The sequence below is a fragment of the Rattus norvegicus genome, chromosome 1 (genome assembly GCF_021556685.1).
Source record: "Rattus norvegicus strain SHRSP/BbbUtx chromosome 1, alternate assembly SHRSP_T2T, whole genome shotgun sequence".
NCBI classification, from domain to species: domain Eukaryota; kingdom Metazoa; phylum Chordata; class Mammalia; order Rodentia; family Muridae; genus Rattus; species Rattus norvegicus.
The window spans coordinates 58,828,622-58,898,075 of NC_141534.1; the positions used below are offsets into that span (position 1 = coordinate 58,828,622).

Below are 69,454 nucleotides of genomic sequence, written 5' to 3' on the forward strand. Positions count from 1 at the left end.
GCAGGCTTACGTGATTAACACCTGTACCTAAATGGAGTATTAATTAGCAATTAAAAACAATGATTTTATGAAATTACTAGGCAAATGGATGGAACTAGAAAATATCATCCTGAGGGAGGTAACCGAGTCACAAAAGAACACATATATTATGAACTCACTAATAAATGGATATCAGTCAAATAACTCAGAATACCCAAGATGCAAATCAGAGAGCATATGAAACACAAAGCGAAGGAAGACCAAAGTATGAGTTAATTTTATACCCTGACACTATGCTGAAGTGGTATATCAGATTAAGTAGTTCTCTGATGGAACTTATGGAGTCACTGAAGTATACTATTATATCATATGCAAATAGGGGTATTTTGATTTCTTCCCTTCCAATTTGTATCCCTTTGATCTCCTTTCACTGTCTGATTGCTCTGATTAGGACACTGAATACTGTATTAAATAAGTGGGGAGAGAGTGGGCAGCATTGTCTCGTCCCTGATTTTAGTGGGATTTTTTTCAAGTTTCTGTCCATTTAGTTTGATGTTAGCCACTGGTTTGCTGTATATTGCTTTTACTATGTTTAGATATGGGCCTTGAATTCATGATCTTTCCAGGACTTTTATCATGAAGGGGTGTTGAATTTTGTCAAATGCTTTCTCAGCATCTAATGAAATGATGATGAGTTTCTTATCTTTGAGTTTGTTTATATGGTGGATTATATCGATGGATTTTCATATATTAAACCATCCCTGCACCCCTGGAATGAAGCCTACTTGATCATGATGGATGATCCTTTTGATGTGTTCTTGGATTGGGTTTGCAAGAATATTATTGAGTATTTTTGCGTCAATAGTCATAAGGGAAATTGGTCTGGAGTTCTCTTACTTTGTTGGGTCTTTGTGCGGTTTCGGTATAAGAGTTGTTGGGGCTTCATAGAAGGAATTTGGTAGTGCTCTGTCAGTTTCTATTTTGTGAATACTTTGCACAGTATTGGTATGAGGTCTTCTATGAAGGTCTGATAGAATTCACTAAACCCATCTGTACCTGGGCTCTTTTTGGTTGAGAGACTTCCAATAACTGCTTCTACTTCTTTAGGGGTTATCATGTTTTAGATGATTTATTTGTTCCTGATTTAACTTTGGTATCTGGTATCTGTCTAGAAAATTGCCCATTTCCTCCAGATTTTTCAGTTTTGTTGAATATAAGTTTTGTTGTACCAGGATCTGATGTTTTTTTTTTAATTTCTTCACATTCTGTTGTTATGTTTCCCTTTTTGTTTCTGATTTTGTGAATTTGGATACTCTCTGTGACCTCTGGTTAGTAGTCTGGCTATCTTGTTGATTTTCTCAAAGAATCAGCTCCTGTTGTGGTTTTTTTTTTATCCTTTATATAGTCCTTTTGTTTCTACTTGTTTGATTTCAGCCCTGAGTTTGATTATTTCCTGGCCTCTACTCCTCTTGGGTTTATTTACTTCTTTTTGTTCCAGAGCTTTTAGGTTGTCAAGCTGCTGATGTATGCTCTCTCCTGTTTCTTTTTGCATGCACTCAGAGCTATGAGTTTTCCTCTTAGTATCACTTTCATTGTGTCCCATAAGTTTGGGAATGTTTTAATCTTCATTTCATTAAATTCTAAGAAGTCTTTAATTTCTTTATTTCTTCCTTGACCAAGTTGTCCTTTAGTAGAGCATTGTTCAACTTCTATGTACGCATGCTTTCTGTCATTATTTTTGGTATTGAAGACCAGTCTTAGTGTGTGGTGATCTGATAGGATGCATGGGATTAGTTCTATCTTCCTGTATCTGTTGAGGCATGTTTTGTGACCGATTAAATGGTCAGTTTTGGAGAAGGTTCCATGAGGTGCTTAGAAGAAGGTATATCCTTTTGATTTAGGATGGAATGTTCTATAAATATCTGTTAAATCCATTTGGTTCACAACTTCTGTTAGTTTCTCTATGTTTCTGTTCTCCATGATCTGTCCATTGATGAGAATGGGGTGTTGAAATCTCCTAACTATTATTGTGTAAGGTGCAATGTGTGCTTTGTGCTTTAGTAAGGTGACTTTTATGAATGTGGTTGCCTTTGCATTTGGAGCATAGATATTTAGGATTGACAGTTCATCTTGGTGGATTTTTACTTTGATGAATATGAAGTGTCATTCCTTATCTTCTTTAATGACTTTTGGTTGAAAGCATATTTTATTTGATATTAGAATTACAATTCCAGCTTGTCTCTTCAGGCCATTTGTTTTGAAATTTGTTTTTTAGACATTTATTCTGAGGTAGTATCTGTGTTTGTCTGTGAGGTGTGTTTCCTGCATGCAGCAAAATGCTGGGTCCTCTTTACGTATCCAGTCTGTTAGTATATGTCTTTATAATGGGGAATTGAATCTGTTGATGTTGAGAGATGTTAGGGAATAGTGATTGTCGCTTCATGTTCTTTTTGTTGTTAGAGGTGGTATTATGTTTGTGTGTTTCTTTCAGTTTCATTGGGAGGAAATTATATTCTTGCTTTCTGTATGGTGTAGTTTCTCTCCTTGTGTTGGAGTTTTACATATATTATCCTTGTTGGCCTTGATTTGTAGAAAGATATTGCGTAAATTTGGCTTTGACATAGAATATCTTGGTTTCTCCATCCATGTTAATTTAGAGTTTTGCTGAATACAGTAACTTGGGCTGGCATTTGTGTTCTTTTAAAGTCTGTATGACATCTGTCCAGGATCTTTTGGCTTTCATAGTCTCTGGTGAGAAGTCTGGTGTAATTATTATAGGTCTGCCTTTATATGTCACTTGACCTTTTTCCCTTAGTGCTTTTCATATTTTTTCTTTGTTTTGTGCATTTGGTGTTTTTTTTAAAGATTTATGTTATTCATTTACGGTATATAAGTACACTGTCACTTTCTTCAGACACACCAGAAGAGGGCATCGGATCACATTACAGACTGTTGGGAGCCACCCTTTGGTTGCTGGGATTTGAATTCAAGACCTCTGGAAGAGCAGCCAGTGCTCTTAACCACTGAGCCATCTCTCCAGCCTGCATTTGTTGTTTTAACTATTATGTGACAGAAGGAATTTCTCTTCTGGTCCAATCTATTTGGAGTTCTGTAGGCTTCTTGTATTTTTATGGGCATCTCTTTCTTTGGGTTATAGAAGTTTTCTTCTATAATTTTGTTGAATATATTTACTGGCCCTTTAAGTTGGGAGACTTCACTCTCTTCTATACCTATTATCCTTAGGTTTGATCTTCTCATTATGTCCTGGAATTCCTGTAAGTTTTGGGCTAGAAGCTTTTTGCATTTTACATTATCTTTGACAGTTGTGTCATTGTTTTCTATGGTATCTTCTGCTCCTGAGATTCTCTCTTCTATCTCTTGTATTCTGTTGGTGATTCTTGTATCTATGACTCCTTGTTTCTTCCTTAGGTTTTCTATATCCAGGGTTGTGTCCCTTTGTGCTTTCTTTATTGTTTCTATTTCCATTTTCAAATCCTGAATGGTTTTGTTCAATTCCTTCACCTGTTTGCTTATGTTTTCCTGTAATTCTTTCAGAGACTTTTGTGTTTTCTCTCTAAGGGCTTCTACTTGTTTATTTGTGTTTTCTAGAATTTCTTTAAGGGGGTTCTTTATGTCTTTCTCAAAGTCCTCCATCATTATCAAAAAATGTGATTTTAAATCTAAATCTTGTTTTTCTGGTGTGTTTAGATATCCAGTATTCTCTTTGGTGAGAGAACTTGGCTCTGAGGATGCCAAGTAGTTTCAGTTTCTGTTCCTTAGTTTCCTGTGCTTGCCTGTAGCCATTGGATTGTCTCTGATGTTTGCTTATCTTGCTATTTCTGACCTGCTGTAACCCTCTGTGTCAGCACTCCTGTAGAACTGTTTTCCTGTTTTCTTGCACTCTTTCCTGAGAAAAGTTTTTCTGATTTAAGGTATGTCTGCACTCCTGGAGACTGTCTTCCAGCTCTAAAGAGGAGCAGGAATTAAAGGGTCCTTCCTTGACTGCCCGTAGGTCCTTCCACCCAGCAGGCACAGTTGGCAATATGCAACTCCCTCTTGGGTCTGGACTGTGGGTAGGGAGTAGTCTCTTCTGACTTCTCAGGAGTATCCACACTTCTGAGAGTCCAGCTCTCTCTCCCCCATGGGATTTGGGTGCAGGGAGTTGTTTGTATGGTTTAGTTCGGTCCTGGGGCAGACAAAAAACACATGTCCTGGTGGCTGTCTCTTCCTATATCCCTCTGTCTAGAAGCACTGTGCAGTTTCTCCTTGGACCAGGGATGTGGGCAGAGGTGTGCAGAGATAGCAGTCAAACCTGTGGTCTTAGGATGACTGCATTCCTGGGTGGTCAGCTATCTTCCTTGAAGCATATTTTGAGTATATACCCAGGATTGATATAGCTGGATCCTCAGTACTATGTACTATTTTCTGAGGAACCATCAGACTGATTTCCAGGGTGGTTGTACCAGTTTGCAATTCAATGTAGAATGGAAGACTGCTCCTCTTTCTCCACATCCTCGACAGTAACTGCTGTCACCTGAGTTTTTTATGTTACCCATGCTTACACATATGATGTGGAATCTCAGGGTCATTAGGATTTGCATTTTCCTGGTGGCTAAGGATGTTCAAAATTTCTTTAGGTAGTTCTCACTCATTCATTATTCCTAAATTGAGAATACTTTGTTTGGTTTGTACGCCCATTCTTTATTTTCTTTCTTTTTTTTTCTTCTATTTAAATGTTATCCCCTTTTACAACTTCTCCCCCAGAAACCCTCTTTCCTATCCCCCAACCCATGCTTCTTCTACAGTATTTCCACCCTACCTCTCCTTCCCAACTTCCCACCCTGACATTCTCCTACACTGGGGGCATAAAGCCTTGACATGACCAAGGGCCTCTCCTCTGATTGATGCCTAACATGGCTATCCTCTCCCAGATATGTGGATGGAGCCATAGGTCCATCCCTATGTTCTCTTGGGATGGTGGTTTAGTCTGTTTGAGCTCTGGAGGGTCTGGTTGGTTGATATTGTACCACATTTTTAATTGGGTTATTTGGTTTCTGTAGTCTAACTTCTTGAATTCTTTACATTTATTGGATAGTAGCCCTCTTTTAGATGTAGAATTGGTAAATACCTTTTTCCAGTCTGTTGGCTGCCATTTTGTCTTATTGACAGTGTCATTTGCCTTACACGACCTTTTCAATTTGATGAAGTACCATTTATTAATTGTTCATCTTAGAGTATAAGCCATTGGTGTTCTGTACAGAAAATTTTCCACTGAGTCCATGTGTTCAAGGCTATTCCCCATGTTCTCTTCTATTAGATTCACTATATCTGGTTTTATGTGGAGATCCTTGATCCACTTGGACTTGAGCTTTGTACATGGAGATCAGAATGGATTAACTTGTATTCTTCAACATGCTGATTGCCAGTTGAACTAGCACCATTTTGCTGAAAATGCTGTCTTTTTTCCACTGTCTGGTTTTGGCTTTGTCAAACATCAAGCGACATTATGTGCATGCATTAATTCGTGGGTCTTCAATTCTATTCTGTTGATCTGCTTTCTTGTCTCGCAACCAATATGATGCAGTTTTTATAACCATTACTCTGTAGTAGAGCTTGAGTTTAGGGATGGTGATTCCCACAGAAGTTCTTTTATAGTTGAGAATGTTTTTTTTTTTTTTTTTTTTTTTTTTTTTTTTTTTTTTTTTTTTTTTTTTTTTGCAATCCTTTTAAGCTGGTAGCCAGACCAACCTGGAATGGATTGAAGCAGGACGCAATTTAGGACACAGAGGTAAAGATAGATGACCTCTGCTCTTCTAGCTCTCTAACTAGACTAAATCCTTACTTATTACTTCTGTAGACTTGGGGATTTTTGCTCATTCTGTGGATTAAAACTGTTGGCTTCTTTTTTGTTGATAAATCTGTGTTTTATTAATTGTTGAATTTATATTATTGTTGTTATATAATTGTTGAAATTATATTATTTTTCTGTGCTTTATTAAGTGCCCAAAATTAAAGTGCTTATTACTGTCTTTTCTTCATTATATACTGAAAATTTAACTTTTTATTACTGTTATGTGCTAAAAACTGAACATTCTTTTACTTGTGCTTTAAAAGTACTAATATATGGAAATCAACACATACTATTTTCTAATCAGAATTCAGTAAAGGATTTATTGTTAGTGTTTCTTTTTTGGCCAGCATGCTCGGTTAACTTATTTTGAACCAGAGAGGAAGGAAAGGAAAAGTATCAATATGCTTTATGTAGGCAAATATGCTGAGACACATACACACTCATACACTCACTCTCTCTCTGGGCCTTACTATCCCTCACAATCAATTCCATAAGTATTCCTTCATGCTTACATATATACATACACACATCATATAGATAAATAGTCATTTCCATTTGCATGGATAGATGGATGGATGGGACAGAGCTCCCCAAGTCAAACCATCCTACCAAAAATTTCATGTCTTTCTCTGTCCTTTTTATACCCTTCTAAGATAAAAAGTTCTTTAGAAAATTACCCCAAAGATAAAATTTTACATAAAAGGGGAGTTACAAACAGGTTTTGATATTAAGTTCAAAGCACTGTTTCTTTCTAGATGGTCATTGTCAGCTCAAAGCAATGGTTTTTACATGATCTTGCCTTGCAATAGTGTAAAGCTGTGGTGGCTTTATCCTTGGACCTAAATATTTTTCCTTGAACACAAACTTTTCTTAAGTCTCTTTCCCTTTTTGGTTAATTATGAAATCTCATTGTATTTCTTATTTTGCAAAATTTTCTTGCTATTATGAGGAGTGGGCTTATTCTATTATTGATTTCAAATTTATCAGATCTTTCTAACAAAACGGCTAAGACTATCACCTAAGACTCCCTTTCTAAAATTAATTGACTCAAATCAGGAATTATCTAGAATCATTATTTCATCTAAACATTGTTAATTCATGAACGTTCATATTTATGTTGATCTTGAGGAAATCTGATCAACAGGAAAGTCATATCGGCAGTAAGAAGCAATGCTGAGGTGAAGTCCCTTTGAATCCTTGTAAATGAGCTCATCAACTGTAGGCCTTGTAAAAATAATGGGTCACCTATAGGAAGTCTACCTGCTAGCCTATTCTAGATGGCTGCTGTAACTTTTAGACTAAGAATATGAAAAGAAGACTGTAATATCTTAGATAGGTAAAGGATTTTTATGATAGAAAATTTAATGTTATGAAGGGCTAATTAGATTAATAATAATTCATGTAAGATATATGTCTAACTGCTTATATCTTTGCTAAATGCTCAAATGAAGGTGCTAAATAACTTATATAAGAAACAGCATATGTTTTTACATACCCCAAGGAAAGCGTACCCAACATCAGATATTTAGACATGTGCCCCTATCACTCAGAGGCTTGAAGAAGATTCTTCCTTGTTAAAATGGGAATACACTCAAAGCAAGAGTTTTTAATGGTCTTGCCTTATTATAATGAAAACTTGTGGCTCTGTCCTTGGGCCTAAATATTTTTCCTTGAACACAGATTTTTTCTTCTTGTCTCTGGAAAGAGGAACTTGTATCCCTTCCACTTATAAAGGACTGCCACCTATGAACTTATCAAAGTCAATGCTGTCCACTAATATTTGTTTTATTGGACAACATCCTTGGCAGATTAGAATTAACATTGTTCTTTTTTAACCCCCTGGGGTGACTATTTTGGTTTCTGTACTGTGCCAAAACTCAGGATTAAAAAACTCAAAAGTCTCTTGATGGACTGCATCCATGATTAAACGTTTAATTTGAAACTAAAAGAGCTACAATTTAAAATTAGGATTTTGAAGTATAAACAAATTCTTTGTCTTTGAAAAGCTACTCTTATGAACTCTGAAAAGCTACTCTTATAAACTCTTAAGAGTAAGTTTAAAAAAAAAAAAAAACTTATGTGAGGCCAACCAGCGCCGGCCCGCGCGGCGCGAGTATGGGACTGGCCCTGGCTTCCCACACAGGACTGGCCCTGGCTTCCCACACAGGCCGGCCGGCTCCTGAGTTCGTTCGCCCCGCCCCCTCCCCACAGCGACGCTGTTGGGCGCTTGCGCTGGGCGCGTGACCTCGGCTGGGGTCTCAGCCGCAGCCCGAGCAGCCGCCTCCACCTCAGTCTGTCAGTCAGTCCCCAGCAATGGCGGACGGAGGGGAGCTAGAGGAGCTGCTTTCGCCGCTGCCGATCTCTCCGGCCAAGAGGCTGTGCTCTTGGCCCAGCCCGCCAGCTCACCGCCCCCGCGGGACTCCCGGGACGGCCGGCGAAGGGGTGGGAGGCGGCCGCAGCAGCCGCCTGGCCCCCGGGGCCCGCCCCTACATGCAGCCGGAGTCCTTGCTGGACTGCGCCGCCAAGACGGTGGCGGTACGAGCGGGTGAAGGAGCGTTTCGAGCGGATCCCAGAGCCGGTGCAGCGCCGCAACGTCTACTGGTCCTTCCCGCGGAATGAGCAGGAGATCTGCATGTACTCCAGTATCCAGTACTCGGGCGGCCAGGGCCCCCGCGCGGCTGCCGGCGCGGCGGGGGTTTCGCCGGTCAAGGAGGGGCCGCCCGCCGCTCCGGCCGGCTCCGCCCCCCAGGGCCTCTGGGGCGGGCGCTTCACCCTGGCTGGGCTCTGGGACTGGCGCAGCGAGCGGCGGCGGCGGCGGCGGCGGCGGCAGCCGCAGTGGCAGCGGCGAAGGGCTGCCATTCCACCGGGGCATCTGTCTGCTGGACAGCGGCTCTGTGGAGAACGTGCTGCAAGTCAGCTTCCATCTGAGTGGCACAGTAACCGAACCAGCCACTGCTTCTGAATCAGCAGTGACTTACAAAGTTGTGATCAGTTTTGATCGATGCAAAATCACTTCTGTGAGCTGTGGCTGTGGAAATAAGGACATATTCTACTGTGCTCATGTGGTAGCACTCTCTCTCTACAGGATCCGGAAACCAGACCAAGTCAAACTTCGTCTTCCTATCTCAGAAACCCTTTTTCGGATGAACAGCTTCAGAAGTTTATTCAATATTTAATCACAGCACACCACACTGAAGTTCTTCCTACTGCACAAAAGCTGGCAGACAAGATTCTGTCTTCCAACTCAGAAATCAACCAAGTGAATTGCGCTCCTGACCCCACAGCTGGGGCCAGCATCGGTGATGAGAACTGTTGGCACTTGGATGAAGAACAGGTGAAAGAACAAGTGAAGCTTTTTCTCTCCCAGCGGGGGCTACTGTGGCTCTGGGAAGCAGCTCAATTCAATGTTTGCCGAGGTTCGAGAGATGCTTCGGATGAGAGATTCCAACGGAGCCAGGATGCTCACACTTATCACTGAACAATTTATGGCTGATCCACGCCTCACCTTTGGAGGCAGCAAGGAACAAGTATGACAGACAAGTGCAGGCAGCTCTGGGATGAGCTAGGGGCTTTATGGGTGTGTATAATTTTAAATCCACACTGCAAACAGGAAGAAAAATCTTGTTGGCTTTAGCGGCTGCAGAAGTGGAGCAACCTGGATATCTGGAGGACGGGAACTATGGGCACGAACTGCCCAGCATTACCAATGCACTTTCCCAGAGTGCCAGCCACAGCCCAGACTCTATCCAGACCAAGACGAACAGTCTTCACTAGAGCCATTGAAGGTCGTGAGTTACATTGGCAGAACAGCCACTTACAGCGTATAATCAGCAGTGATATCTATACAGCTCCTGCCTGCCAGTGGGAAAATGAGTGGCTACTCTTTAATTCCCATGGCCAGCCACTGTGGCTAGAGCATGTGCCTACAGCCTGTGCTCGGGTCATGGATATCCAAAAGAAGCTCTCAGACTCACGGTGGCCATCATTAATACTCTGAGGTTGTAGCAGCAGCGGCAGCTGGAGATCTACAAACATCAGAAGAAAGAGTTGTTGCAGAGAGGAACAACAACAATCACAAACCTGGAGGGCTGGGTGGGTCATCCCCTGGATCCCATTGGCTGCCTGTTTCTCACTTTGACTGAGGCCTGCTGCCTGAAAAATGACAGCTACATGGAGATGTCAGATGTGAATGAAAGCAGAGTTCCTGTCTACTAGCACGTACCTGTGGCTTCTGGCTGCCCAAGCAGCAATGAGTTGTACCTGTCATTGGCCCTGGAAGTCGCCATCATGGGCATGGGTCAACAGAGGGTGATGCCTGATGGCCTCTATGCACAGGACAAGGTGTGCCATAATGAGGAGCATCTCCTAAGCCAACTCCAGGAGCTGTAGCTGAATGAGGAGCTAGTTCAGACACTGGGGAAACAGTGCATCTTACTGCTGGAAGGAGGCCCCTTCAGCAGTCTAGGAGAAGTTATCCCATGCATACCTTTGCAAAGTATTTGTTCTCAGCTCTGCTGCCTTATGATCCAGACCTGTCTTATAAGTTAGTCTTACGTGCCATGAGGTTACCTGTTCTAGAAAACTCATCATCAGCAAGCGACCCTGCCCACCCCCATCACAGGGTGTCGGTGGTGCCCAGCCACTATCCTCGATGGATCACTCTCGGGCACTTGGAATCACAGCAGTGTGAACTGGCCTCCACCATGCTGACTGCTGCCAAAGCTCAAAATGCATTCAAGATTGCTACTCCCACAGACAGCAGTACAGATAGCACTCTGCTCAACGTAACCCTGGAGCTGGGGTTACAGGTGATGCACATGACCTTATCAACACTTAATTGGAGGTGCGGAGAGATGGTTCGATGGCTGGTTACTTGTGCTACAGAAGTGGGTGTGCGGGCCCTGGTGAGCATCTTGCAAAGCTGGTAGACACTCCTCACCCAGACCGAGGCTACAAGTATGTGGCTGCCACAGCTGTATCCCATACCATTATCCTGCCCCTCAGTCTTGACTACCCACAGCAGGAGGAACTGGCTAGCTGTGCTCACACACTGGCCCTACAGTGTGCTATGAAGGATCCACAGAGCTGTGCCTTATCAGCTCTTACACTTTGTGAGAAAGACCACATTGCCTTTGAGGCAGCCTACCAGATTGCCATAGATGCTGCTGCCGGTGGCATGACTCATTCACAGCTGTTCACCATTGCCCGCTACATGGAGCTCCGTGGCTACCCGCTACGTGCCTTCAAGGTGGCCTCACTGGCCATGAGCCATCTTAATCTGGCCTACAACCAGGACACCCATCCAGCCTCAATGATGTGCTCTGGGCTTGTGCTCTCAGCCACATTCTGGGCAAGAATGAACTAGCAGCTCTCATCCTTCTGGTGGTGAAAAGTGAGTGTGCACTGCGCCACAGTGCTTTCTGTTATCCTGTGTGGTGCACAATGACTGCATCAGGCCTGGCTGGCATCCCAGGCTGCCGCAGCTCTGGAAAGCTCATGTCAACAGACAAAGCTCCACTGCACCAGCTACTGGATGCAACCATCAATGCCTACATCAATATCAAACATTCCCGTCTGACACACATCAGTCCCCACCACTATGAAGAGTTCATTGAGTTTCTGAGCAAGGCTCATGAGACATTCCTACTGCCCCAGGATGGCCATTTGCAATTTGCCCAATTCATTGACAACCTCAAACAGATATACAAAGGCAAGAAGAAACTGATGCTGCTGTTTAGGAGCGCTTTGGCTGAGAAAGTGGATAGTTTGCTGCTAGGGCAGCCTGGGCTCCCAGGTCAGGACAAGGACTCTGAAACATCTGTTTACCCTGAGAAGACTCAGTACTTGTGGCTGAGCTGAAAGTAACACAGACCTAAGGATGGGGAAAGTCCAACTTTAGCCAGTATTCCTGCCTTGGCAAGCTTCTCACTCCAGCCCTACTGTTCCTGGAGGAACTGGACCCTGCAGACCAGTCGAAGCCCCCACAACATGTCAACTCACGCCCCTAGATACTGCATGTCCTGGCCATTGGCCCCACTCCCTTGGCAAACACAGAACACTGTTCCATCTCAGGGATTGCTTAACCAGAGAAAATAGAAGCATTTATGGTAGTGTAAATAATATAGTATATGTGTTGTCAACCATTATAAAGCTGTAACTATTTATAATTCTGGCTCTGATTTGACAGGCACTTAAAGCAGCTGTGGGTGGGAGGATAGGCTTGTTTTCTGAGGAGACTCAAAACCATTTCTCAGGTTTCCCATACAGAGTATATGCTGTTGGCAGTGGATAAGTGGGGGCGGCAGGGAGAAAAATGGACAGTTGAAATCCAAGTCTTCTCTGTGGCCTGAAGATAAGACAACTAGCCTAGTGGTCATTAAGGTGGAGAGGTCAAGAGTTGGCTTAGATATTTGCCTCACAAAGTTGTGAGCACTGAAGCTCCTGCCTCTGCCTCAAACACTCCAGGAGCCTGAGGAACACCTGAGTAACAAGTGCCAGGAAAAGACAAAGGTCCAGGAAGCCACTGAGCTTAGAAGGTACATCTGCTCTGGTCACCCTTGTTAGAGAATCTGCGTTCATTCCAATGTGAATGTGTGTATACCTGTATGAACATGTGTCTGTGTATAGATACACGTGTGCATGCCTGTGTTACTTCTGTTGTGTGACATGTGTTAGGCTGGGTTTCATTTGTGTGTGATAATGCATACTTAAGTGTTAAGTATACTCATGTCATTGTGTTTAGTGTATGTGCGTATCTAGGCTCACATGGGTACCTGTGTATAAACATATTTGTCTCTTGAAAAAAAACTTATGTTTGTAAATAATTGAATCAAATGATTAACCTAATTAGTTAGCCACAGTATAAATGATCAAATCCTTTAATGCATTCAGAGTTGTACTTTCAGTCTTGCTCACAAGGGATTTTAACTAATAATTGTTTCAAGACTGATTTTGCCTTCTATATATGTCTTCCATATTAAGCATTGAATGATTAACAAGAAATAAGTAAAAGTAGTCTATTTAGATATACTTTGGAGAGATAGGCTAGTCTATAGCACTTCAGAGATCCTCAGAAAGTGGCATTTTTGAGGTTCTTAAAACATTTATTTTCTGTATACGAGTACACTGTAGTTATCTTTAGACACATCAGAAGAGGACATTGGGTTCCATTACAGATGTTTATAAGCCACCATGTGGTTCCTGGGAATTAAAGTCAGGACCCCTAGAAGAGCAGTCAGTGCTCTTAACCTCTGATCCATCTCTCCAACCCCAAGATGTTTTAATATTTTTAAAAGAAGTTTTTTAACAGAGAACCAAATCAGGTCCTAGCATCATTCTTTCCTCCAAAGAAGGTGACAGACAAAAGGACTTCGACCTTATAAAGAAACATGTCAAAACTGGCAAGTGTGTTATAAACTTCCCATTATATTGACTGCTAAGAGCACAAAACCAAAACTGTCAACAAGTAGGACACTACATAATTGATTGCCCCATTGCCCTACAGAAGGTAGGACACTAAAGACTTTTTAGAATTTAATGACAATGAAGGTACAAAATACCCAAACTGATTGTACATGATGAAAGCAGTGCTAAGAGGAAAACACATAGCTCTAAGTCCTCCAGAAATAAACTGGAGAGCATATATTAGCGGCTTGACAGCATAGCTAAATGCTCTAGAACAAAAAGAAACAAAGACACCCAGGAGAAGTAGATCACAGGAAATAATAAAACGAAGGACTGAAATCAACCGAGTAGAAACAACAACAATAGCAAAAGATACAAATAATCAACAAAACCAGGAGCTCGTTCTTTGAGAAAATTAATACAATAGATTAAACCCTTAGCTCGCCAAACAAGAGGTCACAGAGAGTGTATGCAAATTTACAAAATCAGAAAAGAGAAAGGAGACATAACAAGAGAAACTGAGTAAATTAATAAAATCATCAGCTCCTACTACAAAAGCCTATACTCAACAAACCTGGAAAATCTGGATAAATGAAAGTTAAATCAGAATAAGATAAACCATTTAAACCATCCCAAAGAAATAGAAGCAGTTATTAAAATTCTCCTAATTAGAAAAAAAAAAAAAAACAAGGACCAGAAGAGTTTAGTGGAGAATTCTATCAGACCTTCATAGAAGACCTAATACCAATACTGTCCAAATTGTTCCACAAAAAGGAAATAGAAGGAACACACCCTATTCCTTGTATGAAGCCAAAATCACACTTATACCTAAACCACACAAAGACACAGCAAAGAAATAGAACTTCTCACCAATTTCTCTTATGAAAATACTCATTAAAATCCTCCTAAAACGAATCCAGGAGCACATCAAAACAATCATCCATCCTGATCAAGGGGGCTTCATCCCAGGGATATAGGGATGATTCAATATATAGAAATCCATCAACATAATCCACTATATAAACAAACTAAAAGAAAAACAACACACAATCATCTAATTAGATGCTGACAAAGCACTTGACAAATTTAAACACCCCTTCATGTTAAAAGTCTTGGAAAGATCAGGAATTCAAGGCCCATACCTAAACATAGTAAAAGCAATGTACAGCAAACCAGTAGCCAACATCAAAAGAAATGGAGAGAAAATTGAAGCAAGTCCATCAAAACCAGGAACTAAACAAGGCTGCCCACTCTCTCCCTTCATATTCATTTAGTGCTCAAAATCCTAACCTGAGCAATCAGAAAACAAAAGGAGGTCAAAGGAAGACAAATTGGAAAAGGTGAATTAAAAATATCGCTATTTGCAGATGATAAGATTGTATACTTAACTGATTCCAAAAGTTCCACCAGAGAACTACTAAGTCTGATGAACAACTTCAGCAATGTGGCAGGATATAAACTTAAACAAATCAGTAGCCTTCCTCTACTCCAAGGATAAACAGGCTGAGAAAGAAATTAGAGAATTTCACAATAGTCACAAACAACATAAAATCCCTTGGTTTGACTCAAATGGAACAAGTGAAAAATCTATATAACAAGTACTTTAAGACTCTGACGAGGGGTTGGGGACTTAGCTCAGTGGTAGAGCGCTTGCCTAGCAAGTACAAGGCCCTGGGTTCGGTCCCCAGCTCCGAAAAAAAAAAAAAAAAAGAAAACAAAAAGACTCTGAAGAAAGAAATTGAAGAAGGTCTCAGAAGATGAAATGATCTCCCATACTCATTGATTGCCAGAATTAATAGAATAAAAAAAATGGCAATTTTGCCAAAAGCAATCTACATACTTAATGCTATTCCCCTCAAAATTCCAACTCAATTCTTCATGGAGTTAGAAAGAGCAATTTGCACATTCATTTGGAATAACAGAAAACCCAGGAAAGCAAAAGTATCCTAAACAATAAAAGAACTTCTGGGGCAATCAACATCCCTGACCTCAAGCTGAAATAGAGAGCAATAATAGTAAGAATTGTATGGTATTTGTACAGAGACAGGCAGGTAGATCATTGCAATAGAATTGAAGACTCAGAAATGAACGAACACACATATGGTCACTTGATCTTTGACAAAGTTGCCAAAACTATCCTGACAAAAAAAGCATTTTCAACAAATCTCTTTGGTTCACCTGGAGATCAGCATGTAGAAGAATGCAAGTCGATCCATTATTACCACCCTGTACAAACCTCAAGTCCACGTGGATCAAGGACCTCCACATCAAACCAGATACACTCAAACTAATAGAAGAAAAAGTGGGGAAAAGCCTCAAACACCTGGGTACTATGAAAAATTTATTGTACAGAACACCAATGACTTATGCTCTATGATCAAGGATTGACAAATGGGAACTTCATAAAGTTGCAAAGCTTCTGTAAGGCAAAGGACACTGTTCTTAGGACAAAACTGCCACCAACAGATTGGGAAAAGATCTTTACCAATCCTGCATCAGATAGAGGCCTAATATATATATATATATATATATATATATATATATATATATATATATATATATATATATATATATATATATATATATATATATATATATATATAACTCAAGAAGATAGACTCCACAGAATCTAATAACCCTATTAAAAATGGGGAAGAAACCTAAACAAAGAATTCTTAGCTGAGGAATACTGAATGGCTTAGAAGTACTTAAAGAAAAGTTTAACATCTTTTATCATCAGGGAAATGCAAATCAAAACAACATTGAGATTCCACCTTATACCAGTGAGAATGGCTAAGATCAAAAACTCAGGTGACACAGATGGTAGCAAGATGTGGAGAAAGAGGAACAGTCCTCCATGATTGTTGGGATTGCAAGATGATACAACCACTCTGGAAATCAGTTTGGAGGTGCCTCAGAAATTTAGACATTGCACTACCTGAGGCCTCAGTTATACCACTCCTGGGCATATATCCAAAAATTCTCCAACATATAACAAGGACACATGCTCCCCTATGTTTATACATCCTTATTTATAAAAGCCAGAAGATGGAAAGAAATCAGATGTCCCTCAGGAATCTGGATACAAATTTTTTTTCTGTATCCAGGAATGGATACAGAAAATGACATACATCTACACAATGAACTACAATTCAACTATTAAAACAATTCCTTCATGAAATTTATAGGCAAATGGATGGAACTAGAAAATATCCTGAGTGAAGTAACTCAATCACAGAAAAACACGCAGGGTATACATTCACTGCTTAGTGGATATTAGCCCAAAACCTTGAATTACCAAAGATACAGTTCACATGAAGCCCAAGAAGGATGACCAAAGTACGTATGTGTCATTCCTTCTTAAAAGTGGGAATGAAAATATTTGTAGGAGGAGATATGGAGTCAAAGTTTGGAGCAAAGACAGAAGGAATGGTCAATCAGAGCCTGCCCCACTGGGTCATACTGCCCATATACATACAGCCACCAAACCCAGACAGTATTGCTTATTCCAAGAATTGCATGCTGACCAGAGCCTGATATAGCTGTTTCCTGAGAAGCTTTGACCGAGCTTGACAAATACAGAGGGTAACGTAGCAGCCAATTATAGAACTGAGAACTGAGTCCCCATTGGAAGAGCTAGAGAAAGGATTGTAGGAGCTGAAGGGGCTTGCAACATCACAAGAACAATACCAACCAACCAGATCTCCCAGGGGCTAAACCACCATCCCATCCAAAGAGTACACATGGGCAGACCCATGGTTCCAGCTGCATATATAGCAGAGGATGGTCTTGTTTGGCACCAATGGGAGTAGAAGCCCTTTATCATGACAAGCTGGACCATCCACCCCCCCCCCAGTGTAGGAGAATGTCAGGGTGGGGAGGCAGGAAGGGGTATGTAGTTGGGTGTGGGAACACCCCCATACAAAAAGGGGGTGGGGGATTGGAATGGGGTGTATATGAATGGTAAACCTGAGCAGTGAAAGGTAAATAAAAAACAAACAATAAAAAACTCAAAATCTTAAATTTCTTTTAGTTGTCTTCTACGTTTAAAGTTAAAAAGCACATTCCAATGTTCTCTTCTGGCAAAAAAAAAAAAAAAAACCCATACTCTACAAATCATACATTAAGATAAGATAGTAAAAGTACATTTTCAAAATTGTGAAATATAAATGAACTGGATATTGGAAATATAATTCCTATTCTCATATTTCTCAAAATTTTATAATTGTATATAGTATCCTAATATGAAAGATAATGACCCTTTTCAGAATAAAAGAGGAGATGTTGGTTTATCCTTTGCTTACAATTGTGGTGTCAATTGACTATGAATATGTGACCCTGTATTAAAACTTGTAAATTTTTGTGCCGGCATTTTATTTGCTGACAAGATATATGGCGTTGTCATTTCTGTAACACAATTACTGCTTTCTTTATATAAATGTTTGTGACTTCCTTGTCTGCCACACACACAAAAAAAGACATAATTTTCTGAGATTACCATGTTAAAATGTTAAAATGAAAACTTCTGTGGAATACTCCAAAAGGCAATATTACTGGGCAATGCTACTCTCACACTACCTGTTTGTGTGTGTGTATGTGTGTGTGTGTGTGTGTGTGTGTGTGTGTGTGTGTGTGTGTGTGTGTGTGTGTGTGTGTAAAAGGGAGAAGCCATGGCAGGTGACATTAAGATTCTGCTCTGTGTATTTACAGGTTGTAGTTAATGTTCTTAAGGGATGGATGGTACTGGACTTTGTATGTTTAGGTGGGGAATTATATTTTATCAATTGGGCCAAAAAAAGATGTCTTTTAAATGTCACAGAATGCAGAAAGAAGGTAGGAATGCAGAAATACAGTAGGAATGCAGTAATGTAGAATATGGATGATGAATTATGGGAGAAGAGCAACAGAGCAGTGAGGTAAGCCAAATGAGAACCACTTGGTAGAAATACAGTGGCAAGTGAGTCAGGACCAGAATGTTAGCTGAGAAACTGCCCTAGCAAAAATATCAACAATATTATACAGTTTTCTCTGAGGCTTTACTGTTAAGCCACAAATAAGACCTCTCAAAAACCTTGGAATATATTAACCTTGAGTGGATATACCTGCAATGTTTTCATTTTGGTCCTTTCCTTTTTCATGTAATTGGGCTATTCTGATATAACATGTGGTGAGCAGCCTATATTGTTTTCATGTAAAAAGTTTCTTGCGTCATATTTTTAGCCAATTCACCCCAAGAGGAGATCAACTCTGATCTCTTGATATTTGTAACATTGGCTGAAACCATAGTGCCTTTGCCTAGTAAATACAAGCAAATTTATACTCTAGATTTTTTATTTAAATAGAGGGCCTCAGGTGTAGAGCCCCCAAAAAATAGTTTAAAAATTCCCAATAGAAGGGAAGGAGGCAACAGAAAAATTTTGGAATGATTAGTGTGACAGCCTCACTAATGGACAAAGTTAAAAACAATCATAGTCATAAAACATGACCTCAGCATATGTGTATTAGGCAGTGCCAGGTCTGCATCAAGTGAACCAATGTATCAACAAGATGTTTTACTAGATCTTTGTTTCCTTGTTCTTACAGATTCCCAAATTTGTCTCTTCCTTTGTCACTGTGGATATCAGCCTGTGCTTTTACATAATCCCTGAAGATTTTCACTATGAAGGAGATGTGATAGGTGCATTTTTTCCTATCCATACTTACTATTCTCCAAACAAAGTTCCACATAAAACTCTACCATACCAATATATGGACAATTATTTACAGTAAGTACAATTATTGATTTTTAATGTTTAGAATTCTTATAAATTAATGAGTGTGGTATCAAAATGTACTAATATGTTGATTTACTTTTAATGTAACAATTCATAAATATTCTAAAATCTATTTTTTAAAGTTATTATCATTTTTGTCTCTTTTCCTCTCTCAGGTGGAAATAAATGTTAATTTGGTGTTTTTTCATTTTAGTTTCATCATTTGATAAATAAGGTAAACCTCTTCTTTGCAATTGCTGTTATACCACAATGTCAAAATAATTTTCAATATTATGGTCTGAAAAGAGGATAAATTAATTGCATCCTGACCTTGTTGCTCATATTCCAGGTGTGTTCTTGTGACTATTTCACTAAAGGCAGTAAGTCCTGAGTATTTGTTATACTGCTTGATTGAAGAGGCTGTGTTTTTGCTACATACAGCTAATTTCAAATACTGTATCACAATTAGAAGTTGTGAATACCTTTGTGCTGCACACACATTTCATCTATCTCACGTTTTCTTATAAGTGTTTGTGGATATAATTTTTTTCCAGTTCCCAGTGTTTACCGATTTATGCTTTTTTGCAGTATTTTCAATTTTATGGCTGTATTTACCCAGACATCAGGAATATGAGGGGGTCAACTTTTGGCTGTTTTATCTTGTATGAAATATTCCAGATAGATAGATAGTGTCAGACAGGTCTTTACAAATTAAACAGAACTACTCCTGTATGTTTCCCAAAAAAGGAGATAAGATGTATTTATCTCAACCAAACCTTCCAATTCCATGAAGACCATCTTATATACGTATTTATACAGAAAGTGGGGCACTGAAATAGAACATTAAGACTTAGAAATTCCCTGAAAAGCATAACAAAACCTTTTGGGAGTTAACAAGTTAAAAATAACCAAAAGAAATACAAGTGTGAAGATAAATTACACTCAGTATGACAATATTATATATTTGGTAAAATCATAGTGAAATATTAAGAATTTTATCAAACATAGTGGAGGAGAAGGGAAGTTTATTTATGAATGCATACTGAACACTATGTTATTCTGAGGGATTTATTTTGAAAATTTAAAACAACAAATATGATTATGGAAAATTTGATTTTTAGGTAAAATGATTGATATTCAGTATTTATTTATCTCCATTTATTTTGGCGAATCATAAATTATCTCAGAAAAACACAATTTTCTCAAATGCTTAGCAGATAGGGAAATTTCAGTTTTTTGTCTCTTCTATTTCATCATAATTAATGCTTCTTATAACTTCACTATCTCTGTGTCCTTTACACTCAGCAATTTCAGGCATGAAAATGCATTGACATGTTCTTCCATTATAGTGTGCAGTATCAAGCCACTCTCTGCAAAGACTATAGTTTTTGTGCTGCGAGTATTAGTGTCTGGCTTGTTCATTAAAAGTAAAAGTACTTTCCTTGTCACAAATATTTAACTTGTCAGAAAAAAATTATGATAGAAATTTATTGAATTTTTATAGTTAACAATATTATCTCATACACTTCATTCTCTAAGCATAATCTTCCTATAGAATTGATCACTAATAGGCATACATACTGCAAAGATGAAAACATTCTTTTTTTTAATTGGATATTTCTTTATTTATATTTCAAATGTTATTCCCTTTCCTGGTTTCCTGTCCACAACTCCCTTATTCCCTCCCCTTGCTTTTCTTCTATAATGGTGTTCCCCTCCCTGTCCACCACCCCTTAATGCCCCCTGGCATTCCCTTACACCGGGGACCAAGCTTGGCAGGCCCAAGGGCATCTCCTTCCATTGGTGATCAACAGGGCCATGCCCTGCTACATATGGAGTTGGAATCAGTCCATGTATAGTCTTACAGTAGTGGTTTAGTCTCTGGAAGCTGAAAACATTCTTTTGTCATTCCTACTAAATTCTTTACCTATTTGTTTGAAACTTTTCTATGCATTTTAAAGGGATAAATTCCTATCTTTCTCTGTGATTCTTATTCATTATATGTTTGCAAGCATAAATATTCTCCTTGAGATTATTACATTTACAAAAGAATAAGTGAGCTGTCATTATGTTCTGATATGTTAGTTTTTAAAAGTAACCTTTTCTAAAGGTTTTAATCTATCATATAGGAAGTGTAAGAAGTGAATATTTATTGTGTAGAATTTCCTGTTGAACATAGAAGGATTTTAAGAAGAAATTGGCTTTCTTGATTGTCACATTAATAGTATAGTCTTCTCAAATTTACTATAATATAAACATCTTTGTGTGTGGACACACTTTGATACATCTCACATTTTCAGGTGAAAGAAAAACTGTAAGGACAAATTTTCTCATCCTATAATGAGTATATTAAGATCACTCAGGTCCTCTAATCCAGTATGAGGATCCTACAGTTGTTAAGCCAATATATTAGACAATACATTCAGTCACTTCATTAATCTTTCTAATATGATTCCAGATAGAACTGAAGATGTCCTCTATATTTTTATGAGAGTAAATTATTTTCCCTCACATCAATTAAAATATGGGTGTAAACTTATATGTCCAAATGGTTTTAATCAACCATGTACATTTATTCTATTTCTATAAAGTTGACACATCACAAGAACATATCTCTTAGTAGTACCTATATACCATCATCATCAATTGTTCATAATAAATAAAATTATTATCTGGAAAGTTGTTTTAAAATATTTTATGTTATGGTATATTTTCTTCATATTTGACATTTTATATCCATTGCTCAAATTACAGAAAGCTAGATTACAGCTAGAGTTTTTCAATATTTATTCCCTGATAATATACGAACATTTATCATTTTAAATGCAGAAATTTTTAGTTATAAATATTCCATAGATAAATGGATTATAACTAATCCAAATGAAGATTATATTTCTTTGAAAAATGAAAAATCTATAAAACACTGCATTGCCAATTTTACAAATATTTTGAGTGAATGTGGTGCTAAACTAAGCTATATTTTGATTCTGAATTGACTTTAACATTGATATCCTCTTTGAATTTCAGCAGTATAATTTTTCAGTTCATAGAGATAGACTGTATGATGAGTGTTCACAAAAATCATTCATGGCCTTCCTTTAATTTATGTTAATTAGAAAACCCTTTCCTTGTTGTTTTCCCTGTTACTTCCACTTCCCTTCATCCATTCTCAGTTTAGGCTTTTCTTTTGCACTCAGGTCTTGTTCGTTAGCTTTTTATCAGTGTGTTTTGTAAGTAAAATACAATATGGACAGATATTTTTGAGCAAAACCAGAAATACCAACACAGCAAGCTCATAAAATATATAGCAAACTTTCTTCCCTAAGGATGTTTAGAAAATCTCACTGAAGTAAGAACAGGTGTCTCTTCTTTTTCAGCATGCTAAGGATTAGACATTCATCTTATAGAGATAAATATGTGCATACATTTAAAATATTCACATTCAGTAATAGTTCAGACATGTATAGACTGATTTTCTATAAAATTAATTCCATTCTCAAATAATAAAATTAAATAATGTAATATTGTACTTTGTTTCACTGCAATTACATAAGTAAATAGAGAATATTTTCTAAGATGCTCAAAAATTTTTATGCTGTAAAAAATTATGCAGTCATTTCATAGATGTTTGATGTTTCCAAGTGATTTGCATGGTATTTTATTGTAACTATCATATTTCTTGGAATATTATTTCTGATTCATCAGAATTGCTGTTTTTGAGTACATTCAATCTTATATTGTAATATTGAACTAGGTTCCCACTTTCTTAACATTTTCACATGGCTCAAATCCCAGTAATCTGAGTAACATCTAAAAACATGTAGGTACTTTATGTATATTAATCATAATTTTGATGAATTATCTGAGAAACAAGATTAAAAATCACTCTAAGGTAAGAAATTTTAACAAAAGAATCAGAGAACAATATTTTTTTCATTCTATTGCTTTGTTTTCTTGGGTGTGCCCATAATCCTTAGTATTAACTTCTCTTTCCTTTTCTCTGGTTCTTTCTTTGGATGTTTTGCAGAACCTAAGAGTTCTTTGTGATGCTGAGAGTAGCAGTTATTTAAGTTATTTAAATCTAGCTTTCCTATCATATGGCTGCTCTCCATCATGTATCTTTGCTCCTAGCCTGATTAACATACATCATTATCACTTTTATTTTTCACTAGGCAGGTATTCAATTCGAAAGCTCAGTATCAGTTGGTATTTTTCTGAAACCTCTAAGGAGATTCTTTTCAGTCTTTAAAAACCTATTCAGCCTGTGTAATTTTACTGCTATATGGACTTCATTTTGTGGTGCATAACATTTTGTGTAATCTTTCCCTTGTAAGAATATTACATCTTCATAGGACTACTTCAAAGAATACCCTAGTTAGAGAGAGAGAGAGAGAGAGAGAGAGAGAGAGAGAGAGAGAGAGAGAGAGAGAGAGTGTGTGCGCGCGCGCGCACGCACGCGCATGCACATGCATGTGTGTTTGCATGTGTATAAGTTTATGTCATTCTTGGCTATTGATAAGGAATAGTCCATGAATTAAGAAAGATAAAGGGAGATTCATAAGGTTTTACATAGACCAAAAGAAAGGAGAAATGATGTAGTTAAGTCACAATGTCGAGAAAAATAATAAAAATAGGTGTCATTTCAAAATATATTTATTTTATTCCACTTTCTCTCAAAATCAGGTATTCAATATAGAAATATAAAGTTTGTCTTATTAAAATTTCATTTTTTCTTTGCTCTGAGATTGATTATATTGAGCTCCTTTGCTCTCTTTAGAATGCAATACATAAAAGTTATTCTATTGACTCATGCATAGGGAATTGTCAAAAATCATTTATATCTTCAAATATATATATTTATATATGTCTGTGTGTTTATTTGAATATACAGTATTTATCAATGAAAAAATGTTAGCTATTCTATTCCCCAAATTAAATAGTCTTACCAATTCTTTTCCGTTGAATAATATCATTTTATTTACTCAGTATTTTTCTGCTTTTCATTAAAAAGCATTCAAAATAAAAGAGTGATGACCTGAGGTAATATTTTAAAAAAGAATGTGAGTTCATGCCTATAATCCAGTGATTATATGGACTAAGTTCTAAGCTCATTTATTATCCACTAGCACTTTCAGATGCCATACTTAGAAAAATAATATCAGAGTTATTGTAACTGTTACCCATAAGAAATGTATTTCATTTGTAATATTATTTAGTAAGCATAGTGATTCTAAAATCTGATTGGTTTGATAATATATGATAAATTAACATAATAGAAGATCTGTAATTTTGTGAAAAAGTGATTCATAGTAGGTAGACTGATCTTCATAGTATAATCTAATAGATTATAAATAAAGTCTGTTTTGAGGAACTATAAATAATATGTAGTGATATTAAATGATCTTGCCAAATATTAACATATTTACAAAATGTAGTTCCACCTATACACTGTGAAAAAATTAAACTGCAAAATTTATGGAAACAAAGATGTAGTATAAAGTTTACTATACTTGATATGTGTTCCATGTTGCATTCCTTTTGTGTTTGGTGCTATTTTGTCATTTATACAGGTATAATTTTAAGAACTACCAGTATATTCTGGCTTTGGTATTGGCCATTGAGGAGATAAATGGGAACCCCAATCTTTTTCCTAATATATCTCTTGGATTTGATTTCTACAATGTCAGATTCACTGAAAAGGAAACACTTATGAATGTTTGTATTTGGATCACAGATCAAGGACAGAAAAAGATTTTACCAAATTATAATTTTAACAAAAGAATTTTTACTGCTGCACTCACAGGGACATCATGGACAACATCTGCCCAAATTGGAAAATTACTTCAACTCTTTAAATTTCCTCAGGTAAGAAAATTTGGAATGTGGAACTGGGAGTAAGGTCTCTTTGTTCATATTATAGGTGTTTTTAAAACTACAAGAAGAGCTTTCAAATTATTCAACATCAAAGAAGTACCAAAACACTTTAATATGAATCAAGATTCCTCTTAAATTCAGGTTTTTTGAAACTCACATGCTGGGCAGGAAATTCTGTAACTTATATAAATGTAATTATTCTTTAAAATTGAGATAAAACTACCTTTCCCCCCATTGTAATTTGTTGCTTCAGGAATGAAATTTTGCTCCTTGTTAATATTCTTCCTCTTACTTGGTTCAGCTTTCTTTTGGACATTATGATCCCATCTTAAGTGACTGTGGTCAATATTCTTCTCTGTATCAGATGGCCCCAAAGTACACATCTCTTTCCCTTCGCATTGTATCTCTGATGGCTCATTTTAGGTGGTCCTGGGTTGGTCTCATCCTTCCAGATGACCACAAAGGGAACAAAATATTATCAGAGTTCAGAGAAGATATGGGGAGAAAAGGAGTCTGCATAGCTTTTGTGAAAATAATCCCAGTCATGTGGACTAGATATTTTAACAAATTCTGGGAAAATATGGATGAGACAAATGTCATAATTATTTATGGTGACATTGATTCCATCATAGGTATAATGCAAAATATTGGGCAAAGATTGCTGACATGGAGAGTCTGGGTCATGAACATTGAACCTCATATTACTGACTATGCTGATTATTTCATGCTTGACTCATTTCATGGTAGTCTTATTTTTACACACCATTATAAAGAGAGTTTTGAACTTACTAAGTTTATTCAAACAGTTAATCCTTACAAATATCCAGAAGACATTTACCTTCCTAAGTTATGGCATTTGTTCTTAAAGTGTTCATTTTCTGATATTGACTGTCAACTATTGGCTAACTGTCAATCCAATGCGTCTCTGGATGTATTACCTCGTCATATATTGGACACGGCAATCAGTGAAAAAAGCAACAATATCTACAATGCTGTGTATGCTGTGGCTCACAGTCTCCATCAGATGAGTCTTCAACGAGTACAAATACAACCACATGAAAATGGGGAAGTGATGACCTTCTTCCCCTGGCAGGTAATAGCCACTCTACTCTATTGTATCTTCAGCACCTTTATATGTGAGATTTGCAATTAAAAAGTTGGGTATTATAAAATTATATTCATGTTGTCCATAATCTTAGGAATGTTTGCATTTGAAACTCATTTCAAGGTCAAGACAGTTTCCAGTGTGTGTTTGTGATAAATGGAATGAAAGAGTACAGGAGGATATGGTATTAGTCAAAACAAATATCATGTCATCAATAGCTAGATATACAATATTCTCATATTAAAAGTTGCAATTAAAATTCAATAATTTTTTCTGTAAATTTCTTATAACAGCAATAAATGAGTAGATATGTAATGGAAATAATTAGAATGATTGTATACCTAAACAATTCACTTTTTTTATCCTTTAGAAATCAGCAAGTTCATTTTAGATAGTTGATCTTTGTAGATAATCTGGAAGCAAGTAGGTCTGGCTAGTATGGTATCCCACAAAATCATTCATTTATTTAACATTATTAGACACTTCATTAATTTGACTTTTGCATCATACTTTAAGATAAATAAGACACATTCAAAACTATATGTTCATTTCAGTCATCTGGACACAGTTTAATATAAATTTATGAATCTCTTTTAGCTAAACATTCTCTTAAAGGACATTGATGAGAGAGACAACATGAGTTTAGGTGGGAGAAAGAAATTAAATGCAGAATATGGCATTCTTAACTTTTGAAATTTACCAAAGGGTCTTGGATGCAAAATGAAAATAGGATCCTTTTCAGGAAATGCTCCTGAGGGCCAACAGTTGTCTTTATCTGAGCCTATGATACAATGGGCAGAAAGATTTTCAGAGGTGTGTCATATATTAAATCAATACTTTTAGCTTGTGTTAATAAAATTTTAATTTCTGAAGAAATGACACTTGTTTTCTGTCTTAAGATCCCTTACTCTTTGATTACCAATACAAAATACCACAATGGTAGTACTAGAGTTTTGTATGTTCTCATTCTTTGTTTCAGATTAGTGGCAATATTTAGTGTTTAATAAGACCCACAGTATTATTCATATGAATATTATTTTGTGTCTGCCTGTCAAATATTAGGAACACATTGGAAGAGGATATTTCCAGCTCTCAAATGTGTCTTGGGTCAATGTGTTTTAGAAAAACTTTTCATTTCAGATTAATAACATGAAACAATATAAAATTTACTTTTTATTGCAGGATCAAAGAACATTTCCAAAGGCAAGTCATGGAAAATGGTATATTTTAATTTATGATCCAAAAATATGAAATTCAATTACAGACAGAACCCTACCAAGGTTAGTAGTGAAAACAGTCTCAAGAACCAGAATGATAATGTTTCTATACATCCATATTTACAGTAAGAGCAATGAGAAATGTAAAACTGAGGAGAAAATTAAAATGTTTCGATTCCAACCACATTGAAAAAAATTTTGTCCATTGTCAATCTTGCTTAAAAAATGTCTATCCCATGAACAATTGGGCTAGCTTTTTTAGCCTCTAGATAAGGAGACCTATATTGGGTGCATATGGAGAATCTACTGGCTTGCATATATTTATCTCCTATAAATCTATACTTAATTTCACGGTGTGTGCATTATATTTAGAAATACATAATTTCCAAATTATGAGGTTTTATATAAAAAGGCATCAATAATGCTGCTTTCTTCTATCTTCTATCTATTCATTCTGAGACATCATCAAAATTTAAGTGTCCCTTTTCAACTTAGTTAAATTTATCTATATATCTTTCCTAGAAATATGCATATCTGTTTCTATGTCCAATCTAAATCCTATCAAATTGACAGAGCAGATCCTCAGTCATGATGGAAGTAAATGTGATCAATGCATTAGTCAGAAAGTAGAAAGATTGTATCACTCAGGATTTGTCTTTTATATTATATTCCCTATCACCTATTTTTTCAAACTTCCCCATTCCTCATTATGGCTACATATTCTCCAACACTCTGATAATAATTATCTGATAAATCTATAAGCACATTTGTTTCTCCAGGGTATAATCTTTCTAAATAATCCTCTGTATTTACATGAATACCTGGGAATTGATTGTAATACATTCAAAAATTCGATTTAAGATGATTTTTGATAAAACATTAAGATTTGGATAACATTTCTTTAATTTTTCTCAGATCCCTCAGTTTGTGTGCAATAAAAGGTGTATGTCTGGATTCAGAAAAGTAACCCTGGAGGGCAAGGCCATTGGCTGTTGCAATTGTACTCCTTGCAGACAATGAGATTTTTAATTAGACAGGTAAATGCAGGATTTACTGAAATATTTCTAATTTCTCCACAGGACTCCATAATATTCTGACCAATGAAATTGTCTAAATTCAAATCAGAAATAAATATGTTCACTTTGTTTAGGAATTTAAATGTCATAATTCTTCAGCATCTCATTGAAATGGCCCTCCATAGCCATTAAATATCATACATGATTTATAACTGTAGTTCACTGCCAAATTGACTCTGGGGGGAAAAAATAAATGTTTTCAGTATAGTTCACAGTGTGTTTTATTTGATGGTACCATTTAGCACATATTGATAAAGTATTAATGTAGGTTCTCCAGTTATATTTAGGATAACTTTTAATACTCAGAATTTTTGCATCTTTATATTAGTGATTATCTCAAACTCATTTTTCAAAATATATTCTCTCTCAACTTTTAGTTGTTCAGTAATTTTGTACAATATGTTTTGATCATATTCCCTCCTTTTAGTTAGGGTTTTATCCAGTGAACAGGCACCATGACCACATCTACTATTTAAAGTCCATTGACAAGGTGAGAGCATGGCAGCATCTAGGCAAGAATTGTATTGGAGTAGCTGAGAGTTCTACATCTTGTTCTGAAGGTAAACAGGAGATGACTGCCTTCCAACCAGCAGGGTCTTAAAGCCCATGTGCACAGTGACACACCTACACCAACAAGGTCACACCTCTTAGTACCACTCCTTGGGCTAAGCGTATACAAATCACATTCCACTCCGTGGCTCCCTAGTCATGTTCAAACCTAAGTGTTTTCTACTGGGACATACCAGGCCATTACATTATAATAAAATATCTTGTCTGTCTTCCACAGTTCCCATAGTCTATAGCAGTCTCAACAATGTTAAAACTCTAAAGTTCAAAGATCCTTCTGAGTTTCATCTAATCTCTGAACTGCAATCCCCAAAGAAAGACAGCAAACCAGCTGAAAACTCCTTTTTCATCTTTGTTGAATATACAAACTTTTATCCTCTGGGCTGGGACCACTCACTGTTAGCAACTTTCCTTGGCAAGTATCCCACAGCTCTGGCTTCTTTAACACCTTAGAGTCTCCAAGTCAACTTCAACTTCGCAGCTTCTTAATCAAATGTCTTGGATCCATACATGATCTTCTGGTCTCCTCCAAAGGGCTTATGTCACTTCTCTAACTCTGCCCTATGAATCCTCTAACCTCTAGGATCTGGTTTTCTCCACTCCACCACTGGTATTCTCAGTGATCATGCCACGGTAATGACATCTCAAATATAGCATTTTCTGCTGCAAGTAGGCTTCACCAATAGTCTCTCAGAGGTTCTCTTCATGGTGTCTTGCCTCAGCTCCTTTCCCTGACCCTTTAATCTTGGGTCCTCAACTGCAGCTGAGGTTTCATCTTCACCAATGGTCTTCAATGGCCTCTCATGGTGCCACACCTCAGCTGCTCTCCATGACCCCTACATACCTGAAAAGCCAGGATCACCAGGTCAATTCTTACACATTACCAAGTACAGCTTTAGCTGTAGGTGCTACCTTGGCTATCTCTAGCATTCTTATTCTCTAAGAAAATACTTCCAAGATTTCACCACAGTGATGTTGGTCCCTTCTTAATAATTGCCAATTTCAATGTTCCAGTTAACCAGCATAAATTTTTTCTAGTAGTCCCTTCTATTCTTTTTTTTTATAAATATAATTTCATTACAATTCCTAACATAGAATGCATTTTGATTATACACCTTTATTAACTTGAGTATTTATTATTTACATTTCGATTGTTTTCCCAGGCCAACATCTCCCTAGCCCCTCCTACTCGCCTTCTCATTGGGTGTTCCCCTCCCCACCCTCCCCCCATTACCGCCCTCCCCCCAACAATCATGTTCACTGAGGGTTCAGTCCTGGTGGGACCAAGGGCTTCCCCTTCCACTGGTGCTCTTACTAGGCTATTCATTGCTACCTATGAGGTTGGAACTCAGGGTCAGTCCATGTATAGTCTTTGGATAGTGCTTTAGTCCCTGGAAGCTCTGGTTGGATGGCATTGTTTTTCATATGGGGTCTCAAGCCCCTTCAAGCTCTTTCAATCCTTTCTAAGATTCTTTCAACAGGGGTCCCGTTCTCAGTTCAGTGCTTTAACGATGGCATTTGCCTATGTATTTGCTGTATCCTGGCTCTGTCTCTCAGGAAAGATATAGATCCAGTTCCTGTCGGCCTGGACTTCTTTGGCTGTCTATGTATGGGCCACATGTGGGGCAGGCTCTGAATGGGTGTTCCTTCTAACTCTGTTCTAAACTTTGCCTCCGTATTCCCTCCCAAGGGTATTCTTCTTCCCCTTTTAAAGAAAGAGTGAATCATTCACACTTTGGTCATCCTTCTTGAGTTTCATGTGTTCTGTGCATCTAGGGTAATACAAGCATTTGGGCTAATAGCCACGTATCAATGAGTGCATACCATGTGTGTTTTTCTGTGATTGGGTAACCTCACTCAGGATGATATTTTCCAGTTCCATCCATTTGCCTATGAATATCATAAAGGCATTAATTTTGATAGCTGAGTAATATTCCAAGGTATAGATGTACCACATTTTCTGTATCCATTCCTCTGTTGAAGGGCATCTGGGTTCTTTCCAGCTTCTGGCTATTATAAATAAGCCTGCTATGAATATAGTGGAGCATGTGTCTTTGTTATATGTTGGGGCATCCTTTGGGTATATGCCCAAGAGAGGTATAGCTGGGTCCTCATGTATTTCAATGTCCGATTATTTGAGGAACCTCCAGACTGATTTCCAGAATGGTTGTACCAGTCTGCAATCCCACCAACAATGGAGGAGTGTTCCTCTTTCTCCACATCCTCAACAACATCTGCTGTCACCTGAGTTTTTGATCTTAGCCATTCTCACTGGTGTGAGGTGAAATCTCAGGGTTGTTTTGATTTGCATGTCCCTTATGACTAAAGATGTTGAACATTTCTTTAGGTGTTTCTCAGCCATTTGGCATTCCTCAGCTGTGAATTCTTTGTTTAGCCCCATTTTTTAATAGGATTATTTGTCTCCCTTCGGTCTAACTTCTTGAGTTCTTTGTATATTTTGGATATAAGCCCTCTATCAGATGTAGGATTGGTAAAGATCTTTTCCCACTCTGTTGGTTGTCGTTTTGTTCTAACAACAGTGTCTTTTGCCTTAGAGAAGTTTTGCAGTTTTATGAGATCCCATCTGTCGATTCTTGATCTTAGAGCATAAGTGTTTTGTTCAGGAAATTTTCTCCAGTGCCCATATGTTCTAGATTCTTCCCCAATTTTTCTTCTATTAGTTTGAGTGTATCTGGTTTGATATGGAGTTCCTCGATCCACTTGGACTTGAGCTTTGTCCAGGGTGATAAGAATGGATCGATCTGCATTCTTCTACATGTTGCCCTCTAGTTGAACCAGCACCATTTGCTGAAAATGCTATCTTTTTTCCATTTGATGGTTTTGGCTCCTTTGTCAAAAATCAAGTGCCCATAGGTGTGTGGGTTCATTTCTGGGTCTTCAATTCTATTCCATTGGTCTATCTGTCTGTCTCTGTACCAATACCATGCAGTTGTTATCACTATTGCTCTGTAATAGAGCTTGAGATCAAGGATAGTGATTCCCCCAGAAGTCCTTTTATTGTTGAGGATAGTTTTAACTCTCCTGGATTTTTTGTTATTCCAGATGAATTTGCAAATTGTTCTGTCTAACTCTATGAAGCATTGGATTGCTATTTTGATGGGGATTGCATTGAATCTGTAGATCGCTTTTGGTAAAATGACCATTTTTACTATATTAATCCTGCAAATCCATGAGCATGAGAGATCTTTCCATCTTCTGGGATCTTCTTCAATTTCATTCTTCAGAGGCTTGAAGTTCTTATCAGATCTTTTACTTGCTTGGTTAAAGTCACACCGAGTTATTTTATATTATTTGGGACTATTATGAAGGTTGTGGTTTCCCTAATTTCTTTCTCTGCTTGTTTCTCTTTTGTGTAGAGGAAGGCTACTGATTTGTTTGAGTTAATTTTAACCCACCCACTTTGCTGAAGTTGTTTATCAGGTTTAGTAGTTCTCTGATGGAACTTTTGGGATCACTTAAATATATTATATCATCAGCAAATAGTGATATTTTGACATCTCCTTTTTCAATCTGCATCCTTTGATCTCCTGTCTGATTGTTCTGGCTAGAATTTCAAGAACTATATTGAATAAGTAGGGAGAGAGTGGGCAGCCTTGTCTAGTCCCTGATTTTACTGGGATTGCTTCAAGTTTCTCTCCATTTAGTTTAATGATAGCTTCTGGTTTGCTGTATATGGCTTTTATTATGTGTAGGTATGCCTTGAATTCCTATTCTTTCCAGGACTTTTATCATAAAGGGGTGTTGAATTTTGTCAAATGCTTTCTCATCATCTAATGAAATCATCATGTGGTTTTGTTCTTTCAGCTTGTTTATATAGTGGATTACATTGATGGTTTTCTGTATATTAAACCATCCCTGCATGCCTGGGATGAAGCCTACTTGAAAATGGTGGATGATTGTTTTGATGTGCCCTTGGATTTGGTTTTCCAGAATTTTATTGAGTATTTTTGCATCGATATTCATAAGGGAATTTGGTCTGAAGTTCTCTTTCTTTCTTGGGTCTTTGTGTGGTTTAGGTATGAGAGTAATTGTGGCTTCACAGAAGGAATTCGGTAGTGCTCCATCTGTTTCAATTTCATGGAATAGTTTGGATAGTATTGGTGTGAGGTCTTCTATGAAGGTCTGATAGAATTCTGCACTGAACCCATCTATACCTGGGCTCTTTTTGGTTGGGAGACCTTTAATGCCTGCTTCTATTTCTTTACGAGTTATGGGGTTGTTTAAATGTTTATCAGTTCCTGATTTAACTTTGGTACCTGGTATCTGTCTAGGAAATTGTTCATTTCCTACAGATTTTCACGTTTTGTTGAATATAGATTTTTGTAGTAGGATCTGATGCTTTTTTTTCCTTCTTTTCTTTATTAATGTGAGTATTTCTAATTTACATTTCGAATGTTATTCCCTTTCCCGGTTTCCGGGCCAACATCCCCCTAGCCCCTCCCACTCCCCTTCTATATGGGTGTTCCCCTCCCCATCCTCCCCCTATTACTGCCCTCCCCCCAACAATCACTTTCACTGGGGGTTCAGTCTTAGCAGGACCAAGGGTTTCCCCTTCCACTGGTGCTCTTACTAGGCTATTCATTGCTACCTATGAGGTTAGAGTTCAGGGTCAATCCATGTATAGTCTTTGGGTAGTGGCTTAGTCCCTGGAAGCTCTGGTTGGTTGGCATTGTTGTTCGTATGGGGTCTCGAGCCCCTTCAAGCTCCTCCAGTCCTTTCTGTGATTCCTTCAACGGGGGTCCCATTCTCAGTTCAGTGGTTTGCTGCTGGCATCCACGTATGTATTTGGTGTATTCTGGCTGTGTCTCTCAGGAGAGATCCTGTCGGCCTGCACTTCTTTGTATGGGCCACAGGGGGGCAGGCTCTGAATGGGTGTTCCTTCTGCCTCTGTTTTAATCTTTGCCTCCCTATTCCCTGCCAAGGTTATTCTTGTTACCCTTTTAAAAAAGGAGTAAAGCATCCGCATTTTGATCATCCGTCTTGAGTTTCATGTGTTCTGTGCATGTAGGGTAATTCAAGCATTTGGGCTAATAACCACTTATCAATGAGTGCAATTTCCATGTATTTGTGGGCGTCAGAAAGTTTCCGTTTGACTCTCTCTTCATTCTAGAGCTAAGAAGACAGGTTGTAGCAGGAGTGTGTGTTGTCACTATTGTGGTGTCAGAAGAGCTGGAGGACCTACTTAGCCTCCTAATGACAGTCAACCTTAGTGATAGGCCAAAAGTCACTGTGGTCATGATGCAACCCTAGTTCAACTAAGACTAGAAGCAGTTCCCAAATCCCTATGAGCAACTGATCCCCCTCAGCAAGACCGTGCAAGTGTAAGAGCAATGGAAATATGTAGGATTTCAAGTGCTGGAAACTAAGGACACTTCAAATGAACAAAATTATAACCAGACCATGGCATCCTACTTCCTTCTGCAAAGGTAGGAAGTTCAGGGGCAAGACAACACAACATAGGCTTGGACAGTCAGTACAGTGGAGGTGTTGGGAAAAAGCAGGTGCTAAGACAGTGGATGTCCTCCTACAGTGGCCTCCAAGTCCTTGTGAGGAAGAAGCACTTATGCCATCCAATAATGACCATGGCAATGATGACAATTGTGGTTAACCACTCCAATATCATCTTCAATAATTGAGACCAAAACAAGTAGATACCTTGTCATGAAGCTGGGTGAGGTTCAATGTCTTCATAAATGTATCTGAAAGTATGGCTACATAGTGAAAGACAAGGCATGGGAAATACTTATGCAGATATTAGCAGCCTGGATCTACTGTCAGGGGCACAGAATAAACACAGGACTTGAAAACAAATAAAATGTTGGATAAGAACAATAAAGTCAAAATCATCGACATTGGCCTTAGTACCCAAGACAAACCAGAGCAAGTGCTGAACCTGTACTACGGTGCTAACACTTTTGATGCCCCTGAACTCTTCCTGGCTTATACTTATGATGGTCCAAAGAACCACATATGAATGTTAGAGTCTTACATTTTATGGTAGCTGAAAAAGTTACCTCTATTTTCATATAAGAGCTGAGAAGACAGGTTGTGGCAAGTGTGCATCTTGACCACGGTGGGGTGTCAAGAGAGCTAGATGACCTGCTTAGCATTTAATAACAGTCAAACCCAGAAATATCAGTCATAGACATGATAATGCACCCCTGCTTCAAAGAAGATTGGGAGTGTTTCCCAAATCCCTATGAAGAAATGATACCTCTCAAGCCATACCCTGGAATTTTGGAAGTAATGCAACATATTCCATTCAAATCACAAGACATAAAGGTTCTTTACATCAAAGAAAGTCTAAGCGGATCATGGCATCCAACTGTTTACTGGAAGGACAGGCCATCCAGGTGCCTGGTTTCACACCCAGGCTCAGACAGTGAGTCCAGTAATGGCTCCATTCCCTACCCTTAATGATTATGCTGCTTTCCCTCTAGGACTGGACTGCAGAGGAGTGGAAACCAACCCACCATTGGCACATTGGACTTGTCATCCCCCATGGCCTCATTTATGACTATGTCCATATTCTAGTCATAGAGGATTCTGAAGAACCATTGGAACTGGCCTTCTCCTCAGGCCACTACAGATGACCTGGACAAAACATACATGCCAGAGTGTCTTCTGCCTTCATTCAACCTCAGGCAGCCTCAGGCAGAACAGAAGCAGCAATGAGAACACAGAAGACAACCTATTATCTCTCTTTGTCTGAGGAGAGGGTGAGACTGTCCCCATCAGGTGCTGGCTCAGAGGATTCAAGGGATGGTCCAAGAAATTAGGAATATCCAAATGAAGCAGTGTTCCTGTGCTCAATCAAGCAAGAAAACTCTCCTGGGACAGGACAGTATCTCTCCTGAGAAATGAGGGCTAGAGACAGCATCCAAAGAATAAGCAGCAGGCGGGCATAGACAGGTACCTTTGTGCTTTTTTCTACCCAGTTTGCTCTGTCTTGGTTAGCTCTGTCTCTGATATGCATTTCTGCAAAATTGTTTCTGTTTTAACTTTGTAAGTACTGTATGATTCTTCTTCCACCACAATTCTTCTCCCTCTTCTAGATTTCTCCTCTTCCCAGCAAGGACTCAACTTGACTAATGTGTACTCCAGACTAGAGTTGTCCTGCTGACCCCATGCCTTCTCCTGGACAGTATCATCACTGAAAGACAACAGCTCCAACAAGGTGAGGTCTAGAGGGCTATGGGCTTTTCCATCCTTCTAGGGGCAACTGATCCATGCACATCTGGCAATTAATCAGAAGTTCTAGAAAAAAGAAATTCTTATTTTGTCAAAAGTAACATCGTTCTCCATTAAGCATCAAAATAAATAACCAGCAAAGCCTTGTAAAAAGTGATAGTGGTGTTGATAAAACAGTGCAGCACCCGTGACATTGTAGGTCCTTCAACAGTGGAGGCACTGAGAGACATTGTAGTTCGTGCAACAGTGGAACTACTGAGATAGTGAAGGTCCTTTTACATTCAAGGTCATGCAACAGTAGAGGTCCTGTAAGAGAGGGGGTCCTGAGATATTGGAGATGGGACTGGTACAGTGGAGGTCCTCAAACAATGCAGTACTGCAAGAGTGAATGCCCTGCAACTGTGGAGTTCCTTGCACAGTGAAAGTCCTGCAATAGTGGAAGTCTTAGACAGAGGAGGTCGTGTAACAGTGAAGGTCTGTGACAATGGAGATTCTACAAAAGTGGAATTACTGTGATAGTTGAGGTTTTGAGACAATGTCAGATCAGGAACAATGGAGATGCTGTGCCACTAGAGGTTCTACAAAAGTCTAGTTGGTGACAGAGTGGATGTTCTCAGACAGTGGAGATCTGGTGACAGTGGAGGTCCTGCACCATTGGAGGTTCTGGAACAATCAAGGTCCTGAGACAGTGCAGTTGCTCAGACATTGGAGTTTATGCAACATTGTAGGTCATGAGAGAGTGGAGGTGCTGGAACAGTAAAGGTGATGGGACAATAGAGGTCCTGTGACTGTTTTGATCCTGCATCATTGGAGATCCTTCATCAGTGGAGGTCCTGGCACATTTGAGGTCCTGAAATATTGGATGTCCTGCATTATTGCAGGTCCTCAGTCAGTGGAAATGAGCCTGGGACAGTTGAGATCTGGCAAAAATGGAGGTGCTTCCACACTTCAGGCCCTGCAAGAGTAAATGTCCTGATACAATGCAGTTGTTCCAACACTGTAGGTTCTGCAAAAGTTGGTTTGCTAGGACTGTGAAAGTGAAGATCCTGCATCAATGGAGTTTCTTTGTCAGAGAATGTCCTGTAACAGTGGACATCCTTCAACATTGGAGGTCTTGCAACAGTGGATGTCATGAGTCAGTGCCATTGCACTGACAGTGGAGGTCCAGCAACAGAGGAATTATTGTGCCAGTAGAGGTCCTGGAAAAATCTGGCTGCTAAAAGTGTGGATGTCCTAAACTGGAGGTCCTACAGTTGAGGTACTGCACCAGTGTAAATATAGCTACTGTGGATATCCTGTGCTAGTAGAGGTCCTGAAATTTGTTGTTGCTGAGACTGTGAAGGTGCTGAGATACTGAAGGACCTGCCACAATGGAGGTCCTTATAACAGTTGAGGAACTGAAACAGTGTAAAACCAGTGTCAATGAATGACCTGTGCTAGTAGAGTTCCTGCAACTTGGAGGTCCTGAGAAAGTGGAGGGGCTGAGACAATGGAGGTCTTTTGACAAAGTAAGTCCTTATAACAGTGGATGTGTTGTGATATAGGAGGTCTTGCAACAGTAGAGGTCCGTGAAATAGTTGAAGTTCTGTGACAGTGGATTCCAGTAGAGATCTTGCAGTTTGGAGGTACTGAGACTGTGGAGTTTCCTTACACCCGAGGTACTACCACACTGGATGTCCTGTGACAAGGAAGTTCTTAGGGTAGTTCAGGTTCTGAGACAGTGGAAGTACAGCTACAATGGTTATCAAAATGCATGGAAAGAAGCAGCAAGGATGCCAACCAGACCAGACCATGGCAAATATAATGAAGACATTCATCCACCCCAACATCATATTGCTTCACCAATGAATTGAGTCTGAGACACGTCTGTACCTTCTCATGGAGCTAGTTGAAGTTCTACAGCTTTAAAAATTCATCTAAAAGTCTTTGATAGTGGAGGTCTTTAGACAATGTAAAAACAGCAACAGTGGATATCCTGTGCCAGTAGAGATCCTGCAAAAGTTTAGGTAGTGATAGAGTAGATGTCCTGAGACAATGGAGGTCCTGCACCATTGGAGGTTCTGGATCAATTGATGTCCTGAGACAGTGCAGGTGCTCAGACATTGGAGTTCTTACAACAGTGTAGGTCCTGTGAGAGTGGAGGTGCTAGAAGAGTGAAGGTGATGGACAATGTAGTTCCACCGACTATTGTGTTCCTACAACCTTAGAGATCCTGCAACAGTTGAGATCCTGATACAGTGCAGTTATTCCTACCTTGGAGGTTCTGCAACAGAATAGGTCCTGGGAAAGTGGAGGTTCTGGGACAGTAAAGGTGATGGGAAAATGGAAGTGCCATGTCACTTTAGGTCCTGGGACATTTGAGGTCCTGCAATATTGGAGGTCCTGAGACAGTGTGGATGAGCTTGGAGTAGTTGAAGTCTAGAAAAAAGGGAGGTGCTGCCACTCTACAGGCTCTGCAACAGTGAATGTCCTGAGACACTGGAGATCCTGCCATTTGCTTGGACAGTGGAGGTCCTACAAAAGTGGAGGTCCTGTGACAATGGAGGTCCTATGACAGTGAACGTCCTGCAACAATGGTTACCCTTCAACATTGGAGGACTTGTTACACTGGATGTCATGAATCAGTGCATTTGCACTGACAGTAGAGAGCCAGCAACAGTGGACTTTCTTTTCCAGTAGAGGTCCTGCAAAAGTCTGGCTGCTGAGGAAGTAGATATTCTATATCTTTGGAGGGATGGCATTAGTGAATGCCCTGAGACAATGGAGATTTGTCCCCGCCAGCGGGCACCCAGTTATTCAGGGTCCCGAAGAGGCTTTCTACCTGTGGGCCAAAATGGGGGTGAAGAGAAGAAGGAGACCAAGCAAAAGTTCTGTTGTCAAGGTCTCGTTTATTGGGATGAACATTGCAGCTTTTAAGGCTTTCAGGTAGGGGGAGTGACCTTTGTGAAATATGAAGGAGGGGGAGATGAGGGTATAGGCAGTGATAGCTGGAGGCAAAGAAGTCAGGCGATGAGGTCAGGTGGTGGAGACACTGGGTGTTGACTGAGGAGATAACTGGTATCTGCTCGAGCTGAGGCATCCCTTGAATGTTATACTCCTGTGCTGTAAATTCATGGGAGAGGCTTTATCCAACAATCTTAAGATTTATGGCAGTCATCTTCGGGGTGAGTCTCTGTGGCCAAACAGCCCAGAGTCACTTTGAACCATGCAGTCAAAAAGCGGCTAGGCCCAAATCCAATATGGCTCCATGCATCTCCCCCATTTTTCTTTTAAAAAAAAACATTAGGTGGAAGTAGTGGTCTGAGAGAGATCAGACATGCCTCACAGAGTGCCCAGCTCAGCCATGGCAAGCCACTCTTGCAGTTAGGACTGCACCGCAATGGCTAGGAATGAACTTATAGTGTAACACACCGTTCTGGGCTATACGTGTGTGTTATTGGGGGAGAAACTGGGCAGAGGAGCATTTGACCGGCCCGCATGTTTATACGGGGTGTAGCCACCTCTGTCTTAGGATCGACCTCTCAAACCCCAGCCTATCTGACATAGGATCACCTTGTCGCCCTCAAGGCTCCATGTCTAGATTGGTCAAGGGTCAGAGGAAGTTGCCCGTCACTGAGGAAAGCTACATTGGATCATCTTCTCATTCCTCTTACTTGAGCCCAGGGGCGAAGGAGTAGGAGCCAGATGGCATTAATGCAAGAGATTGTGGAAATTGAGCCTCTCCCGATAAGTAGTGGGCACCTCATCTGGTTCTCCTCAGCTGCTATGGCCATACCACCAAGGGCCTAGTCAAGTCTCTCCTGTAATAAAATTTAGAATTCCCAATTGTTAGCAACTACTCCAGAAAGTTCACCCACTGTGCTTGCCTAACAATAGATTGGGGGAGGGTAGCTCCAGACACTGCAGACACAATGGCTGCAGCAGTAATGGCTGCTACAATAGCAGCGAAAATGCCAAGGTCTTTCCCAGGACAGTTCAGGATCGGTCATTCTTCTCTGGAACAACCAGCAGGCAATGGAACCATGTCTGAGATCTGCAGAACCAGGGCAGAGTTCCCCAGTCCACAGCAGCTTCCACCAAGCAACAGTGCACAGAGGGTCGGAACGCAGGCCGTGGTGGGACGGGACACAATGACTGCAGCAACGCCAGAATTTCTGTGATGACAAAAGATGAGTGGGAATCCTCCATATTCCTCCAAGGACACAGGAATGACTCCAGGGACCCGAACCAGGAGAGCTGAATCTTCATGCTCCCAGGATCAGCAAGTCTCACCAGCCACTCGGGCAGCTGGCACACTCCTGTAGCATCCTGTAGAAAAAACACAAAGATTCCCTCTTCCCCATATAAAATATCTGAACAGGATCATGCCAATATGTGGATCTTTCTATTTCACCTAGGCAGAAGTATGCCTAGCTGTAGGGTGCCATAAACTCAGAGTGTTCCTTGGCATCCAAATTTTAAAATTGAAATAAAAGGAGCATATTTTAGCATACAGGGATAACTCCCCTTTTTATTTATTAAAATATTGTTAAAATATTATTTATTAAGATAAGTCCTTAAGGATTAAATTGAGGACACTGAGCACTTGTATTTATAAATTGACTTTTATACCAAATTATTGTCTTCAGCATTATTGTTTTGGATATATAAAGAATGAGATTTTTTGACTAACTGTTTCTATATAAGGCCTATAATCTGCCTGGTATCATTGTCCTCCCTTGCTAAGTAAGGTGTCCAGGCAATCCAGTTTGAGTTCTTAAATGGCCTATAAAGGAACAGTACTTAGTGCTCTTAACCACTAAGCCATCTCTCCAGCCCCTTACCAGCTTTATTTACCTAAACATAAGCATTAATTAGAGATGCCAAATCCTATAAATACTGTACTAGAAATCCCTGAGCTGGCAAGGTGAGGCTGGGAGTTGAAAGTAAGCAAATGGAGTCTTCCTCTATTTGTGAGGGAGTGTTATCAACTCCATTATCATTTTCAAAGAGCTGGGTCTATGGTTTTGTTTAGTTGTCTGAGCCAGAGCACTGAAAGGACAGTGAGTTGTCAGACAGTCACACTGAAATCACTCACTGATTTTATGTAGAAAACCTGCCTTTAATAAAGCATTAAGTAATTGAAATCAATTGTAAACCACAAGCAGCACATTGGCTATCAGTATATGAATTGAAAGCTTGTTTTTTTTAACATTATAAAAACAGTGGCTAAAGCCAGGAATTTAATAATCTGTGCTGAAGCAGCAGAAGAGAATAAACAAGTGATCCAATCATACATGTAGCCTTTTCATTAGATGAACCACCTATAAATACAGTAAGCGCATTTCCTATGGGTTGTATGCACAAATATACAGGAAATACAAAAACATGTAAAGAGTAAAATTATCAATTTTGCCTGAAAAATTTGTATATGTAATAGGTCAAATATCAGTATTTTGTAATAACCAATTAACTGTTGTTTGGCTTTTTAAAATACTTCCATGACTCTAGCCTACAATTCTGTATTAACACAACTGAAGCTTTATCTCCAATGAGGATAACAAACAAAGACCTAAGTCCTCTGGTAAGGTGAGGTACTTAGCCAACTAACATATCCTTAGTAGCTTAAAATTAGTTTTAAATACTCTTTTCTGGAGTAGTCTAACAGCTACTCCCCAAATATTAAAGCTCATTTAGAGAGCAAAAGTTTGTAGTAAAAATTTCTATATACACTTAAAGATTTAAAGTTCTAACTTCTTAACATTGAAGAAGTGACAAAATTACATAATATAAGGCTATTAGCCGTTCTTTAGTAAAAATTTTAATGATATCACTTTATGGGCTCTCTAAAATTATAAGCAAGCTCACGAAATGAAAACTCACAATCGCCAGGACGTAAACAAATTATATAAAAATAATCCTCTAAATCTATCTTGAAATGGCAGTTGGATAAGCAAACAAGCTGTAATGCTCTCACAAGTTTTAAAACCTCATCAATCCTTTTTAAATCCTGTAACAATCTCTACCTGTTTGATTTTTTCTTAATTATAAATAAATTTGAGTTAGTCAATGTAACACTGACAATCTTTAATCACAATCTTTAAGATCTCTTTGTAACACCAGAGCACAGCCACAACTTTGGAAAGTCACCTGAATTCTGAGTATGTGACTAGGCAGCTGTTCTTGGGGCAGTGGAATTAGCATCAAAATACAGTAACTTTAGGGCAAACCACAACTTTGGCTATGATTGCCAATTCCTACATATGAACGCACGATGGTGCGGTCTCCAATACCTCAACAAAGAGACATTGCCCTAAAATCTTTTAGAAGCCTGGTTTTTAGAATAAGAATTCCATAAAAATATTACCTCAATTTGGACCTGTTTCCCTAGGTTGGCTCATATCCAAATTACAGTTTTAAGCCAACTTTCTGTTACCAATGTTACACCTTTTAAGCTGTGAAGCTCCTGGTGTCTTTAGGATCAGCTAGTATAAACATTTAGCCAGCCCCTGGGGAGCTTGTCCAGCAGACTTAGGCTTCTAGCTACAGATGTAGGCTCCAAAAGCCAATTGAAACTGTTTTTTATGCATTGTTCCCTTCTTGAAACGAGTTAAAATCAAGTCAAGGTGTGAACGACTGGCAGATAAAGTTTTTATCATTTTTTCTTTTGAACACGAAACATAAAACATTTAAACAACGAGAAACAAAGACCACAGACATAAACTGACAGACATGGATAGCTTGGTGCACCAAGGACACACAATAGACATAGAGGGAAAAAACTAGATGGTGTCCCACGATAGGGACCCACATATCCTACCTATGGAACCCAGAACTAGAAATAAGCATTTCTCCAATAGGAGCCAGCAGAGAGGCAGGACGTCTCCTGCCTTTCTTCTGTTCCCAGGAGAGCCCTGAAAAGTTTTTCTCTTTCTCCAAAGCATCCGTGGAGAGTAAGGGAGGACTGTTTTTCCCAAACCCATTCTCTCTCATGTCTAGGGTGTAAACTATCTCTAGTCAGGATTCAAAGACTAAAATATAACTCTAAAAGAACGCATATGCAAAAACACTTTACCATTACCTTGTCCCTTTTTTATTACAAGTTTTACTTAAGCTAGCCCCACACTGCTTAAAATTAACCAGGGACACCTTTCATCAATAAAACAAAAAAACTTGATTAAATCCTTTTTCTTAACTCTTTTTTTTTTTTTTTTGGTTCTTTTTTTTCGGAGCTGGGGACCGAACCCAGGGCCTTGCGCTTCCTAGGCAAGCGCTCTACCACTGAGCTAAATCCCCAGCCCCTTTTTCTTAACTCTTAATCCTCTCTCCCTGAGTGAGCGCTTGATCTCTCCTATGAAACAAGCCTCCTAAATCCATACCTTCCCCATGGCAATTAGACGACAATTATTCGACCGGTCCTTACCTCCCTCTCCAGTGACACACGAGCGATGCGGCCTGAAGAGTCCTCGATTCCCACTGCAGCTCTCTTATCTCCATCGTCCTGTAGTCGGCCTTGCTTCGGGGTCCCTGTTCGGGCGCCACTTGTCCCCGCCAGCGGGGACCCAGTTATTCAGGGTCCCGAAGAGGCTTTCTACCTGTGGGCCAAAATGGGGGTGAAGAGAAGAAGGAGACCAAGCAAAAGTTCTGTTGTCAAGGTCTCGTTTATTGGGATGAACATTGCAGCTTTTAAGGCTTTCAGGTAGGGGGAGTGACCTTTGTGAAATATGAAGGAGGGGGAGATGAGGGTATAGGCAGTGATAGCTGGAGGCAAAGAAGTCAGGCGATGAGGTCAGGTGGTGGAGACACTGGGTGTTGACTGAGGAGATAACTGGTATCTGCTCGAGCTGAGGCATCCCTTGAATGTTATACTCCTGTGCTGTAAATTCATGGGAGAGGCTTTATCCAACAATCTTAAGATTTATGGCAGTCATCTTCGGGGTGAGTCTCTGTGGCCAAACAGCCCAGAGTCACTTTGAACCATGCAGTCAAAAAGCGGCTAGGCCCAAATCCAATATGGCTCCGTGCAGAGATCCTGCAAGATTTGGTTTGTTTGGACAGTGAAGATGCTACAAAATTGGAGGTCCTGTGTCAATGGAGGGGTATGGCAAAATGGAGGTGCTGCCACACAACTGGTCCAGCAACACTGAATATCCTGAGACAGTCCATTTTCAGTGACAGTGGAGCTCCAGCAACTGTGGAATTTCTGTGCCAGTAGAGGTCCTGCAAATTCTAGGTGCTGAGAGTTTCCATGCCCTGCAATGTTCTGGGTCCTGTAACAGTTGAAATACTGCAACAGTGTAAGTCTACCTACAGGGGATACACTGTGCTAGTAGAGGCCCTACAAGTTGGCCTTGCTGAGACAGTAGATGTCCTGTGATAGTGGAGGTCGTATGACAGTGGAGGGGCTGAAACACTAGGGGTCATGCCAAAATTGTGGTCCTTGTAATGTTTGAGGTGTTGTGACAGTGGAAATCTAGTGACAGTGGACATCCTGTGCCAGTAGAGGCCCTACAACGTAAAGGTCCTAGGATAGTGGAGTTACTAACACACTGGAGGTCCTGTGAGAATGGAGGTTCTTGTAACAGTTGAGGTGCTGTGACACTGGAAGTACAGTAAATGTAGATATCTTCTGATAGGAGAGCTCCTGTAAATTGGAGTTGTTGAGAGAGGGGAGGTCCTCCAACAGTAGTGGTCCTAGGACAGTGGAGATCCTACAACTGTGGAGGGACTGAAACACAGGAGGTCCTTGACCGTGGACTGTTTGTAACAGTAGAGGGGCTATGACAAGGGAGTTCTGCAATAGTAGAGGTCCTTGTTACAGTTGAGGTATTCCAACAGTGGAAGTTTAGTGACAGTAACTTCCAGTGTCCGTAAAGGTCTTGCAATTTGGAGGGCCTGAGGCAGTGGAGTTGCCTAACCGCAGATGTCCTACCACAATATTGGTCTTGTGACAGTGAAGGTCTTGGAATAGTGTAGGTATTGGGAGAGTGGAAATTCTGCTACAGTGGTTAGCAAAGTGCATGCAAAGAAGAAGCAAGGGTGCCAGCCAAACATGACCATGGCAAATATAATGAAGATATTCATCCACCCCAACATCATCTTGCTTCTCCAATTGAGTTTGTGAAAAGTCTTATAACTAGTCATGAAACTGGTTGAAATTTTACAGCTTTACAAGTACAGTTGAAAGTCTTTCCACCGAAAGGACGATGGGGTCAAGGAAATATTTAGGCAAATATTAGCAGGCTTTATCTATGACTATGGGCACTGTATAAGTTCATAGTGACCTGAAACCAGATTATGTTTTGCTAGAGAAGAACGGAAAAGTCAAAAGCATCGACTCAAGACAAACCTGGGCAAATGCTGAACTGGCAGCATGGTACTTACCGTATTGGTGCACCTGATGACTTCCTAGGAAAACTTTATGATTGTCCAAAAAAAAAACAGCATGTGGATCTTAAGAGTAGGCTTATATTTCACTGTTGTATTTGATTCTGTCGTCATACAATAGCTGAGAAAACAGGTTGTAGCAGGTGTGTACCCTGCACACTGTGGGGTGTCAGAAGAGGCAGCTTAGCCTCTTAATAACAGTAAATCCAATCTATGGGCTGCCAGTCACAGAGGTGATGATGTACCCCTGGTCAATGAAGACTGGAAGTGGTTCCCAAATCCCTATGAGGAAGTTATCCCTCTCATGCCAGACACTCCACAAGAGGAAGAAATGTAATATATTGGGTTTTGAAGTAAAATATTATAGATTCATTGCATCAAGAAGGTATAACCAGACCATGGCATCCTATTGCTTACTGTAAGGGCAAGTTATACACAGGCATTGCTGCACAACACAGGCTCAGCAGCTTTGTCCAGTTACGGTCCTATTCCCTACCCTTGCTGATTTTCCTCTAGAACTAAAGAGGAATAGAAGTGAGCACACCATAGACACATTGTTCTCCTCATCTTCCAATGGCCTAATGTCTGCCTGTGATCATAAGGCTAGTCAAAGAGGAAGCAGAAGAGCAATTGGGCATGCCCTTCTTCTTTTCAGGACACTCCCAACAACACCCACAAAGCATACATACACGCCAGAAGTGTCCTGTGTCTTCACACAACAATCAGCCACACTTAGAAGAGCAGTAGCAATGAGAACACAGAGAACAACCTACTTTTCTTCTGTCTCTCAGCAGAGAGCAGGACATTCCCCAGCTGGGGACTTCCCAGAGGCATTAAAGGATGAACCAATTCCAATGGAGAAATTCACTGATGAAGTTGTGTCACTGCTTTCCTTCAAGAAAGAAACCTTACAAGGGGGTGGAGGAGAGTTTTCTCCCAGAAATGAGGTCCAGGGAGATTGTCCAGAGAACACGCAGATGGCAAAACCCAAGTGCCTTTGTGCTTTGTCCTTCCCAGTTTGCTCTGTGCTCATTCTTCCTCTGGCTCTGTTTCCCAGTTCCCCACAATTCTTACCGTCTTATATCCTCTAAGTATTTTTTGATTCTTCCTCCAACCCAAGCCTTCTTACTCTTCTGGATTTCTTCTCTTCCCAACAAGGACTCACTCAATATGACTGCTGTGTAGCCCACTCTAGAGTGTGGTCTTGCTGACGGCATCCATTCACTTGAAGTTTATCACACTCTAAAAACACCAGATTCCACAAAGTGAGGTGGAGGGTGGTATGAGCTCATGAAATCTTCCATAGGTTACTGTAGCACACACGGCATTAATCACAAGAGGTGTAGAACAAATTCTTATGTTTTCAAAAGTAACATCACATTTCATTCAACCTCAAATCTGATAACCCGCAATGACTTTGAAAAATTGAAATTACAGTTGCTGCAACAGTGCAGATCCTGTGAAGAGGTAGGTCCTGCAACAGTGGAGGCACTGAAATAGTGCCGGTTCTGTGACAGTGAAGGTACTTTGAAAGTGGAGGCACTGAGATAGTGGAGGTCATTCTACCTACAGTGGAGCTGCTGCACAATTGAAGGTTCAGCTACAGTGGAGGTCCTGCAAAATTGGAATTGCTGATACAGGGGTATTCCTGTCACTGTAGAGATTCTGTGGCAGTGAAGTTGCACCATCATGGGAGGTCTTGCTTCAGTTGATGTCCTGAAACACTGTAGTTGCTATGCATGGTGCTACAACAGTGGAATTCCTGGGATAGTGGAGGTTATAGGACAGTGGGGGTCCTGAGACAGTTGTAGTGCTCCTACAATGGAAGTCCCGTGACAGTGGAGGTGCTGCAGCAATGGGCGATCTGTCACAATGGAATTGATGCATGGACAATGGAGACCCTGCCATAGTGGAGGTGCTTCCACAGTGGAGGACCTGCATTAGTAGTCTTGATTGGAGAGTGCAGTTTCTTGGACAGAGGAGGTCCTGTGACACTGGAGATGCTAAGACACGTGAGCTCCTGAACAGTGGAAGTCCTGTGATATTTAAAGTGCTGAAACACTTGAGGTCCTGTAACAGTGGAGTTGACACACAGACAGGTGATTTTCTGAGGTAGTGCGGGTGCTTAAATAGTGTATGTCCTGTGACAGAGGAGGTCCTGCAATAGAGGAAGAACAATATATGCTGGCTGCACCACCCAGTTCTTCCAGTAAATAGACCACCAAACAATATATATCAGAGGACAGCATTATTTAAAACCAATGGGATGGAAGGCCCTTGGTCCTGTGGAGATGTGATGCTCGAACATAGGAGGATGCTGGAGTGGTGGGTTTCAAAAAGTTGGGTGAGTTTAGGAGCAGCATCATAGTGGCAAAATGGAGTGAGGAGGGGGACGATGTAGGAGTGGGCGTTTGTGGAATGGCACCTAGAAAGTGGGACTTCATTTGAGATGTTAAAAACAGTGGAAATGATAAGGTTTACATTGTCTGACCCAAACCCAAGGGATACTACATAAGGAACACAAAAACCCACAGGTGCTCACCAATATTCAGATAAAATTTGGCCTTTGGTGGTCTACTCCAAAGAAACTATTCCAAGAATACTCTTTAGTTTTTTCAAATACAGTTTAAAACTCGTAAGTGTACTCTCAAATCTGCCCTAATTTGCATAAAACAGTCAAAACTGATGGCTTTCTAAATAGTTCTATCTTGCCCCAATATTCATATGCTGGTCACCCCAATAAAATAATACTTGTCTAGGTAGGAGTCAATCAGCATGGGATCCTTGTTCCAACTGGGCCATGCAGAGCCTGAGCTCACCATCAGGTTCACACACACAAACACACACACACACACACACACACACACACACGAGAGAGAGAGAGAGAGAGAGAGAGAGAGAGAGAGAGAGAGAGAGAGAGAGAGAGATTAGAAACTGGATACCTTTTAATCCTACATTCTTAAGTCATCTATCAACTTTGGGTACATGATAAGCACACCATGACATTAGGTGCCAAATAACACTTTCCTACCTGACAATGAATATGGTCCAGGGGTACCAAACATGGAAACTGGTCAGGTAAGGTCAGGTAACCCCCATGCTATCTCCATGTGGAGATGAAGATTGACACACCTTCCCAAGCACACTTTCTCAGCTGTCTCAGCCCACACAGCAGTCCTTTGCTGAGCTTCCTTACTCCCAGTGACTGATGAGAGTACATGAGAAGATGCCTGATTTCTGGAAAGCCCTGGGCCCCATGACCCACAGTAGCAGCAGCTTCTGATCACAGGTGATTTCAGGAACTGAAAATGCCTAATGTTCCTGCGTTGATTTGAATATGCTCAGCCCAGGTAGTGGGACTATTTGCAGATGAGCCCTCATTGGATAGGTGTAGCCTTGATTGAGGAAGTGTGTCACTGTAGATGTGACCCTTATGTTTCTTGTTATAGCTGCATGAAAATCAGTTTTCTAGTAGCAGCCTTCAGATGATGATGTAGAACACCCAGCTCCTCCTGTACCATGTCTGCCTAGATGCTGCCATAATCATTGATTATAATGAACCAAACTGCTGAACTTGTAAGCCAAACCCAAAGCAGTGTTCTTCTTATAAGATTTGCATTGGTCATGGTGTCTGTTAATAGCAGGAAAACACTAAGTAAGTCACTTTCTACCACAGATGCACATGCAGGTAAAACACAAATGCATGTTAAATAAAAATAAATAATTTTAAACTGGTATATAAGAGAGAGAGAGAGAGAGAGAGAGAGAGAGAGAGAGAGAGAGAGAGAGAGAGAGATTGGTGTTTATAAAAGAGAAACTTACCCTCAAAAACTAATTACTGTCCTGAAACTTCTTTCTCATGGACAGAGGAACATAGACATGATATTCTTTCTCTCTACACTTCTCAGTGTGTGCTGAGGTTCTCTAGATTTATGGGTATTTGGTGAAACGTTGAGGGGTTTACAAAGATGAACATCATGTTGCAAGTCCGTGGTCTTTAGTCCCTCCTGAGTTCCATGATTTCAGCTGAGGATCTCTTGCAATGGGTTCTGTATCCAGAGTTATAATCATGAGCTGTGGAACTTCATTTTCTACATGGATACAGGGGCCCCAGTGTAGTCATCTGTTACTTCCCCAACCCATGAGCATGACCCAGGCCCAGTCACAAGTCAGAATTGGGTCCTCAGAGACGCCACTAGGAATGTATGTAGACAAAAGAAAGAAGTCTGGGGAGGATAAGGAGGAAGAGTGTCAGGTTGAAGCCTGTTTCAAATTCAGAATAGCAGAGTATGTATTTCAGTTAACTGCTTTCATATTTCCCTAGTCGATGCAATATTAGGACTTGTTAGATTAGATCTTTGAGCCAGAGAGCTAACACCACTGAAGCCAAAAATTTATACAGACAGGCTATCAGGAGTGTCACCCATGTTTACTCTCTCTGCTTCCAGAAGAGGTGCAGACACATATTTCCTCACTCACGGTGAATACAGTACAAAGGGAACCAGTGCATGCTCCTTACACCCCTGAGGACTTCCCAGTGTAGGGGTCCCCAGCACACTGGGATCTGACAGTGAAAGTGTCTGTGATTTGATTTCCAGGGATGGCACTGCAGAGATCAGACAGTAGTTAAACTTGAAAGCTCATCACATTCAACTTCTTCCTGTGCTCCTAAAACACCTGATCCCCTCACTCTAAGAACTGGCATCCTCTTTAAGCTTCTGCTGTACTTTCACACCCTGCCTCCCTGGACTCTGGACTCTTCCTCCTGATGCTCTGCTCCCAACTGCCTTGCACCTAGCATTTTACTCCTTTATTTTTATTTCTTGTTCCCACATCCTGAATGTGTTCTGAGTGGGTCATCTATGGGTAAGATCATGAAATATGTGGCTGTACACACACACACACACACACACACACACACACACACACACACACACACACGTACCAATTTAAGACAATGTAGACTGTTTATATGCAGGGGATCCAATGCCTTAAAGAATTGGGACCCTGAAAAAAAGAGCACTACACTTCAAAACAAAAATCCAAGGAAAATAAACAACTGGAGTGTCAGTGGAGGTTGTGTCAGAAGAGTGTCAGAAGAGCCTGTGAGAAGGTGAAGGGCACACTGAACACCCAGCCAAACAGGAAACGTCTGCATCTGAACTGTGCAGCATCCACCCTGCAGTGTGTCGTGCTGTGGGGGTGTCTGAGAAACCATATCTGATCACCTGAGTTTGCACGTATTTAGACCAAGTCTTTGGGTGTTGGAGGTGACTACTATATCTATAGATTAATTAAAATTAATATGGATGAATTCATCATGCATAAACAGTACAACAAAGTTGTCCAGACCCAACTGTTGGATGTATCATTAATGGATTGTTCCTTAAATACTTCTGAGCACAAGGATGAAAAATTTAGGATTAATCTCTGTTCCACTAGTGGATGACTCACTAACTATGCACCACACTGGAGGGGACCAACTATCAAAGGAAAGCTACTGTTCTTTTAATCTTTTGCAACTGCAGTAGCCTATGCAAAGCAAACTCTCTCATGTGTCTCATAGGTCAATCAGTCTACAGGACAGAGATTACCTACGCAAATCTAAGGGACAGAACAGCATTTTCTGTTTCCAGACATTTTTCTTCAACCTGCAACCCAGGATCCAAAAAAGAAAGAAAATGCATCAACACAGTACTTACCTACCCATTACCTACCCACACTGAAACACCATTAATGAACACAGAACAAGAAATGATAGAAACAGTCTCAGCAAGGAGAAAGTCAACTGTCAGGTTGTGAAGACTCCTTCACATACTGCAGAGACAAGACAAGTCGGCCTCAGCAAGGCCTGGCCGGCTACCCACACACACCCTATGGCTCTGAGGCCATCAGTGCCAGACCTGAGGACTACCAGGGATGCAAGCTTTACACTACAGACTCTTTATCCTTTGGTCAGTAAGGTGCCATGGAAAGTAGCTGGGAAGCAGAGTTTACAGAGAAAGTCATAGAAACATTTCAGCTTTAAAAACATAATATGATTCCTTCAAAGTCAGATGGTGTGTGTGGGTGTGTGTATGTGTGTGTGTGTGTGTGTGTGTGTGTGTGTGTGTGTGTGTAGGGGCTCATAAGACATAGGTGGTTTGGAAAATCAAGGAGAGGAAGGATTTTTCGTGAAGCTGAGATGGTGGGCAATGAAGGGTGGATGTTGGAAGGAAGCTAGAGCATGGTGGGATTTTAATAGCCAAAGAAGTGAAATTCGTATTTAATTCCCTTAGACAACTGGTCCAGGTGCAGTGCTCCTGGTGGTGGCTCAGTATTCCAGCTGTGGATTCAGGGAACTCAGAACATCATACTGAAAATAATCTCTCAGACTACAGAGTCAAATTCCTGCTGGTGCTCCAGTCTCATGAGAGAAAAAATTAAGTCCCTCCTCCTATGGATCCTCTCATTTTTGTCATTCTCTCCTGCAGGAGATTCAGTCCTTCCTTTTAGGGGGCTACTCATACCTGCAGGTGATTTAGACCCTCTTGAAGGGAATTCTGTCTCCAGATTGGGATGCGGACCCTCCTGTTAGAGAATTAACTCTCTAAATCTTCTCACAGAGTATGTGTGACTACATGGAGACAGCAATATTTGCACTTCTAAAATCTGATTGGTAAGGAGAACCCACGATATGAATTTGTAAACCTCTAAGTTATATACTGAGTAATGAAAACCTATGAGTTCTATACTGTTGATTTCTAAATGTATTCACTTGATTATGAATATCTCTGCAATATTTTGATGAAATTTACTTACTTTCTAGATTTCAAACAATAATAGAAGCTATAGTTAAAAGTTTAGTATGTGTTTGGCCAAATTAATTACAAAGTATTTTTGATTTTTATAAAAGTTGGTGTACGACATAGGAATTTTCCCCTATTTTGTTTTGTTTATTGCTAGGATATTGAAATGCTTTATTTCTGCTGACAGAGCTTATATTCATTGGTCTTGTATAACTCACTGTTCAGTGCTAAACTTTAGAAGATTCCTTAGGGTCTCTGCCATTTATAACAGGATTCCATCTACAAGTCTACTGCCTTGTTCTTCCTTTCTGAGGGGATGCCTTTTGTTCAGTTTTCCCCTGTAAATGACAGAGTTATACTGTGAGAACAATGATGGACAGCAGTGCCAGAAAGACCTGGGACACATTTACAAAGTCTGGTCCAATTATAATGGGGCATGGTGAGAAAGTTCTGTCAGGTTTGCTCTGACCCTACGAGTCTCTCTTCACTACCTTCACTTGGACAAGTTGTAACCCAATTCATATGATGAAGGATGAAGTCCCTGACACTCAGTAGGTGACACTTAAAGACAGTGCCTTCCAGGTGATCCATTCAAGGAAGCCTGAAATGTGGGCTCTCTTATAATGACATTGGTGTCCTTATGAAAGGAACCCTAAAGCCACAGACACTTGAAGGGTGCAGAGAGAGATCACAGGGCACCAAGAGGAACCAGCTACCTACAAACTCAGGAGAACTGGAGCCAACTCTTGGACCCCAGTCCTCCAATTGGAAGCCAACAGAAACCTCTGCTCAGTTCTGCCTGCAGCCCACAAACACTAGAGTGTGCATTCTTGGTGCCCTAGATCCTGAAACTCACTGCTCTAACCCCAGCTCTGTCTTGGGGTGGATGGAAGTCTTGTCTGTCTTGGGGTGGATGGAAGTCTATCTCTCAAGGTGAGATAAAGTGGTCCTGAGTTAGGTGCCAAGGTACAGTCCCAGGGGGAACCTTCTGGGTAGTTAAGCTGGAGCTTGAAGCAGGCAGAGCTGTGCTCTCCTTAAGAAACTTAGCACTTGTTGCCAGAATAGAGGTTTCTTCCTTCAACATACACTTAGGCAAATTTGCAAAGATCCAAAATGCTGCCTGTAGCTCTCACTAGTTTCCTTGGATTATGCTCATTCCTTGTATGCTACTGGGAATCCAAGCTTTGTCTTCTAAGAGGCTGCTCATGCAGTCATCTGTCTTCTCTGGTCAGGAAGCACACCTGCTAAAAACTGAATTTTAAGAGGCAGATCAGATCAGAGAAAGGACTGAAAGAGCTTGAAGGGGCTCGAGACCCCATGTGAACAACAATGCCAATCAACCAGAGCTTAAAGGGACTAAGCCACTACCTAAAGACTATACATGGATTGACCCTGGGCTCCAACTCATAGGTAGCAATGAATAGCCTAGTAAGATCACCAGTGGAAGGGGAAGCACTTTGTCCTGCCAAGACTGAACCCCCCAGTGAACGTGATTGTTGGGGGAAGGGCGGTAATGGGGGAGGATGGGGAGGGGAACACCCATAGAGAAGGGGAGTGGGAGGGGTTAGGGGGATGTTGGCCCTGAAACCAGGAAAGGGAATAACAATTGAAATGTAAATAAGAAATACTCAAGATGAAAAAAAGAAAAATGAAAAATTGTCCTCTGAAGTTTTGCTACCTCTAGCTAATTCTATTTTCCCACTGACAGCTTGTTTGGGAAGTGTGAATGTTTGATCAGAATTTGGGTTGAAATTTTCAAAGATTTTCAAGATGCCATTTTTTATCATGAACCCAATAAATTATATGGATATTTTTCAAAAATATAAAAGAGGCAGATCAGATCGTCTTCCCTCTGAATATGTTCACAGCATAGTCTTTTTTATTTGTTTGTTTTGGTTATTTTTTTTGTTTTTTAATTTTTTATTAGATACATTTCTTTACTTACACTTCAAATGTCATTCCCCTTCCCGGTTTCCTATTCATAAATCTTAGGTGGGGCTGCTGTAAGGTTCAGATTCTCTGCTTGGGAGCCATTACCACATATGATGTTTATATTTTTGTTCACTTTTATCTATCTATTTTTCTGCGGTGTGCTCTAAGAGGGCAACGAGTAGGGTTACATAATTATTGGTATTAAGAGCTGTACTCCCAAATCCTGCTCAGTGTGGAATCTTCTGATGTTCAGCATAAGGAGGTGCCAAGTCAGGGAACCTTCATGTGCTGATGCAGCAAATGAAGGTCCACAGAGGCCCCAAGCGGGAGATGGAGGAAGGAGCCATAAGGACAGTTGGGAGAAAACGGGTCAACTTCCCTAAGATTCGGAAAAGAAGCAGTTGGTCTCCATCCCAAAGGAACTCAAGCTAAGACTCACAAAATAGTGCTACTAAGCCAACCCAAATTCTCTTATTTTTTCCCACATCCATGAGAGCAGAGAGGAGTGGTTTCAAACTCCATGGGCTCCCCTCATACTCACTAGAATTCGATGCTGAAACTGCGATAACCTCTGTTCTGAAAAATCCCCTCATTAACTACTGATGGGCGTGGCTATGTCCGAGAGGAGGGGCCCGTATCATTCATTGGCCCATCATGTGCATGAGCTCTATGCCCATACACTGAAATTTTCCAGGCTACCTTTCAGGGTCCTTGAATGCAGGACTTTGCTCCCACATTTACAGTGCTTGTAAAATACAAATCATTTTACTGTGGCATTTAATACCCATCTTACCTGGAGGCATCACTTTCCCAACCCACTGGAGATCCTGCCCCCTGAGACTTGTAATGGAGTAGGCCCTTCCCCTTCCACTCTACCATCTCAAGAGAGTCTACCACACAGATAATGTCTTATATGGTTCTTCAATCAAGCCCCGCAGGTTCTCAGTTTATTTCTCACACTGTTAACAGGTATACACACCTGTGGTCTGCTGACTTCTTCTGATCCCCCAGCCTTTCCTGTATGTGACTGCCTGGGATCAGAGGGTGAGTAGGGACAGTACTATCTACATACTGTTTAAAACGTTTAGGCAATCTTAAGACTGGCACTTACCTCCCAGTGCTGTTCATCTGAACTTTACATCCTTTGACCAGCAACTTCCCAACTCCATCCTTACATTTCACCCAAACCCTGAGATTTGGACACTGTCCTGCTCCCCGTGCTAAAGCACAGTAGTCATGAGGGTGAGGGGACACAACATCCCACTGACCCTTCAGCCTGCTGGAACTGATCAGTGTATCTTGTGCCATGATAATAAAACATACCTTCCTTCCATCAGTACTGAGTGGCCACTTACATTGAAACATGAGTGACCACAAGACCTTTTAGGTAATGGGGTTATCAGTGAGTATTTTCGGGAGTCCAGGCCTTAGGAAAACATTTCCCAACAGTAGTGTACGCTATTCAATGTGCTCTTGCATCACTTATTCACATCTGACCTCACTGTCCCAGGATGGCAAAGTCCACTTCACTACAGGCCTCACAAACACACATGCAGAGTTTTCTGATTCTTGCAGGTTCTTGAGAGCATCTGTCTTCCCATGGACTAGGGACAGCAGGTACCTGCTCTTCTTTGGGAGGTATTGTTATGACACCAAAGGCTGCCCATGTGCTGCAACACAAGGAGAATGCACTTCCTGGGCAAAACAAGTGTGCAACTCCTTCATCAGCTCTCTGGGACATTCTATTCTCTTACAGAGGAAAAAAAAAGACACGCTTTCAAATAGGAAACTCTATAAACATAAAAAATTCTAATGGCTGTATTTCAACAATTGATCATACAGCTCTTATTTTAAAAAGAGTTTTTGGGTTGCAAATGCTTCTGTTTTATTTGAAAGTGTGATTCTTTCCCTGATGCGCAAATTTCTATGGAACAGAATGGTCTTCTGAAACCATATTAGAGATTCTGAAAAAGAAAATGTGGTGAAATCATAAAGTCACCTTTCACACAAAATAAGCAACTGAGGTCTTTCTCCCATAACTCAACTAAGGAATGACAGCGCAAAATTCAGGAATTAAAATTAAATAACTCTATAACACTGAGAAAGATATGTAGACTCAACTGACACAAGTGTTCTTATAACACTTAAGTCACAGGGGGCACAGCAACACACATCTTCCTTTCCTGACAGTGTTTATAAATCTCTTTACTAAATTTACAACTTCTGAGATAGCTGTGTTTGACTGCCACCCATGAGCTCCCATTCATCTCGGACATCTTTGCTCCTGTCTGCAAGAATGCTGTGTAATGCTCTGAGAGTTATAAGCCTTTGGAACCTCTGAAGTATTAGTTAACTCTCTAACAGAACTGTCACCTTTGATTTCCACCAATGATTAGTGTTCTGGTGATTTGAATTGATAAAAATAAAATCCCTAGCATCAAATCTGAAACCTTTCTCTAGAATTTTTGAAATTAAATTATGAATTAGATATTCAATCTCAAACATTTACATTGGATCAGGAGGCTCACATTTTAGACGAATGATGTGTTGTGTGCCTTACATAAAAAACTACTTGTATCCAACTCATGCAAATTAAAGAACGTACAGGCAACATTTCACCTGCCCTAAGATACCTGTCTCCTGCATACAGGGTCACCAATGACACAGGAATGCCCTAGACTGAGAGGCCTGTCTCCTGCAGACAGGGTCCACTACGACACAGTAGTGCTCTGAAATTTCTGGCTATCACTGTCTGGTAGGAAAATGGAGTTTGGAGAAAGAACAGAAAGATAATGTCTAGGCCTACTGCCCTTGGAATGACAATGGAAAAGGTAGGGTAGAGGAAACACCCTGTCATCTTTACAGCCCTTCATTCTGCTTTCTGGGTTCAAGAGTGCAAAAGCTAACAAGAATGAGTAACTTCACCTTAGTCAGATCACTAAGAACTCGGCAGGATTTTTCTTGGTAAGGTAAAACAAAGTTTTTTGGATTTGGAACATCTCTCAATTGCAACCATTTCAGAAAAAGAAATTAAACATCACTTAGAAGTACATTGGTTCCTTCCTCTTCAGGCCTACTCCCACAAATCCACTGCCAAGTTCAGACCTGCTTGAGTACAGGTGACCTCTCTCTTCTCACTTAGTGTTCAGTTCATTCTCAAGCTCTGTTACTTTACGAGAAGCTTCCACTTTGTCAGACACATCATGACTTTTTGAAAAGATGTATGGACTCTCTTTAAACATCAGGTTTTCAGAGTCTCCAGAACTGTCAGATAAGTGTGCATCTTGGCTGGACAAGAGGAGAACACAAAAGATTGTGCATAAAAATACAACTAACTAGCCTAACTAAATTTTCATCAAAATTTTAATGTTTCAGGGAGAGCTGTTCATTTTTGTACATTATTTCAGTAATTTTATGTATTGTGGCTGAAACAAAATATACCTACTCTATGGTCTAAGCAGAACTTTAAAATCCAAACTTTGCTCATCAACTAAATGTCAGTTCAAAGAAAAGGGCAGGGTTTGTGGCATAACCCTATAAGCAACCTGGCCAAAAAGGTATGAGTACAACTTAAAATATATCAAAAGAGTAATAAACCAAGAAACAATTCCGTGTAGAAAAGGGGCAAAATATTCTCTTGACTGTGACTTTCACAAATAAATATGCACACTGCAGATGGCTCAGTGATCAACTGAAGATTACATAAATGCTAGGAAGAACAGGCAGCCAGCTTAGCCATTGAGAGACCCTCTTTCAATGAGCAAGGGAGAGTAATTAGAGGTTAATTTCTGTCAACCTTAGGGCGATCCTCCACATGCACCTATGTACACAGATGTATATGGTGGTCCAACACACCCACACTTAAAAGGGAGAAAGAAAATAACAAAGTGAGGGTGTTCGATTTCAGTAAGCATCAGAATTTTAATGTTTTTGCCATGTAAACAAGTTTAACTATGGGGGTAGTTTAAAAGTACACCATTTCCCCAAACTTTTCCCCCATATAATACTGAGAGCCAGAACAACCCTGATTAATGTAATTCAGTGTTACAACGGCAGAGAACATATAACCTGAACCAATGTTTATATATACATACACACATATATATATATGTATATATATACACACATATATATGCACACACACATATATATATATTTGTACATACACATATATACTTATGTAAATATATAACCATATACAACAAACGTCCAATACCAAACAAAATGGAGAGAAACTTGAAGCAATCCCACTAAAATCAGGAACAAGGCAAGCCTGCCCACTCTGCCCCATCTATAAAATATATTACGTGAGTTTCTAGACAGAGCAATTAGATAACAAAAAGATAATAAAGGGATACAAATCGGGAACAGGAAGTTATGATATCACTATTTGTGGATGAAATGATAGTATAAACAAGTGACCATAAAAAAAAAATTGTACCGGAACTCTGCCAGCTGATAAACAACTTAAACAAAGGGGCTGGATAGAAAATTCACTCTAAGAAGTCAGCAGTCTTCCCCTACTCAAAGAAATAATGGGCTGAGAAAAATTAGGGAAACAGCACCCTTCACATTAGTCACATATAATATAAAATACCTCGGGGTGACTCTAACCAAGCAAGTGAAAGATCTGTGCAACAGGGACAAGTCTCTGATGAACGAAATTGGAGAAGACCACAGAAGATGGAAAGATCTCCCATGCTCTTAGATCAGCAGGATATACATATAAAATGGCCATCTTACCAAAAGCAATCTATAAATTCAATGCAATTCCCATCAAAATTCCAACTCAATTCGTCATAGAGTTAGAACAATTCTCAAATTCATCTAGAATGACAAAAAACACAGGATAGGGAAAATATTCTGGGAGAATCAGCATTCCTGTCCTCAACCTGTACTACAGAGAAATAATTAAAAAAAAACACAGTTATTGAAAGAGGGACAGGAAGGTAAATCAAGGTAATACAATGTACAACCCAGAAAATAACCGTACTTAATCTTAACCTTAAGATGGGCACTTAATCTGTGACAAAGAAGCCAAATCCATCCAGAAAAAAAAAACAGCATTTTCAACAAAAGGTGTTGGTTCAACTGTCGGTGAGCATGAAAAGAGTGCAAATTTACCTATTCTCAACTCCTTGTATAATGTTCAATTCCAAGTGGATCAAGAACCTCCATATAAAACCAGATACACTGAATATAATAGAAGAGATCGTGGGGAAGATCTCAAACACATTGGCACAGGGGGAAATTTCTTGACTAGAATGCCAATGGCTTATGCTCTAAAATCACCATTCAACAAATGGGACCTCATAAAATTGAAAAATATCTGTAAGGCAAAGGTCTTGGTCATTAGGAGAAAATGTCATCCCAGAAATTGGGAAAAGATCTTTATTGATCATACGTTTGATAGAGAGCTAATATAAAAAGTACACAAAAATTCAGAAGTTATATTCCAGAGATCCAAATAACAGTACTATTCACATGGTGTACAGAGCTAAACAAAGAACTCTTAACTAAGGAGCCTTGAAAGGATGAGAAAGTGTAAATCAAAATGACCCTCACATGCCACAGCACACCAATGACTAAGATCAAAACCACAGGCCCAGGAGATGCTGGCAAAGACATGGAGAAAGAGCAACACTCTTCTACTGCTGGTAGAACTGCAAGTTGGTAATATCACTTTAGAAATCAATCCAGTACTTCCTCAGAAAATTAGAAATAGTTCTGCATGAACAACTAGCTATAACACTACTGGACATAAACCCTAAAAGATGCTCCAACATATAACAAGGGCACATGCCCCTTATGTATAATATCCAGACGTTGTAACCAATAAACATTTACCTCAATGGAAGACTGGATATAGAAATTGAGATGCATTTGCACATTAGAGTACTACTAAGTTATTGTAAACAATGACTTCATGATATTTCAGGGAAATGAATAGATCTAGAATATATCAACTTGAGAGAGGTAACCCAGACACAAAAGAACACAGAAGCTGTGTACAAACTGATAAGTTGTTATTACCCCAAAAGCTCAATATGCCACAATAAACCTCACAAACCACATGGAGCTTAAGAAGAAGGAAGACCAAAGTGTGGATGTTCAATCCCACATACTCCAGGGAACAAAATAATTGCAGGAGGTAGAGCAAGGCAGGGACCTGGGAGCAAGAGAGAAGGGGAAGATAAATAAGCAGAGTTATGGAGAGGACAGGATCAGGTGATAGAAAAGACATGAGAGAATTAGAGTTTCAGGAAATTGATTAAAAGTATGTAGCAGTGGGGGATGATGAACTGGGTGTAGCCACTACAAAGTCCCAGATGTTAGGGAAGTGAGAGTCTCCCAGGATGCAAATGGTTGACTTTATCTGAAGTATGCAACAAGGGGGACATGCAACCTCTAGAGACCACCTCCACTAGATAGACACAGCCCCAAATAGGCGATGGGGCCACACAATCATCCCAAATTTTTAACCTAGATATGTTCAAGTCCAAAGTAAAGACAGCAATAAAAAATGGAACAGACACTAAAGGAAAGGCCATACAGAAACTACCCCACCTAGGATTCCATCTGATCAGCAGATACCAAACTGAGACACTATTACTGATGTCAAGATGTGCTTACTGACAGAAACCTGCTATTGCTATTCCCTGAGAGGTTGTACCAGCACTTGACCAATACAGCAGTAGATACTTACAGCCAACAATCAGACTGTGCCTGGGGACCCCACTGGAAGAGCTAGGTGAAGGACTGAAGGACCTGAGGGAATTCAGCCCCATAAGAAAAACATTATCAGTTCACTGGACACCCAGAGCTCCGAAAAACAAAGCAAAAACTAAAGAATACACATGGAGGGAACCATGGCTCCAGATACATGACTTTCACTGACATCAACGGGAGAGGAGGCCCCTGGTCCTGTGGAGGTTTGATGTTCCAGCATAGGGGGATGTTAGAGTGGTCAGGCAGGAGTAGGGGAGAGAGTGGAGGAGCACCCTCATAGACGCCAAGCTGAGGGGCATGGGGAGGATGGAATGGGTGGTTGTGGAGAGGCAACAAGGAAGGGGGATATCATTTGAAATTAAATGAATAAATTGATTAATTTTTAAAAATCTCATGATCATCTCTGTAGATTCCAAAAAGGCCTTTGCCAAAACGTGACAGTCCATCATGTTAAAGTTACAGAGAAAGAGGGATACAGAAGAATACATGAACATAATTAAAGTAATTCCCACAAACTCAGGGGCAGGGCAAGGCTGGCCACCCTCTCCCTAACATTTCAATATAGTTCTTGAAGTTCAGGCTAGAGAAATAAGACAACTAAACTTGAAAAAAGAGATATACATTGGAAGGGAAGAATACATCATATTGATACTTGTGATGTTATCATAGTATGTATAAGAGCCCCAAAAATTCTATCAGAGAACTCCTACATTTGAGGAATACCTTCAGTAAAGTGGATGGATACAACATTAACTAAAAAAAAAATCAGTACCACTCTTTTACACAAACAATAAAGAGGCTGACAAATAAATTAGAGAAATATCGCTCTTTACAATAGCAACAAATAATATAACATAACTGTCTTCGTGTAACTCTAAGAAAGTGAAAGATCTGTATTAAAAAAATTTTAAAGTTCTCTGCACCCAAATCCCGTGGGAGGGAGAGCTGAACCTTCAGAGAGGCAGACACTCCTGGGAGACCAGAGGAGGCTACACTCTGTGCACGTCCAGACGCCAGAGGGGAACACCAAGCGTCATCTGGAGCCCTGGTGCACGGAGGCTCCCGGAAAGAGCAGCACAGATCTTCCCGGTTGCTGCTGCCGCGGAGAGGACTTGGGAAGTGCCCCGCGAGCAGACTTGAGCCTTGGAACCACAGGTGGGACCAACTTTTCCCCTGCAGGAAACCTGCCTGGTGAACTCAAGACACAGGCCCACAGGAACAGCTGAAGACCAGTAGAGAGGAAAAACTACACGCCCGAAAGCAGAACACTCTGTCCCCATAACTGGCTGAAAGAAAACAGGAAAACAGGTCTACAGCACTCCTGACACACAGGCTTATAGGACAGTCTAGCCACGGTCAGAAATAGCAGAACAAAGTAACACTAGAGATAATCTGATGGCGAGAGGCAAGCGCAGGAAACCAAGCAACAGAAACCAAGACTACATGGCATCATTGGAGCCCAATTCTCCCACCAAAGCAAACATGGAATATCCAAACACACCAGAAAAGCAAGATCTCAAGACGGATGATCAAAATGTGAATGCTTCACTCCTTCTTTAAATGAGGAAAAAGAATACCCTTGGCAGGGAAGGGAGAGGCAAAGATTAAAACAGAGACTGAAGGAACACCCATTCAGAGCCTGCCCCACATGTGGCCCATACATATACAGCCACCCAATTAGACAAGATGGATGAAGCAAAGAAGTGCAGACCGACAGGAGCCGGATGTAGATCGCTCCTGAGAGACACAGCCAGAATACAGCAAATATAGAAGCGAATGCCAGCAGCAAACCACTGAACTGAGAATAGGTCCCCTATTGAAGGAATCAGAGAAAGAACTGGAAGAGCTTGAAGGGGCTCGAGACCCCAAAAGTACAACAATGCCAAGCAACCAGAGCTTCCAGGGACTAAGCCACTACCTAAAGACTATACATGGACTGACCCTGGACTCTGACCCCATAGGTAGCAATGAATATCCTAGTAAGAGCACCAGTGGAAGGGGAAGCCCTGGGTCCTGCTAAGACTGAACCCCCAGTGAACTAGTCTATGGGGGGAGGGCGGCAATGGGGGGAGGGTTGGGAAGGGAACACCCATAAGGAAGGGGAGGGGGGAGGGGGATGTTTGCCCGGAAACCGGGAAAGGGAATAACACTCGAAATGTATATAAGAAATACTCAAGTTAATAAAAAAAAATATTTTAGACAAAAAAAAAAGAAAAAAAAAGATCTAGTTTCAAAATCATATTTGATCATGATGCTGGAGGACTTCAAGAAAGACATAAAGAACTCCCTTAGAGAACAAGTAGAAGCTTACAGAGAGGAATCGCAAAAATCCCTGAAAGAATTCCAGGAAAACACAATCAAACAGTTGAAGGAATTAAAAATGGAAATAGAAGCAATCAAGAAAGAACACATGGAAACAACCCTGGACATAGAAAATCAAAAGAAAAGACAAGGAGCTGTACATACAAGCTTCACCAACAGAATACAAGAGATGGAAGAGAGAATCTCGGGAGCAGAAGATTCCATAGAAATCATTGACTCAACTGTCAAAGATAATGTAAAGCAGAAAAAGGTACTGGTCCAAAACATACAGGAAATCCAGGACTCAATGAGAAGATCAAACCTAAGGATAATAGGTATAGAAGAGTGTGAAGACTCCCAGCTCAAAGGACCAGTAAATATCTTCAACAAAATCATAGAAGAAAACTTCCCTAACCTAAAAAAAGAGATACCCATAGGCATACAAGAAGCCTACAGAACTCCAAATAGATTGGACCAGAAAAGAAACACATTCCGTCACATAATTGTCAAAACACCAAACGCACAAAATAAAGAAAGAATATTAAAAGCAGTAATGGAAAAAGGTCAAGTAACATATAAAGGCAGACCTATCAGAATCACACCAGACTTTTCGCCAGAAACTATGAAGGCCAGAAGATCCTGGACAGATGTCATACAGACCCTAAGAGAACACAAATGCCAGCCCAGGTTACTGTGTCCTGCAAAACTCTCAATTAACATAGATGGAGAAACCAAGATATTCCAGGACAAAACCAAATTTACACAATATCTTTCTACAAATCCAGCACTACAAAGGATAATAAAGGGTAAAGCCCAACATAAGGAGGCAAGCTATACCCTAGGAGAAGCAAGAAACTAATCATCTTCGCAACAAAACAAAGAGAAGAAAAGCACACAAACATAACCTCACATCCAAATATGAATATAACAGGAAGCAATAATCACTATTCCTTAATATCTCTCAACATCAATGGCCTCAACTCCCCAATAAAAAGACATAGATTAACAAACTGGATACGCAACGAGGACCCTGCATTCTGCTGCCTACAGGAAACACACCTCAGAGACAAAGAGAGACACTACCTCAGAGTGAAAGGCTGGAAAACAAGTTTCCAAGCAAATAGTCAGAAGAAGCAAGCTGGAGTAGCCATTCTAATATCAAATAAAATCAATTTTCAATTAAAAGTCATCAAAAAAGATAAGGAAGGACACTTCATATTCATCAAAGGAAAAATCCACCAAGATGAACTCTCAATCCTCATCTTCGGTTGGTTTATATACAAGTGTGAAATTTCTAGGCTTGAAAGTAAAATGATGCTATCTGGTGCTGGATAGAGGAGCCTTATTTTTTATTATGGCAGCTTGCTATTTTTGTAATATGGTGATTTGGTTGAACACAATAAAGTACAGTAGTAACTGATCTCCCCTTCTTCCTGGATGAGTGAGGAGATGATTAAATGTTGTTGTCAGCATCCTTGAGCATATTCAGATGAGCTTCTGCTTCTGTTGAAAAGGATGCTGTGTTTGATTGTGGTCCGAAGCTTTGAAGCACTACTTGGCATCTCCTTCCTTGGAGGTCTCACTGTTTAAACATAACAGATTTGATAGCTTGTTGGTAAGGTGAGGTCCAGCTTGTCTCCACTAGGTCATCTTCATGTGAATCCGGTGGTTATACGGTTTTGTTCTAGGGATATTTCATTTTTTTAATAACGGTTTTAGCTGACATTCATGGAGAGGATGAATCCTTAGAACTGTGCCACTAGTGAAAGGAAATCCTGTCTAGAGTATGTTTCTTTACAAAGCTGTGTCACACCATCCTTTGGGCCCTCTGCTGGAAAAGTAGAATCAAGTCTCAAATAATGCCTTTTAAATTGTATCCTCTAGTATTATAGATGTAGGACAGTACTTTATCATACCTCTGTGGATGTAAAATAGCTTGTACCTGCTTTACGATACGTAGTAGTGACCGTGCTTTATCAGAGCTGTTTTTAATGATGTTGCTCAGAATGTTTTCTTTCCAGATGATGATTGAGAAGCTAATTTAAAAAAAAATGGTGCCAGGTACCACAAGAGTAACAGAACTGTGCTGTTTTCTCGGGTTTTGTTTTTTTACTTTTTTTTTTTTAAATGGAGTGTGCTGGATGTCTCTACAGTTTTGTTCAGATGACTGCAGAACCTGGAAAAGCTGTTGCTGCTGTTGATGCATAACACACTGCTATTATTGGTCTTTTTATATAAATATAAATATATATATACAGATATATAATTTGAATTTTTTTAAACTTTACCTGTGCTGTCAACTTTGGAAAAAAGTATCCCCGTTTACTGTGTTGAGTTGGCACTGTACAGAAATTAACAGCCATATTGGTCTAGAAATGTTGAACTTAAGTTTTTTCCATTTGTACAGGGGTAACTGTACAAATACACTGTATTAAATATGTAAGGTCTTATCTACGTGGGTTTGATTACAAAAACTAATAAAGTATTCCCTAAATTTAAAAAAAAAGAAAAAAAGTTAATTGTATTATTTGGGCCTAATCTTGCAAAAATAGTTCACTATTATATCCTAAGGCATTTATATTATTTTCATCTTTCAGGAAAATTATTTAGCCAATTATTTTCAAAATTTAGTTTCATCGTTATAATAATTAAAGACATGAATTCATTAACAAAATGTGTTGACCATCTCTTTAGGTGACATTGTAAAAATTTAGCATAATGTTTTATACATATTTGGACTAGAAAAATATTACCACATACTACTTAAGATTTGAAACGTTAAAAATGATATTCAAGACCTGAAGCTGTGTTAAATATCATTAACTTGTTATTTTTTAAAACTGTTAATTTACAAACAAGGGAAAAAGTAGCAAATACACAAAACATATTAATAGATCTCTGTAATTATTGGTAGTGATTTTTTCTGTTACCTTGGGATGCATTTATTTATTGATTTATCTTTATTACCTTCTTTATTATGTAAGAGACGCTGAAGTGATTCTTCATTGTACTCTTAAACAATGTGAATTTTCTTAATGAGAAGGTATAGATTCTGGAAAGATGGAGATATGAAAGGCATATCCTTTCCTTTGAGTATGCAGATCAGAATATGGGAAAAATCAGCTTTCTACGGCCTTATCAATAGCAGCGACGAAGGTAAATTTTGAATGCAGATGTATTCTCTCTGGACATTGAGGTCCAAAAACCGAGTTGAAATGAAAGGTTGCTCTTTTATATTTTTATATTTATATTTTTATATTTATATTTATATTATATTTATAATTTTAGAAATGTTTGTTCGGCAGAGGTCCTTGAAAAATAATGTCAGCTGCTGAAGCAAAAAGAAGGAATACTACTCAACGGATGATATTTTACTGTGTTTTAGTTTTCCGTACATTACATCCCTATCACAACCCCACTTTCCTCTCCTTCTCCCAACCCCTTCCCCACGCCCCCTCTTCCCTGGATCTACTGCTCTGTTGCCTTCAAAAAAGAAAAGGCTTCCCAGAGATAGCAACTGAACTTGGCTTAACACGTTATGATCAGACTAGGCACAAATCCTCATATCAAGGCTGGACAGGGCAACTCGGTAAGAGAAAAGAATCCCAAGAGCAGACAAAAGAATCATAGAGAACCCCACTACTAGTGTTAGGAGTCTCAAAAGAACAGTAAGCTAAGAATTGTAAGATATAGGCAAAGGACCTCAGTCTGACTCATACAGACTGCCTGATTGTTTAGCTGATCCCTGCTTAGTTGGTTCTGTCGGACCTGTTTTTTTACCATGTCTTCGATCCCTACCCCCTACATACTTCCTCCACTCCTTCTCCCTTGGAATTGCCCAGCTCTCCATAAGGTTTGACTGTGGCTGTCTGCTCTCCCATCAAGTTTGACTGGTTCAAATTCAGGCCCATGCCACAAGAGGGAATTCATGCCTGACACTGCCTGCATAGAGAAGATCCTGAAGGAAGATAACCCAGCGACCTTGCATTGACCCAAACATGATTAGAAAACAAAACAAAACAAAACAAAACAAAATAAAACAGGAACCATAAAAATTGGTTCCTAACCCTGTTCTCAACAGTTTCATTAAAATATTTGAGGTTCTAGAATAAAATATACCTGTGTTGCTTCATGTAAAAAGGATTCAAGTTATATAATATCAGCCATCTCTTTATAATAGAATTTCACTACATATATATTTAATTTAACATTAATTGTATGAGATCCATTATTGTTTATAAATCACCGAATTAAAAATATACAGGATAAAAAAAATTTAAATCTCTGAAGAAAGCAATTGAAAGATATCAGAAGAAAGGTCATGGACAGGTAGGAGTAATATATTCAAAATGGCCATCTTACCAAGAACAATCTAAAGTGAATGCAATACCCATTAAAATACCAAAACAAGTCTTTACAATCCTTAAAAGAGCAATTCCCAAATTCAAGTGAAATATTTAACAAACCCAGGACAGCTAAAACATTCCAGAACAATAAAAGAATTTCGGGAGGAATCACCATCTCTGATTTACTGCTGTACTACAGAGCTATAGCAATAAAACTATATGGTATTGGTATAGGAACAGACAGATTGATCAATAAAATGAAGTCCAAGACCCTGAAATAAATCCACACAAGTATGGATGCTTATTGTCAATAAAGTGGGCAAAATCATATGACAAAAAATAAGAAAGCATCTTGAACAGGTGGTGCTGGTCTAATTGGATATAGGCATAGGGAAGAATGCAATGAGCCTTATCTATAAACCTGTGCAAAACACATGTCCAAGTGCATCAAAGACCTCAAAATAAAACCTTATACATCAAATCTGATACAAGAAAAAGTGAGAAATAGGCTTGAGCACATTGGTACAGGAGACAACTTCCTGAGCAGAACACCAATGGTGCTCAGATATTGAGATCAACAATTAATAAATGAAACTTGATGAAACTGAAAAGCTTCTGTAAGTAAAACAAAACACTTAATAGAAATGTCTGCATACAGGTTGGAAGAGGATCTTCACCAACCCTATAGTGCACAAAAGGCTAATATTAAAATTACATAAATAACAATTGAAACTACAAGAGACCAAATATCCTAACCTAATAATGTGGTGCAGAGATAAATTCATCAGCAGAACTTTGAAGGGCCAAGAGCCACTTAAAGAACTGGTCACCATCCTAGGTCATCAGGTATATCCAAATCAAAAGCACCCTGGGATTCCAACTTATGTGCATCAGTATGGATAAAATAAAAATCTAAAGTGACATCCAGCACATGCTGGTGAGGATGTGGAATAGTGGGAACACTCCTCCATTGCTGCTTGGATTGCAAACTTGTACATCCACTTTCGAAATCATATTGAGAGTATCTCAGAAAACTTGGAATCATGTTACATCTGGATTTTGCAAAATAACACTGGGACATATAATCAAATGGTGACCCAGCATCCCACAAGGATGCTTGATGAACTATGTTCATAGTGGTTTTATCTGTAATGTCCAAGAACTGAAAACAACCTGTATGTCCCCCTACTGAAGAATGGACACAGAAAATATCTACACAATGGAATACTTGTCAGCTATTAAAAATAAATACATTGTGAATATTTTAGGCAAATGGATGAACTTGAGAATGTTATCCAGTGTGAGGTAACCCAAAACCACAGAAAAATGTATGTCATTTATAAGTGGACATTAACCATAAAGTGCAGGATAACAGGTTGATAGGCATGAAGGAAGAAGGAGGGCCTGAGTGAGGAGTTGTGAATCTCACAAGAAGGAGAAACAAAATAGTCTAAGAAGGATGAAGTGATGTAACAGGGTAAGAGAAGAGGCAGGAAAGGAGATGGAAATGCTGATCAGGTCTAGGGAGAGGGGTTTGGAAGAGGGATAGGAGTAAGATTAAAAATTGTCTGGACAGGAGGGTCCAGGGATCTCTTGTGACTTGCTGGGTGCCTGGTAAGGGAGAGGACAGGGGGAGTCTATGGTGGTGACTCGAGCTTAGATTCCTACCGGAGCAGAAGATGGAAATGGCCACCTCCTGTAACAAGAAAGAACTTCTAGGAGAGAAAGGGGACATCAATACATTCACAAAACCTTCAACTCGAAATCTGTTTTGCCAATAAGTGTGCAGGGATAATGGTAAAGCAGATATTGAGGGACCAATGAATCAATGACTGACCCAAAGTGAGACCTGCCTCATGTGACAGACACAACCTCTGACACTATTTATGATATTCTTTCTGATTGACTTGCAGACAGAAAAGTAGCACACCTGTCTCCAGAGGCTTCACTCAGC

The 69,454-nt window shown here is 39.8% G+C and overlaps 2 pseudogenes; both read left to right on the forward strand.

Annotated features, from left to right (window-relative positions):
- The first annotated feature begins 8,120 nt into the window (after positions 1 to 8,120).
- Zswim5-ps1 (zinc finger, SWIM-type containing 5, pseudogene 1) lies at positions 8,121 to 12,712 on the forward strand (annotated as a pseudogene).
- A 6,069-nt stretch (positions 12,713 to 18,781) lies between these two features.
- Positions 18,782 to 28,216, forward strand: LOC134484158 (vomeronasal type-2 receptor 116-like; annotated as a pseudogene).
- The last annotated feature ends 41,238 nt before the right edge of the window (positions 28,217 to 69,454 follow it).